Raw genomic sequence first — 72,089 nt, 5'->3', positions numbered from 1 at the left:
TGAAAAGTTGGAAGCTGATGATCTTTAACATTTCTTCCAAGCTGGAGGATCTTTGTTTCCAACACATCTCTCTTATCCATCTGCCAAAATTACCTTCTGAATTTAAGACATGTGGCAGTTCCAACTTAATGGAATTCCTTGTCTAGAACTCCAGACCCCAAGACCGTGGACCCCATGCCCAGAAGTTTCCAGGCTACTCTGGGAAGGAAAGAGTCCTATTAATATCAACTGGTCATTTCAGAAGCTTACTCAAGGTCAGGCTTCAGTGGTCTTAAAACAAAATACAACAACAACAACAACAACAACAAAATCAATAATTAAATTGCTGTTTATTTTAAACTTTTGGTTGGAATGAAATCCACCAAATCTTACTTCTTATTTTGTAACCTGCTTAAGGCAATATGAGTGTGATTTATTAAAAGAAGACTTTCAGATGTTGGATATTAAAAAAAAAATAACATTTTTTCCTTTCTTTTTCCTCCCTATATAAATGTGGTTTTGATTCTTTTTGATGTGATGCAGATGGAATCTTTCCCAAAATATTTCCAAAAACTGCCTTGGATCTGAGATTACCCTTCAGAAATTGAGATCATAAGTAACTGTGAGCAGCCAAAAGTGAGAACTGTAATGGAAAATGTTTTACATCCATAATTGCAGCATGTGCTAAGTCAGACTGTAGGCTGCAAAGATTCTTTACCCAGTGCAGTCACCTACCTGGATAGAGACTCTCATTCTCTCACTTCACTTAAGGGAGCAGATTTTAGGGGGTTTCCTGTCTCTCCTCTCCCTTGCTCCCATCCATTCTCTCTGATATCCCAAGTCACCTACCTATACATGATTCCTACTAGTGAGTATAGAGGCTGGAGAAAACAACTAGGTAAGCATTACATACAGCCACTGCTCAAAACCTGACAGTAACTACACTGATTAACAAAGCCCAGGAAACTTATCATAGTTTAGATTTCTACAAGATCAAGTACGAAGCTAATTTTCCAGACACTTCCTTCAATTTCCTTCCAAGTCTCCTCATGCCCAAACACACAGAAAATTCTTAAAACCAAAACCTACCATGTGTGTGCATGTGTGTGCTTAGTCACTTCAGTCGTGTCCAACTCTTTGCGACCCCATGGACTGTAGCCCATCAGGCTGCTCCGTCCATAGGATTCTCCAGGTAAGAATACTGGAGTGGGTTACCATGCCCTGCTCCAGGGGGTCTCTCTGACCTAGGGATCCAACTCTCATCTGACATGTTTCCTGTATTGCAGGCAGATTCTTTACCACTGAGCCACTGGGAAGCCTAAAACCTACCATACACTGTTTTACGTGTTCACCTTTTTCATTCCCAGTGTTTAGAATATCTTTCTCCATCTGTATTTAAATTCTTCCTGCTTCAAAGCTCAGCTCAAATTCTTTCTTTTCCAGAAAGCTTTCCTGATAGCTACAGGCAAAACAATTACTCTGTTTTTCATTTCCAAACCTCATTGCTCTCTTTAGCACATACCACATTTCAAATTATCTTAGAGTTATTTTGATCCATATTTTCCTTATTAAAAAGTCAATACATTTCATACAATACACGTAAGACTATGTCATGAGCATTTTCAAATTCTATAGGACTTATCACAATGTCCAGATCAGAATGGAAAATTCAGAGATATTTAAGAAAAGTTGTCTATGCCTCAATTCCAACTCATAAGGATAAGAAGCAATAATGAATGGAGATTAGTATCCTTAGCTGATTAGCATCCATTAGTCTTGAGGAAACTCAGGGAACAAATTGAGGAAATTTCTAGAGAGGGCCACTAAGGAGAGAACTAATCATTAGGGTATGGAATATCAGGACAATAGATGGTCTTGACAGGTGGTCTCCAAGGCAGGGAAACTAAAAATCAGGTGTTAGAGCAATCTGGTAAGGTTGAGAGTCATATCTTGAGGTGTGTTGGTACTGCATGAACTTTCTAAAAGGAATGCCAGTCATGTAGTGAATTTTTGCAGGCAAGAGATGACGGAAGACAATCTTTGCTGACTGTGGTGGCTGAGAAGAGGCTAGAAAAATAGTCAAGCTTCAACCAAGTTGGAGTTGAAGGAAATCCTCGAAAAGAATCTGAATTTGAAAAATAAAAGCAAGTCAGAATTAAACCTCACAAATTCGACTTGAGCCTGGAGACAGATGGGGCCCCGTCACTCTGAACAGCTGGAGTTTGTCTCCTGTGGACAGATACTGAAAGATGGAGAGCAGGAGGAGCTAAATCCTGCCCAGATAGTTCTCATTCTCCAGGTCAAGGAGACCTTCCCAACTGTATGTGTGCAGATAGCCTCTTTTTTTTTTAATTTAAATTTATTTATTTTAATTGGAGACTCTTTGGAAGTCAAAAAGGGAGTGATGTCAACAGACCCTCTTCTTTAACATCTATCTTGGCTACGAGATATGCATGCACATATGGGAGGACCGGAGATAAACCAAATACAGACTTAGAACCAGGCAAAGCAGGACGATCGGCCAAAGGAAATCTGGAAGAAAGCCCTGTATAAATGATTCAAATGACCACAGGGTACAACTCACTCTCTGAGCCTGCCCACTGTGCCTATTCTTACTTTTCCTTTTAATAAACACTACTTCTTTCACTACTTTCTGTCTTTGTGGGAATTAATTTCTACAAAGCCCGAAGGGTCAGGAGTCTTGTCGCCGGTGACTTGTCTAGTGTCTAGAATTCAGTGTTCTCACTGCCACTGCCTGACCTCAATCTCTGGCCAGGAAGCAAAACCCTGCTTTAAGTCACTGCAGGCCAAGGTCACCTGTGATCAGACTGGACCAATACCATTTGGAGACAGAGGATAAAGAGGACCAATGTGGTGGTCATGTACATGACTCACAGTTGTCAGGCTGGATAGCACCTCTTACTAGTGACCTCAGGTTGCTGTTCATTTTTTGCTGGCCATCATATGCGTAAATTACTGAGTGGTACAGAGCTTAATGGAAGTGATTAGAGCTGGAAGTCTGAAGAACGTAAGAATTGGTAGCAATAATCAACCCTGGCTCATTCCAAGGTGAATTATAAGCTAAAGTTTCAATCTATCAAGTTTCAAATAGTCTTTTAAAAATGGCTTGAAACATCTGTCATGCCAGTAGAATACTTTTCATTTAGAAAAGTGCTAGGGAGCTCTCAAGGATTATGTAAAAACTTTAGACAGACCTTCCTGCTCCTTATTCCACACTGCTCTAGAGAATAGATTTCTCAGCCCAGTTGGTGCCTGCCATTGCATAATGGAAGGAAGAAGTAAAAAAAAAAAAAAAAAGTTATCATTACACAGATGTAAAGAACAGACTTTTGGACTCTGTGGGAGAGGGAGAGGGTGGGATGATTTGGGAGAAAGGCATCGAAACATGTATACTATCATGTAAGAAACGAATCGCTAGTCTACGTTCGATACAGGATACAGGATGCTTGGGGCTGGTGCACGGGGATGATCCAGAGAGATGATATGGGGAGGGTGGTGGGAGAGGGGTTCAGGGTTGGGAACTCATGTACACCTGTGGTGAATTCATGTCAATGTATGGCAAAACCAATACAGTATTGTAAAGGAAAAAAATAAAATTTAAATAAAAAAATAAATAAATCAGGCTAATAAAAAAAAAGAGGAAGATATAAGGGATGTGCTTTTCTCTGAAATGTTGGCCCATCTGCCATTCCTAGGCCTTTTGCTTTTCTCGTGTTGCAAAGGAGGTGACATTTCCTCCAGTGTGACTACTTAGTGAAAGGGAAAATGTGACAGAAAGGACAGATGTGTATTGTATTCTGAGTCCATCAGTTATCTGTGGATCTGGATAAACATCTTAATCACCCCAACAATAAGTTTCCTTATCTGAAACATGTGGACAGTATTCAACTCACAGGATTGCTGTGAGGACAAAAAAATTAAGGGTCTAGTTGCTGTGAAGTTAAGGTTGTTCAGTCGTGTCTGACTCTTTGCAACCCCGTGGACTATACAGTCCATGAAATTCTCTAGGTCAGCATGCTGAAGTGGGTAGCTGTTCCCTTCTCCAGGGGATCTTCCTAACCCAGGGATTTAACCCAGGTCTCTCACGCTATAGACGGATTCTTTACCAGCTAAGCTGCCAGGGAAGCCCAACAATACTGGCGTGGGTAGTCTATCCCTTCTCCAGGGGATCTTCCTGACCCAGGAATTGAACCGCGGTCTCCTGCATTGCAGGCAGATTCTTTACCCACTGAGATACCAGGGAAGCTCTAGTTGCTGTAATTGTGATTACTAATGACAAAGGCTCCATGAAGTCCTACTTTTAAATAACCTATGCAAATAAACACTTGCCTATAAGACACTTTTAAAATGAAAACATTCAATACTTTGCACAACAAAGTTTCCATACTCAAGTTTTACATAGGATAATTATTATCTTGCCAGCTTCCTGGGATAAAACCTAGCAGGCATCTAGAATGTTAAAACTGGTTCTTGCAATTATTTCCGAATCGCAGATTTTAATAATTTTCCTTGCCCAGCCAATGGTTTTAGAAAATAAATTTCTGCATAGAGAAAGTAATACATGTTCATTACATACAGTGTAGAAAATAAAGAAAAGTAAAAGAATAAAATAAATATATTCCATGTTATCATTTTGGTATACTTTTTACTATTCTTTGTTCTTATATTTTGCTTTCTCCAGTCTCTAAACAATTTTTTCTACCTTATGACAGTCCATAGAGGCACATATTATATCATAAGAATATGTGTGCTGTGTGCTTAGTTGCTCAGTCATGTCCAACTAATTGTGACCCCATGGACTGTAGCCCCCCAGGCTCCCCTGTCTATGGGGATTCTCCAGGCAAGAATACTGGAGTGGGTTGCCATGCCCTCCTCAGGGGATCTTCCTGAGCCAGGGGTCAAACCCAGGTCTCCAGCACTGCAGGAAGAATCTTTGCCATCTAAGCCACCAGAGAAGTCCATAAGAATATATCATTTAATTGATCATTACTTAGTATCTTCTGGAGAAATTTTTCATCCTTATAAATGAAATCCAGATGTTACTTGAGGTAATTTAAATATTTTTTTAACTTTATTTCATATCGCATGGAAGTTTCCCCCACTGTTGAACACATTTCCGTGGAGATCACATTCTCATAGCAGTCCACTCTGCTCTTACTTGTACCAAATTAGTTTAATTTTGGATAGATTTATTTCTCACTCTTTTTCATGCCTCCCTTCCCCATGCTTTGACTCTGGCATAGAACACAGGCCCTTTTTGGGGATGCCTATGCAGACAAGATAAACTCCTTCACACCGTTCCTTACCACCATGTGTAAAGTGCAGCTATATTGGATTCCCTTTAGTGTTCTTCCAGAGATATAGTTAAGATTGGGACCAATTTCAAATACATTTGTTTGCCAGACTATATTTCTTTTTATCACAACACTGTGGTGAGATGCAGCTGCCCTATGAGAGCTGGGTCTCTTTTCAGTTACGCTTGAGATAGCCTCCTATAAGCAAAATTGTTTAGCCAAAGGCTGTGAATATTTTTAAGTCTGTCGAAACATATTGTCAAGTTCCTTTCCAGAAATTTTATATAAATTTAGACTCCCATCAGAAGGATATGGGAATGACCATCTCATAGTTGGTGACAATTAAAACAAGCTGAAACTCCTTATACTAAACTCTGCACACTTACTGTGCTATGTATATACTGCTATTATAGAACTAATTACATGGTATCAAAATTATTTGTATAGGTGTCTGACTTCTTACTTAAACTGATTCTCTTAAGGTCGAAGTTTAAGCTTCCTCTTCTTTGGCTTTAGCGCAGAATGTGCTGGCCCCAAGCAGAGAGTCAATGGACATCATGGCCAGATGTGGACATCATTCTAATGAGTGTGAACCGACTGCTTCTGTTATAACAGTGTCTCCAGTAAGTTTAGGTTTTTTCGTAGAATGGTTGTCCTTTGCCTGATGCACAAACTCAAACTGAAACTAGCATTCTTCCTCAGGCCTCCTTTGCTTGGCTTTTTACCATTTCCTCTCACACCTGCATATGGTGTTTTATTTTCTTGGATTGTCCCCTTTCCCATTTTCCACCAATTTTCTTATCCCTCAAGGGATGAACTGAGGCTCAGAGTTCATCCTAGTGTTACCTGACCTAAAAACCCATAGGATAGTTAGTTTCTTTCCTTTATCTCCAAGAGTTCATTGCCAAGATGGCTCTTAGAGTATTCCCATATTATATTGAACTTGCCCTTTTAACTGCTGTTCTCAGGCAACTCAGTGGTAAAGCATGCACCTGGCCAATGTAGGAGATGAAGTTTGATTTCTGGGTTGGGAAGATCCCCTGGAGTAGGAAATGGCAACCCACTCCAGTATTCTTGCCTGGGAAATCCCATGGACAGAGGAGCCTGGTGGGCTACAGTCCGTAGGGTTGCAAAAGAATCAGACACAACTTAGTGACTAAACAATAACAACTCTTTCCATAGACTAGTATTTTTCAAATTATGTGTCATAATCCATTAGTGTCTTGAAATAATTTAGGGCATTCAACATGTGGAAAAACAGAACAGACCAGAATAAAATGGAGTGGAATAACACAGAACAAAAAGAAAATATCACAGTATATTGCATATAGTAAGATTATTTTATGACATTTAAGTGTATTGTATATGCATTTGTGTGTGTGTGTATTTATGTAGGTGTGTGTGCATTCTATGAAGTTCAATGTAAAATGAATTTCTTACTTTGGGTTGTGGTTGAACTGCTTGAAATCCACTGCTCTAACTGTGAGCTTTGAGGGTAGTAAGGACTCTGTTTTATTCAGCTTTGTATTCCCAGGGGCTTGAATAGAACCTAGTTTTAACACATAGTGGGCAACTCAAAAACTTTATGTACAGTGAATGATGACCATACAATTCAAGGAATATATATATAGCCACCTTTAAGCCAGAAATACATTTCTTCCTTAAGGGCAAAGTATCAATGAGATAAAGCCTTGAGGCTACATCTGATGGGGCTTTGGTGAATGAAATGCTACCCAACAATTCAATTCCTTTAGTAAAACCTCTGTTTTTAACACACAACTGATGGCATTAACATTTCATTTCTGGTATTTGGAAAATTCATCAAAACTCAGTTCAGCTCAGTCACTCAGTAGAGTCCTACTCTTTGCAACCCCATGAACGGCAGCATGCCAGGCTTCCCTATCTATCATCAAATCTTGGAACTTGCTCAAACTCATGTCCATCAAGTCGGTGATGCCAACAAACCATCTCATCCTCTGTTGTCCCCTTCTCCTCCCACCTTCAATCTTTCCCGGCATCAGGGTCTTTTCAAATGAATCAGTTCTTTGCATCAGGTGGCCAAAGTATTGGAGTTTCAGCTTCAGCACCAGTCCTTCCAATGAATATTCAGGACTGATTTCTTTTAGGATGGACTGGTTGGATCTCCTTGCAGTCCAGGGGACTCGCAACAGTCTTCTCTAACACCACAGTTCAAAAGCATCAATTCTTCAGGGCTCAGCTTTCTTTATAGTCCAACTTTCACATCCATACATGACCACTGGGAAAACGATAGCTTTGACTAGACAGACCTTTGTTGGCAAAGCGATGCCTCTGCTTTTGCATAAGCGGTCTAAATTGGTCATCACAATTGTGTGTGGCAGTCTCCAACCTGGTATTGGAAGGCAGTTCACTTAAATAAGCTGGCTCTGCAGAAACCTTGCTTGGTCCACATCCTGGCTTTGGTATTTATTAGGGTAACTGCTTTAAGTCTCTGTTACTTCATTTCTAAAATGAAACACAAAGTAACTACATCACGGGCCTTAAATGCTTACTTTAATAGTAACCAATCAGTAAGTGTTTGTTACTGTTGTTTAGTCATTATTTATAATTGTTTCGTCACTAAACCGAGTGGGACTCTTTTGCGACCTTATGGCCTACAGCCCACCAAGTTCCTTTGTCCATGAGATTTCCCAGGGAAGAATACTCAGTGGGTTGCCATTTGCTTTTCCAGGGGATCTTCCTGGCCCAGGAATCAAACCTGGATCTCTTGCTTTGCAGGCAGATTCTTTACCATGTGAGGTGGGGTCAGTAAGTTTTAGTTATTAATATATCTCTGTAGTGAAAGGTACTGCAATATATTTTTACTTCATTTAGTTCTCACATGGTTCTATACAGGTAGGATTACTGTTTTTCTTTTACAAATAAATAAGGTAGTTGCAGTTTAGCAACTGAATGTCATGAACAAGGACAGCTATCAAGTAGATCAAAGCCAGATATACCTGGTATAAGAGATCTCTCCCCTTTCCTGTCAGTAATGTACCCACTCAGGGCATATACAACTCATTTTCCTAGTCAGCAGGTGTCATTGAAAATACAGAGAATAAAAATAATTTTATTATAATCAACACAGATGATTATAGAATAGGATTAAAAATTTATATAGATATTAACAAAACATGATACTTCATCTTTAACTGATAAGGAGGTGCATCTCATTTGGCCAATGATGTCAAGGATTCTTAAGGAGCAAAGTCTGAAAAGCAAAGAATTTTATACCACTACCTCCCGAGGAATACGGGTGGTCCTCTTGTTCCTCAAGTTCCTTGTAAAGCGATCAGACTCTGGTGGATGGGACAATCCCCAAAGGTGATTTGCTACTGAATCATCAGCCCATGATTCCCTTAACTTCTGCTTCTGGCACCAACCTCATTTCTCCTTTCTAGAAAATTTGCCCCCTCCTGTCTATTTGTTCTTCCTTGCAATAGAAGTACCTTGACCTTAGCCTTGAAAACATAGTTTCTGAAAAGCTTCAGTTTTATAAGACAATGTAGTATCATCAAGAAAACCATGCACCTCATCACTCAGGAGGCTGCATCTTCAGATAACTCTTCTGCCTCCCACCCTCCATCCCATAGTTCATCCCATCTCTCACAGAGGTTTCCCTTTGTCTTACTGACAGCAGGCCATGAAAGCCTGCCACTGGAAATGTCAATGTATTGCAAAAAAAGCCTTGATTCTGCTCAGGGCAGCATAGTGTAGAAAGGGGAGCCTGCCTGACCTGTTCCCAACTCTATTACCTAAAAAGGAAGTGACTTTTAAAAATCAGTCATGTTGATGTGTGGCAAAACCAATACAATATTGCAAAGTAAAAAAAAAAATCAGTTTTGCAAAGTTACTAATCATTATTTTTATTATAAAAATAACATTTGCTCATTTGTACAAAAACTGTGAAAAGTAAGTTACTCTTTTTCTCATCTCCATTTGTATTTACGGGAAGCATTCACATCCATGTCTCTTTGTTATCCAAAAATTTACAAACATGTATGCATGGCTTCTCAGGTGACGTAGTGGTGAAGAACCCACCTGCCAATACTGGAGACACAAGAGACTCGGGTTCAATCCCTGGCTCAGGAGGGCTCCTTGGAGGAGGAAATGGCAACCCAGTCCAATATACTTGTCTGGAAAATCCCATGGGCAGGGGAGCCTGATGTGCTGTGGTCCATGGGGTGACTGAGCACACACGTATACGTGTATGCATAAATGATGGAGTGGGGAGTCTATTATGCATATAATTCGGCCATTGTCTAGTCTATTTAGCAAAGTATCTTGGGCATCTTTGCAAAGCAGTGCAGACAATCTCCCTTTCCTTTTTAATCACTGCATGGAATCCCATTGTATGGATATATCATAAATTATGAACTTATTTCCCATTAATGGAATCAGATTGATTAGGGCCTCCCTGGTGGCTCAGATAGTAAAGAATCTGCCTGCAATGCAGGAGACCTGGGTTTGATTCTTGGGTCAGGAAGATTCCCTGGAGAAGGGAATGGTTACCCACACCAATGTTCTTGCCTAGAGAATTCCATGGACAGAGAAGCCTGGCAGGCTACAGTCCATGGGATTGCAAAGAGTCAGACATGACTAGATTGCAAAGAGTCGGACACGACTAACGCTTTCACTAGATTGTTCTCAGTTTGCTTTAAATGAACAAAGATATTTGCCAAATGCTTAACAAGTCAAGCTGTCTTCCACAACCAAAAAGATAGACAACTCCAAAGAAAAGGCTATATAACATGTAGTCGAAAGAAAAAGAACACTACATGTCCAAAATACATTTAAAAAGTTACTAAACCTCACAACTTAAGAGGTACGGGAAGAGAGGAGGGAGGGGAGTTCAGGATGGGGAACTCATGTATACGTGTGGCGGATATATGTTGATGTATGGGAAAACCAATACAAGATTGTAAACTAATTAACCTCCAATCAAAATAAATAAATTTATTTAAAAAAAGAAATACAAATTAAAACATCCTTCATAGAATATCATTTTTACCCATTAATTTGGAAAAACATTTAAAGTAGATAATAAACAGTACTGCTGGGGCTGCCCTGGTGGCTCAGATAGTAAAACATCTGCCTACAAGTGTGGGAGACCTGGGTTTGATCCCTGGGTTAGGAAGATCCCCTGGAGAAGGAAATCACAACCCACTCCAGTATTCTTTCCTGGATAATTCCACAGACAGAGGAGCTTGGTGGGCTTCAGTCCACAGGGTCACAAAGACTGAAACACAACTGAACAACTAACACTTTCATTTTTCGCTGCCAGAGAAAAGTCATGCTCATTCATTGTTGAGGAGTATTAATTTTGCACAACTCTTTTTGGAGAGCAAATTGGTAGAATCTATCAGAATTTTAAATGACCATAACTTTTGACACTCAATTCTATCCCTAGATGCTCTTGGTCAGGTGTGTATAAATATATGCAAGTTCCATGGACAGAGGAGTCTGGTGGTCTACAGTCCACGGGGTCGCAAAGAATCAGACACAACTGAGTGACTAGCATACATCTACATAGATAATGATGCATAATTGGAATAGTAAGTTAGGAAATCTGAATTGTCATCATAACATCTATAAGAGGGTTATAAAAAAATGGCTAATAATATTTACATTGCTCGGTTGTTATGAGGGTTAGAGATGATACACTTAAAGGTCATGGAAGAATGCCTTAGTATAGCCAATATTCAGTAAATGGCAGCTATTATGATTCTCAAGAAATCTGATTCTTCCTCATCTCAGCTGGATACACAGGCCAGATGACTTTATTACAACATCAGGTTGGGGTGATAGGGGATTCACATTATATGAAGCCCCTCTGCCCCCTGCCTTGTAACTGTTCAACTTGTTATCACTACCAATAATGATATGCAGCTACCAGATTTCTACACAAGTCAAGTATTTCAAAGTGTGGAATTTTAGAAGTAGACTTCTTGGCTTGAAGATGCTTTAGTATCAAATAGTTGCTTTCATTAAAAGAGGCTTTCCACTCCCATAATATTTAAGATTCTTCAGGAATGAAAGAAGAGGAGAAGAATGAATAGCTACCAAACAGTAAACTTTGTGCCAGGAAGTGGACAAGTGGTTTATGAACATGATCTGAAACTTCACAAAAATCCCTACAAGTGAACACTATGCTTTCTTTCTATATAAAAAACCAAGTTTCTGATAGGTGACGTGATTTGTACAAGTCACACACCAGACACCAGTTGAAGAGCTGAGACTTCAAACCAGATTTGTCTTTGTCTGACTCTAAAGTCAACACTCAATTTTCCTTGTGATTAAATAGTCATTAAAGTTGTAAGAAAAAGAAAAAGAAACAAATGTTGCATTCCCCAAGCTGATATGCCCATATGGGAAGCAGCATGGAACCCCAAAGAAACCCTTTAGGGGTTAGAAGGCCAGTGCTGTAACCCTGGCTCTGCTGCCTGTCAATTGGGGGACCACTGAAAAGTCACTTAACCCTAGTAAATAATTTTTCTTTCCATAAAATAGAGATAACAGTACTCTGCTACCTTACATCTCTGGGTAGTCCCTGGGAATAGAAGGAAGTCAAAGCATAAAGAGATATGAAAAAAATGAAGGAAACCAGACCAGATGCATACTTAACCATTCTGCCAAATTATGTGTGAAGGAACCACATTTAGTCCTATCATTACCATTTTCCAAAGTGTTTTTCATAGAACTGGAATTCCCTGGCATGTCAATAGGCATAAAGTGAAAGGAAAAAAATAAAAACAGAAGTCCTGGGATAAAAGAGCTAAACAATCCTAGCCAAAGAAATTTAAACTGTTTTCCTTATTTCTTTTGAAACTGACTTCACACAACAGTATTCTGTGTGATAAATCTTCAAAGGATGTGGTAATGCAGTGCCTCTAGATTTTATCTGATGGTACATGCCTTTTTCAAGAAACACCTTGAAGGACTACATTCAGTAGAATACAAGCTATAAAAGGGTGCTATAATGCATTTTTCTATGAATGTTAAACTTCAAATTCTAGCATCACAGAGATTGTTTCTGAAAAACTAGTGAGAGAGGGATAATGTTTTTGATGATCTACAACTTCTTGTGCATGAAATGCACAAAGGAGAATATGGGTAATTATACTGGGGGAAGAAGAGTTCCATGAGTGGAGTCTTAAAGATTGAGTAGATATTTGCCAAGTGAATAAGGTGGGATCATCTCTAGTGTTTATTTGAAATAATTTAAATGGGTGTTTTCCATATTTGCTGGCATATTGAATGCAGCACTTTCACAGCATCATCTTTCAGGATTTGAAACAGCTCAACTGGAATTCCATCACCTCCACTAGATTTGTTCATAGTGATGTTTTCTAAGGCCCACTTGACTTCACATTCCAGGATGTCTGGCTCTAGGTGAGTGATAATACCATCATGATTATCTTTGTCGTGAGGATCTTTTTTGTATCTCTTTGAATACAGTTCTTCTTTGTATTCTTGCCACATCTTCTTAATATCTTCTGCTTCTGTAAGGTCCATACCATTTCTGTCCTTTATCAAGCCCATCTTCGCATGAAATGTTCCCTTGGTATCTCTAATTTTCTTGAAGAGATCTCTAGTCTTCCCCATTCTGTTGTTTTCCTCTATTTCTTTGCATTAATTGCTGAGGAAGGCTTTCTTATCTCTCCTTGCTATTCTTTGGAACTCTGCATTCAGATGCATATATCTCTCCTTTTCTCCTTTGCTTTTCACTTCTCTTCTTTTCACAGCTATTTGTAAGGCCTCCCCAGGCAGCCATTTTGCTTTTTTGCATTTCTTTTCCATGGGGATGGTCTAGATCCCTGTCTCCTGTACAATGTCACAAACCTCAGTCCATAGTTCATCAGGAGCTTTCTCTATCAGATCTAGTCCCTTAAATCCGTTTCTCACTTCAACTGTATAATCATAAGGGATTTGATTTAAGTCATACCTGAATGGTTGAGTGGTTTTCCCTATTTTCTTCAATTTAAGTTTGAATTTGGCAATAAGGAGCTCATGATCCGAGCCACAGTCAGCTCCTGGTCTTGTTGTTGCTGACAGTATAGACCTTCTCCATCTTTGGCTGCAAAGAATATGATCAATCTGATTTCGGTGTGGACCATCTGGGGATGTCCATGTGTAGAGTCTTCTCTGTGTTGTTGGAAGAGGCTGTTTGCTATGAACAATGCATTCTCTTGGCAAAACTCTATTAGCCTTTGCCCTGCTTCATTCCTTATTCCAAGGCCAAATTTGCCTGTTACTCCAGGTGTTTCTCCACTTTCTACTTTTGCATTCCAGTCCCCTGTAATGAAAAGGACATCTTTTTTGGGTGTTAGTTCTAGAAGGTCTTGTTGGTCTTCATAGAACCGTTCAACTTCAGCTTCTTCAGTGTTACTGGTTGGGGCATAGACTTGGTTTACTGTGATATTGAATGGTTTGCCTTGGAAACGAACAGAGATCATTCTGTCGTTTTTGAGATTTGCATCCACGTACTGCATTTCGGCCTCTTTTGTAGACCGTGATGGCTACTCCATATCTTCTAAGGAATTCCTGCCCACAGTAGTAGATATAGTGGTCAACCCATTCCAGTCCATCTAGGTTCGCTGATTCCTAGAATGTCGATGTTCACTCTTGCCATCTCCTGTTTAACCACTTCCAATTTGCCTTGATTCATGGATCTAACATTCCAAGTTCCTATGCAATGTTGCTCTTTACAGCATCGGACCTTGCTTCTATCACCAGTCACATCCACAACTGGGTATTGTTTTTGCCTTGGCTCCATCCCTTCATTCTTTCTGGAGTTATTTCTCCACTGATCTCCAGTACATATTGGGAAACTCAGCAGTGGCCACAGGACTGGAAAAGGTCAGTTTTCATTCCAATCCCAAAGAAAGGCAATGCCAAAGAATGTTCAAACTGCCACACAATTGCACTCATCTCACAGGCTAATAAAGTAATGCTCAAAATTCTCCAAGCCAGGCTTCAGCAATACGTGAACTGTGAACTTCCAGATGTTCAAGCTGGTTTTAGAAAAGGCAGAGGCACTAGAGATCAAATTGCCAGCATCCACTGGATCATTGAAAAAGCAAGAGAGTTCCAGAAAAACATCTATTTCTGCTTTATTGACTGTGCCAAAGCCTTTGACTGTGTGGAACACAATAAATTGTGGAAAATTCTGAAAGAGATGAGAATACCAGACCACCTGACCTGCCTCTTGATAAACCTATATACAGGTCAGGAGGCAACAGTTAGAACTGGACATGGAACAACAGACTGGTTCCAAATAGGAAAAGGATTACGTCAAGGCTGTATATTGTCACCCTGCTTATTTAACTTATATGCAGAGTACATAATGGGAACCACTGGGCTGGAAGAAGCACAGGCTGGAATCAAGATTGCTGGGAGAAATATCAATCACCTCAGATATGCAGATGACACCACCCTTATGGCAGAAAGTGAAGAGGACAGTGAAAAAGTTGGCTTAAAACTCAACATTCAGAAAATGAAGATCATGGCATCTGGTCCCATCACTTCATGGCAAATAGATGGGGAAACAGTGGAAACAGTGTCAGACTTTATTTTTGGGGCTCCAAAATCACTGCAGATGGTGATTGCAGCCATGAAATCAAGACGCTTACTCCTTGGAAGAAAAGTTATGACCCACCTAGATGGCATATTGAAGCGCAGAGACATTACTTTGCCAACAAAGGTCTGTCTAGTCAAGGCTGTGGTTTTTCCAGTGGTCATGTATGGATGTGAGAGTTGGACTGTGAAGAAAGTTGAGTGCCAAAGAATTGATGCTTTTGAACTGTGGTGTTGGAGAAGACTCCTGAGGGTCCCTTGGACTGCAAGGAGATCCAACCAGTCCATTCTAATGGAGATCAGCCATGGGTATTCTTTGGAAGGAATGATGATAAAGCTGAAACTACAGTACTTTGGCCACTGCATGCGAAATGTTGACTCATTGGAAAAGACTCTGATGCTGGGATGGATTGGGGGCAGGAGGAAAAAGGGATGACAGAAGATGAGATGGCTGGATGGCATCACCGACTTGATGGACCTGAGTCTGAGTGAACTCCAGGAGTTGGTGATGGACAGGGAGGCCTGGCGTGCTGCGATGCATGGGGTCACAAAGAGTCGGACAGAACTAACTGAACTGAATGAGAAACAGCATCCTCAATACAGAAACTTCACAGTTACAATCAGTGGAAATCATATGGCTAATTCAATCCAACAAATGTTTCAGTTCAGTTTAGTTCAGTTCACTCGCTCAGTCATGTCCGACTCTTGGCGACTGCATGAACCACAGCACACCAGGCCTCCCTGTCCGTCACCAACTCCCAGAGTTGACCCAAAGCCACGTCCATCGAGTTGGTGATGACATCCAACCATCTCATCCTCTGTTGTCCCCTTCTCCTCCTGCCCTCAATTTTTCCGAGTATCAGGGTCTTTTCCAATGAGTCAACTCTTCACATCAGGTGGCCAAAGTATTGGAGTTTCAGCTTCAGCAACAGTACTTCCAATGAATATTCAGGACTGATCTCCTTTAGGATGGCCTGGTTGGATCTCCTTGCAGTCCAAGGGACTCTCAAGAGGCTTCTCCAACACCACAGTTCAAAAGCATCAATTCTTTGGTGTTCAGCTTTCTTTATAGTCCAAGTCTCACATCCATACATGATCACTGGAAAAACCATAGCATTGACTAAACAGACCTTTGTTGGCAAAGTAATGTCTCTGCTCTTTAATATGCGGTCTAGGTTGGTCATAACTTTCCTTCCAAGGAGTAAGCGTCTTTTGATTTCATGGCTGCAATCACCATTTGCAGTGATTTTGAAGCCCAGAAAAATAAAGTCAGCCACTGTTTTCACTGTTTCCCCATCTATTTCCCATGAAGTGATGGGACTGGATGCCATAATCTTCGTTTTCTGAATGTTGAGCTTTAAGCCAACTTTTTTACTCTCCTCTTTCACTTTCATCAAGAGGCTCTTTAATGCATTCCAACCAATCGGGAAGAAAGAAATTAGAGAAACACAGTTCTTATCATCTGAAAGAAGTTGATAACCTAAAGATGAGAAAGATATGTAAATATAAGACTTGAGAAGAAAAAATAATATACATTATTAATAGAAGTATAAGATGTTATATGGGGCTTCTGTGGTGGCTCAGACAGTAAAGAATTTGCCTGTAATGTGGGAGACTGAATTTCGATATCTGGGTCAGGAAATCCCCTGGAGAAGGAAATGACAAGCCACTTATAGAGAATTCCATGGACACAAAAGCCTTATGGACTATAGTACTTGGAGTTCAAAGAGTCAGACCCGATGAAGTGACTAACACTTTCACTTTTTTTCCAAGGTGTTATAGAAGCATAGCAGCAAGAGAGTTTAACTTTGATTTAAGTGAGTGAGTTAGGGGAAGAATTCAAGGGAGGTTATTTTCAGAGGTGGAAATAGATGCAATTGAATTATTGTGCTAAGCTATACTTAAGTATAACTGAGTTATTTTCCTCACTGCAGGTCAACAGCAGAAGCAGGACTGACTTTCAGAGTAGGTTGTTTGAAGGCTGAATACGGTTTGTTGTTGTTTAGACTCCCAGCCATGTCTGACTTTTTGAGACCCATGGACTGCAGCATGCCAGGCCTCCTGTTCCTCACCATCTTTTGCAGTTTGCTTAAGTTCATGCTCATTGCATCAGTGATGCCATCCAGCCATCTCATCCTCTGATGCCCTCTTCTCCTTCTGGCTTCAATCTTTCCTGGCACCAGGGAATTTTCCAATGAATGGTCTGTTCACACAGCATGACCAAAATACTAGATCTTCAGCATCAGTCCTTCCAGTGAATATTCAGAGTAGATCTCCCTTAAGATTGACTGGTTTGATCTCCTTGCTGTCCTAGGGACTTTCAGGAGTCTTCAGCACCACATTTCAAAGGCATCAATTCTTTGGTATTCTGCCTTCTTTACTGTCCAGCTCTCACAACTGTAGGTGACCAGCGGGCAGACCATAGCTTTGACTACACAGACTTTTGTTGGCAGAGTAATGTCTCTGCTTTTACAACACACTGTCTAGGTTTGTCATGACTTTTTTTCTGCCAAGAAGCAATTGTCTTCTGATTTCATGGCTGCAGTCACTGTCAGCAGTGATTTTGGAGCCCAAGGAAAGGAAATCTGTTACTACTTCCATCTTTCCCCCTTCTATTTGCCATGGGGTTCCCTGGAGGAGGGTATGGGCAATACACTCCAGTATTCTTGCCTAAAGAATCCCATGGACAGAGAAGCTTGGTGGGCTACAGTCCATAGGGTTGCAGGAGTTGGACACGACTGAAGTGACTTAGCGCATACTCTCTTTTAGCAAGACTCCATTGATGGGGAGGACTAAGAAGGAAAAATTATGGGGAGAAAAAGATTTTCTCATAGGTATTTGGTATTTAAGATCAGTAAAAGGGAAGAGTTAGAGTTGCTTTAGAGTCTCTTCATCTCATTTAAGATGTTCTCTTCTATGAATCTCAATATATCCTTACATTTTTTAGTGTTTTTTGCTTTCAAATTAGTTTAGAATTTAAAATTAAAGCTTAAAAAACAAAACCTCATCATTGTTAATATAATAACATTTTTATGAAAAATACTGAATTTTAAAAAACAAAAGATTAAGGAGAAGGATGGTATTATTTTACTTTTTAAAATAAATATTTCTATTGTTTCATTTAAAAGAAGACAGCTAATTCTTCTATTTACTTCAACATTCAATCAATTATAATAAATGGTCCTATTGAAGCATCTGAAAGAAAACTGACTTGATATGTAGTTGGAAAAAGAAGGAATATTTTAATAACCTTTTAAAATAGTTGCTGACATTCTGCTTTGCTTATACATCAAAACTTTCTTAAAGATTTTTTTGCAGCAAAATTCTGAAACTGTATCAGAGAAATTTTTAACATGTTTTACATTAAAATCCATTAGTCCTTTTTGTATTTTAAATGATTGTTTTAGTCATGCATGATTTTGCTCTTTTGGAAAATATTGGCTCCCTGAGTTATACAGAGCTTCCAAATATTGACATATTTCTTCATATAATTTTTTAAAAATCCGTTAATATTACCAGTCATCTTATCAGAAAGGTTGCTATTTTGTATTGGAAAGTATCGAAAAGCTCTTAAAGCTGATGGTGGCTGATACTAGTTTTCCAAAGTTTCACTGAAAGTTCCAGTTTTATCTTTGGTAACAAATACTGTTGTCCATGAAGTGATAGGCTCATTTAGTTCATTTTTTGAGAAAATGTCTACGAAATACTCAAGTCTGAATTGCCATAGTTTCTATATTAGTAACTTTTTTCGGTTAAAAATCATGTTGACATTTGAACTGATGTTGTAAAAGAAATACTGGGTAAAACTTCTAACACCTTAGCATGAATCAAAGTACCAAACTGTGCCTGTAGTCATTATATTCTTCACTTACAGAAAAAAGTAATTTTCTCTTTAAAGTATTCTTTATAAAAAATATAAACAGTAAAATTATTAATTTTCCTTTTTCTTTTTATTTAATTAGATACTAATTACTTTACAATATTGTAGTGGTTTTTGCGACACATTGACATGAATCAGCCATGAGTGTACATGTGTTCCCCATTCTGAACCCCCTCTCCCACCTCCCTCCCCATCCCATCCCTCAGGGTCATCCCAGTGCACCAGCCCTGAGCACCCTGTCTCATGCATCCAACCTGGACTGGCGATCTGTTTCACATATGATAATATACATGTTTCAATGCTATTCTCTCAAATTATCCCACCCTCACCTTCTCCCACAGAGTCCAAAAGACTAATTTTCTTAAAGCTTATGCTTGGGATTCATCTTTTAAATATTGTGTAAGATGAAGTGGAAATTTTGCATGAAGCACTTCTGCTATATACTGAAATACAATAGTTACCTCAAGAAATAGCTCTTATGTAATTGTTTTAGCCCTTATGTAACTCCTTTTGTACATGAAACATGACTATTACTTGAAAAAATGACTGTGGTTTGTATTTTTACCTTAAATAATGAAAATAAATGTTAGGACTTGGATTTTCTGCACATGGTTATTTACAAAAAAAAATCAAAACTGGCATATATGACACAATTAAATATACATTTTTTTAACTAATACATTGTTTGCTTTACTATACTGTGTACTTATATGTATGGGTTTCCCTGGTGGCTCAGCAAGTAAAGACTCCACCTGCAATGCAGAAGACATGGGAGACATAGATTTGATCCCTGAGTTGATAAGATCTCCTGGAGGAGGAAAAATGGCAACCCACTCCAATATTCTTGCCTGAAAAATCCCACGGACAGAGAATCTTGGCAGGCTATAGTCCATGGGGTCATAGAATTGGATATGACTGAACAATTCAAAGAAATAGAGGAAAAGAACAGAATGGGAAGGACTAGAGATCTCTTCAAGAAAATTAGAGATACCAAGGGAACATTTCATGCAAAGATGGGCTCGATAAAGGACTGAAATGGTATGGACCTAACAGAAGCAGAAGATATTAAGAAGAGGAGGCAAGAATACACAGAAGAACTATACAAAAAAGATCTTCACGGCCCAGATACTCATGATAGTGTGATCACTCATCTAGAGACAGACATCCTGGAATGTGAAGTCAAATGGGCCTTAGAAAGCATCACTATGAACAAGGCTAGTGGAGGTGATGGAATTCCAGTTGAGCTATTTCAAATCCTGAAAGATGATGCTGTGAAAGTGCTGCACTAGATATGCCAGCAAATTTGGAAAACTCAGCAGTGGCCACAGGATGGAAAAGGTCAGTTTTCATTCCAATCCCAAAGAAAGGCAATGCCAAAGAATGCTCAAACTACCACACAATTGCACTCATCTCACACACTAGTAAAGTAATGCTCAAAATTCTCCAAGCCAGGCTTCAGTAATATGTGAACTGTGAACTTCTAGATGTTCAAGCTGGTTTTAGAAAAGGCAGAGGAACCAGAGATCAAATTGCCAACATTCGCTGGATCATTGGAAAAGCAAGAGAGTTCCAGAAAAACATCTATTTCTGCTTTATTGATTATGCCAAAGCCTTTGACTGTGTGGATCACAATCAATGTGGAAAATTCTGAAAGAGATGGGAATACCAGACCACCTGACCTTCATCTTGAGAAATCTGTATGCAGGTCAGGAAGCAACAGTCAGAACTGGACATGGAACAACAGACTGGTTCCAAATAGGAAAAGGAGTATGTCAAGGCTGTATATTGTCACCCTGCTTATTTAACTTACATGCAGAGTACATCATGAGAAACGCTGGACTGGAAGAAGCACAAGCTGGAATCAAGATTTCTGGGAGAAATATCAATAACCTCAGATATACAGATGACACCATCCTTATGGCAGAAAGTGAAGAGGAACTAAAAAGCCTGTTGATGAAAGTGAAAGAGGAGAGTGAAAAAGTTGACTTAAAGCTCAACATTCAGAAAACGAAGATCATGGCGTCTGGTCCCATCACTTCATGGGAAATAGATGGAGAAACAGTGGAAACAGTGTCAGACTTTATTTTTTTGGGCTCCAAAATCACTGCAGATGGTGATTGCAGCCATGAAATTAAAAGACGCTTACTCCTTGGAAGAAAAGTTATGACGAACCTAGATAGCATATTCAAAAGCAGAGACATTACTTTGCCAACTACAGTCCGTCTAGTCAAGGCTATGGTTTTTTCAGTAGTCATGTATGGATGTGAGAGTTGGACTGTGAAGAAGGCTGAGCACCGAAGAATTGAGGCTTTTGAACTATGGTGTTGGAGAAGACTCTTGAGAGTCGCTTGGATTGCAAGGAGATCCAACCAGTCCATTCTGAAGGAGATCAGCCCTGGGATTTCTTTGGAAGGAATGATGTTAAAGCTGAAACTCCAGTACTTTGGCCACCTCATGTGAAGAGTTGACTCATCGGAAAAGACTCTGATGCTGGGAGGGATTGGGGGCAGGAGGAGAAGGGGAGGACAGAGGATGAGATGGCTGGATGGCATCACTGACTCGATGGACGTGAGTCTGAGTGAACTCCAGGAGTTGGTAATGGACAGGGAGGCCTGGCGTGCTGCGATTCATGGGGTCGCAAATAGTCAGACACGACTGAGCAACTGAACTGAACTGAACAATTGATGCACACACTCATGTATATATGTATATAAATTCCAACACCTCGCGAACGTTTCCATTCAATGAAGCTCAGACACCTCAGGCTCAGTTTGACCCAAAGTGAAATCATCATCTGGGAGACTGTGTTTCAGGAGAGTTTCTAGAAGGATAGAGGGCCTGAAGCAAGAAGGGAGAGAGAGGCCTGCTGAAGATAATCACAGAGAGCTGCACTATTGTCATCATTTGTAGGCCCCTTAGAATAGAGTAATAGTAGGGGATTTCAATATTCCATTGACATCAGTGGATAGATAGTCCAGACAAGAAGTCCCCAACCTCTGAGAGCTAATGCCTGATGATCTGAGGTGGGGCTAATGTAATAATAATAGAGATAAAGTGTACAATAAATGTCATGTGCACGCATCATCCCAAAACAACCCCCTCACCCATAGAAAAATTGTCTTCCACAAAAGCAATCCCTGGTGCCAAAAATGTTGGCAACTGCTGGTCCAGACAGAAAACCAATAAGGAAATATTGGATTGCACTCTAGAATGAATGAACTTAACAGACATATACAGAATATTTCATTGCACATCAGCAGAATGCACTTCTTCTCAAGTGCATTTGGAACAATGTCTAGAATAGATCATATGATAGGGTACAAAACAAATATTAACAAATTAAAGAAAATTGAAATCATACCAACTATATTTTCTAACCACAATGATATGAAACTAGATATCAACAAGAGAAAAGTGAGAGGATCTATATATATGTGGAAACTAGACAATGTACTTCTCAGCAATCATTGGGTCAAAGAGGAAAGGAAAGGTGAAATAAAAATTATGTTGAAAATGAAAATTAAAATGGAAATATAACATATCAGCTATTGTAGTATGCAGCAAAAGCAGCTCTGAGAGGAAAATTTATAGCAAAATACACACACACACACACACACACACACACATTAAGAAATTAGAAGATCTCAAACAACCTAACTTTATACCTCAGGGAACTAGAAAAAGAAGAACAAATTAGGCCCAAAGTTAACAGAGGGAAAGAAAACAAAGATTAGAGCAGAAATAAATTAAGTAGAGACAGGAAAAACAGAAGTATCAATGAAACAAAGAGCTTGTTCTTCAAAAAAATGTAAATGCAGAAAATTTCAAATTAAATTTTAGTGATATCAGAAAAGAAGAATAAAGTTCAGTGTTCCAAGCACCTCCTCTTCCAGGCAAGTGTTTTGCTACCCAAGGAACAAAGCTCTCCTCAGGCCAACCCACTGTCCTGTGTTCCTAACATGATTCTCTGTTGCACTCACAGCCCTGTGATTGGCTCTTCTTTCCCCTGACCTCTACCTTCTCTCATTTCCCTCCTCATTGTGACAGGGTTTCTCCAGATATACATCATCTCCCAACTTACTTCTTGTTTTTGACTCTTACCTTCTTATCCCAGTTCTACCAGAGGTATTTAGAACACCCAATTTGTCTGTGGATTTGGAGACATGGTTAGTGTGGAGGGGGAAAAAGCCAACCTATTTGGTATCAGTGTTGTGAGTAGAAACAGGTCACTGGGGCAAAGACTGAAAAATATCTCTGCCCTCAAATGTACCCAAAGAGGTATATACAGTTCTATTGCACCTTACTAATTTGTTTGATTTTTGCCCTAACTAGACTGTAGTCTTCTTGATTTGTGTAGGATATTTGGTCTTTGGAATCCCAGTACTAGCACAGTATGTAGACAGGAATTTTTTTTTTAATAAGTAAATAATATCAACTACTTCTCTGATTTCCATGGAGCTACAGTCTAAAGAAAAGTCAGAATATCTGAAAGATGTAGAGGAGAAAGTTGAAGACAAACTTGAATGAATTCTTCAGCTTGGTTCAGACCCTCAATCGTGTCCAACTCTTTGAAACCCCATGTACTGCAGTACACCAGGCTTCCCTGTCCCTCACCAACTCCCAGAGCTTACTCAAACTCATGTCCATCGAGTCAGTGATGACATCCAACCATCTCATTCTCTGTCATCTCCTTCTCCTGCCCTCAATCTTTCCCAGCATCAGGGTCTTTTCCAATGAGTCAGTTCTTTGCATCTGATGGCCAAAGTATTGGAGTTTCAGCTTCAACATCAGTCCTTCCAATGAATATTCAGGACTGATCTCCTTTAGGATGGCCTGGTTGGATCTTCTTGCTGTCCAAGGGACTCCCAAGAGTCTTTTCCAACACCACAGGTCAAAAACATCAATTTTTAGGCATTCAGCTTTCTTTGTGGTCCAACTCTCACATCCATACATGACTACTGGAAAAACAATAGCTTTGACTAGATGGACCTTTGTTGGCAAAGTAATGTCTTTACTTTTTAATATACTGTCTAGGATGGTCATAGCTTTTTTTCCCAAGGAACAAACGTTTTTTAATTTCATTGAAGGAGTCACCATCTGCAGTGATTTTGGAGCCAAATAAAATAAAGTCTGTCATTGTTTCCATGTTTCCCCATCTATTTGCTATGAAGTGATGGGGTCATGATGCCATGATCTTAGATTTTGAGTGCTGAGTTTTAAGCCAACATTTTTACTTTCCTCTTTAACTTTCATCAAGAGGCTCTTTAGTTCCTCCTTGATTTCTGCCATAAGGGTGGTATCATCTGCATATCTGAGGTTATTGATATTAGATATCAATAGATATTATAGATATTAGATCTCAATCAATTAGATTGATATCCAGTTCTAACTGTTGCTTCTTGACCTGCACACAGATTTCTCAGGAGGCAGCTAAGGTGGTCTGGTATTCCCATCTCTTTAAGAATTTTACACAGTTTGTTGTGATCCACACAGCCAAAGGCTTTAGCATAGTCAGTGAAGAAGTAGACGTTTTTCTGGAATTCTCTTCCTTTTTTGATATCCAATGGATGTTGGCAATTTGATCTCTGGTTCCTCTGCCTTTTCTTAATCCAGCTTGAACATCTGGAAGTTCTCAGTTCTTGTACTGTAGAAGCCTATCTTGGAGATTTTTGAGCCTTACTTTGCTAGTGTGTGAGCTGATTGCAACTGTGCTGCAGTTTAAACGTTATTTGGAATTGCCTTGCTTTGGGATTGGAATGAAAATTGACCTTTTCCAGTCCTGTGGCCACTGCTGAGTTTTCCAAATTTACTGGCATATTGAGTGCAGCACTTTCACAGCATCATCTTTAAGGATTTGAAACATCTTTAAGGAATTCCATCACCTCCATGAGCTTTGTTCGTCAGGTTACTTCCTAAGGTCCACTTGAATTCACACTCCATGATGTCTGACTCTAGGTGAGTGATCACACGATCATGATTATCTGGGTCATTAAGACCTCTTGTATAGTTCTTCTATGTATTCTTGTCACCTCTTCTTAATATCTTCTGTTTCTGTTAGGTCCAAACCATTTCTGTCCTTTATTGTGCCCATCTTTGCATGAAAAGTTTCCTTGGTATTTCTAATTTTCTTGAAGAGATCTCTAGTCTTTCCTATTCTATTGGTTTTCTCCATTTCTTTGCATTGATCACTTAGGAAGGCTATCTTATCTCTCCTTGCTATTCTTTGTAATTCTGTATTCAGACAGGTATACCTTTCCTTTTTTCCTTTGCCTTTCACTGCTGTTCTTTTCTCAACTCTTTGTAAGGACTCCTCAGACAGTCATTTTTCCTTTTTGCATTTCTTCTTCTTGGGGATGGTTTTGATCACTGCCCCCTGTACAATGTTATGAAACTCTGTCCATAGTTCTTCAGGCACTCTGTGTTTCAGATCTAATCCCTTGAATCTCTTTGTCACTTCTACTGTATAATCATAAGGGATTTGATTTAGGTCATACCTGAATGGTCTAGTGGTTTTCCTATTTTCCTCAGTTTAAGTCTGAATTTTGCAATAAGGAGTTTATGATCTGAGCCACAGTCAGCTAATGGTCTTGTTTTTGCAGACTGTATAGAGCTTCTCCATCTTCATCTGCAAAGAATATTATCAATCTGATTTTAGTATTGACCATCTGGTGATGTCTATGTGTAGAGTGTGTCGTTGGAAGAGGGTGTTTGCTATGACCCATTTGTTGTGTTGGCAAAACTCCGTTAGCCCTTACTCTGCTTCATTTTGTACTCCAAGGCCAAACTTCTTAATTTTACCAAATTTCCTTACAATTGTACCTTTCCTTTTATGTAGGTAAATAGAAGCTCCATTGTGCATTCTGTAGGAATTATGGAGAATTCGCCTATAAATTATGAGGAGCACAGCTTTAAGCCTCGTGGTACATGTCCACAATCCAAATGAATTAAAAATTTGATATTACCTTACCTTATAAAACATAGTATACTTCGCCTAGAGAGGACTTGGGATTGAGGCATTCTCATATAGATGGGATCAAATTCTGAGGATTGGGGAAAACCTTGAGATAGTCAGTGAGTACATGGTGAATGGAGTGGGGGAAATATGCCTGACTGGTTTTGTAAAGTAAGATGTCGACTTTCCCTTAAGAAAGTTAATCAGTGGTTTGAAGAAGAATTCATAATTAATTATATGGAATAAATGAGGCAAGAGTATTTTCAAATCAATAATGAAAGATAAACACAATTGTTGCTAACTACCATGTTCAGGATAGAGCCACAGAAGTGGAACATTAAAGGACTGTTTCTTCATGATGATCTTAGGCGAGACACGGGGAGTGCTTATTATCACAAATTTTAGATAGGAGTTGACTTATCAACGATCACACAGTAAATTCATGGCAGCTCTAAGAAGAGAGCCCAAGTTCTCGAGCTAGAGTCCATTCCAGTGCGCCTTACTGTCTCCATGGTGCTGGCACTGTGCTTTTCCACAAGCTACAGCCCCTGAGGCATGAAATCAGCTTACAGATTGTTCCTGAGGGCAACATTTGTATTTAGATGACAGACTTGGAAACAAACAGAAAATCAGCAGAATAGGATACAACCTAAAGTCTAAAAGCACCCACCTACTGACAATGTAGCTATGCAGTTTCAGATAATGAAAATAATAATTTCTGCTTCTAATTTCCCCTGTGAAACCACTTTAGGGAAAAAGAATTGGTAGAACATTTGTTGAGGCTGAAAAAGCCAGGAAGATAGTCCTGCAAAGACATGGCACAGTTTATCTTGTCAAATTGTGAAATGTTGCCTTAGTTGAGCAGTCTCAGACATGAAACTTCTTTTCATTCCTTCAAAAAAACCTTTACACACAATAAGACTTTATTTATCCCATTTTAGATAGTAGCACAAATGTGAAAAAGAAGATAGGCAGGCTGTCCTTTGAGTGAGGTTCCAAAAAACAGGTGTTTTCAGTTCAAAGGGGCTTGACCTCTCTAAAGAAGGAAATATGACCTAATCAGTGGTTGTGGGTTGAATTGTGGCCCTCAAAAGGCTTGTTGAAGTCCTTACTCCCAAAACCTGTCAATGTGGCCTTATTTGGACAAAGGGCATTAGTGGGTGTAACCAAGTAAAAACGAAGTCATAGTGGATTAGGGTGATTAGTAGTCTAATAGATAATAGACCAATGTCCTCATAAGAGGGAAATTTGGACACAGAGGGAGAATGTCATGTGATGACTAAGGCAGAGATTGGAATGATGTTTCCGCAAGCCAAGGAATATCAAAGGCTATTGGCAACTGTGAGAAACTAGAAGAGACAAGAAAGGATCCTTCCTAGAATCTTTGGAGAGAGCATGACCCAGCTGGCACCTTGATTTCAGACTTCTAGTGTCCAGAATTTTGAGATAAATTTCTGTTGTTGTAAGCCACTCGGTTTGTACTTTGCTATGGCAACCATAGGAAAATAATACATCAGCATATTCTTATGAGCTGTTATTGGATGGGGAATTGCAGGAGATCCTTAGGCTGGGATGATCTTGCCTCTATGAAGTGGAAATGGAGAACCACTGGAGCACTTCCTGGTACCTAGAAAACAAAACTGAAGCTCCATACAAAGTCCTTTGAGATCCAGCTCCTAGCTACCTGTCCAGCTTCTTACCCTGCTACTCTCTCGTGCTCCAGTTGCATTGAACATCGATGTTCCCCAAGCAGGCCACACTATTTCATACTCCCATGATATAACACACATGGTCCACTCTCCTTGGAATGCCTACCACTTCACTTCTTTCCCTGGAGAGTGCCTTCCTTCTGTCTCCACTCAAAGAGTGTCACCTCTATGCAGGCAGCATTCTTTGATTTTCTAGGCAAATACTACATTCTCTGTGCATCTCCTGCAAGTTATCATATCATTTTCTCACATTTCTTATTCTTCTATTTACTCTACTGTTATTTCTTAACTTTTGTGTTAAAACTTACCAAGATCTATGATGAAAGAAAGATGGTCACAGTTTTCTGCGAAACAGACTTGTGCTCTAGACTCTCCTATCTTACTGAAGTCTGTGTAGAAATCAGTAAACTTACTTCCATAGGTAAAAGATACACACACAATATTACTCAGCTCCTGAGAATCCACAGGGTTTTCTAAATCAGGATCCTCAACCTAGGCACTATTGATACTTTGGATAGGATGATTATTTGTTGTGGGGGGTGTTTACATGCATTGTAGAATGATTAACAGATTTTTTGGCCTTTACCCATTAGATGCCAGTGGCATTCCCCTAGTTATGACCACCAAAAAATGGGTCCAGGCATTGCCAAATATCCTCTGGATGACAAAATTATCCTGGTTGAGAATCACTGGTTCAAATGGGTAGAGATAGTGCTTAAAAATCTAGAAAGTAGATCAAAGCAGAGCAGGACAATTGACCCTTCCACATCTTAAATATATCAGTTCAGTTCAGTTGCTCAGTCGTGTCTGACCCTTTGTGACACCATGAACTGCAGCATGCCAGGCTTCCCTGTCCATCACCAACTCCTGGAGCTTGCTCAAACTCATGTCCATCAAGTCGGTGAGGCCATCCAACCATCTCACCCTCTGTTGTCCCCTTCTCCTCCTGCCTTCAATCTTTCCAAGCATCAGTGTCTTTTCCAATGACTCAATTCTTCACATCAGGTGGCCAAAGTATTGGAGTTTCAGTATCAGTCCTCCCAGTGAATATTCAGGACTGATTTCCTTTAGGATTGACTAGTATGATCTCCTTGCAGTCCAAGGGACTTTGAAGAATCTCTTCCCACAACACAGTTCAAAAGCATCAATTCTTCAGCACTTAGCTTTCTTTATAGTCCAACTCTCACATACATACATGACTACTGGAAAAACCATAACCTTGACTAGATGGACTTTTGTTGGTAAAGTAATGTCTCTGCTTTTTAATACGCTGTCTATGCTTGTCATAGCTTTTCTTCCAAGGAACAAGTGTCTTTTAATTTCTTGGCTGCAGTCACCATCTGCAGTGATTTTGGACACCCCCTCTCAAATAAAATCTCTCACTGTTTCCATTGTTTCCCCATCTATTTGCCATGAAGTGATGGAACTAGATGCCATGATCTTAGTTTTCTGAATGTTGAGTTTTAAGCCAACTTTTTCACTCTCCTCTTTCACTTTCATCAGGAGGCCCTTTAGTTCTTCTTTGCTTTCTTCCATAAGGGTGGTGTTATCTGTGTATCTGAGGTTATTGATATTTTCCCCAGCAATCTTGATTCAAGCTTGTGCTTAAATATATAAACCTTCCTTAAGTGAAGCAGCATGGAATAATGGAAATAATATAGACTTTAGGCTCATGCAGACCTGAGTTTATATCCCAGCTCTGTTACTTACTAGCTTGGTGTGTCTGGGATTTGTTTTGAACCTCTATGAGTCTCAGTTTCTCATCTGAGTTATTGAGAAGATGGATCTCCTGGGAAAACATCCAAAGTGAAGTGAAGTGAAGTGAAATGAAGTCGCTCAGTCATGTCCGACTCTTTGTGACCCCACGGACTGTAGCCTACCAGGCTCCTCTGTCCGTGGGATTTTCCAGGCAATACTGGAGTGGATTGCCATTTCCTTCTCCAGGGCATCTTCCCAACCCAGGGATCAAACCCAGGTCTCCCACATTGTAGACAGACGATTTACCGTCTGAGCCACCAGGGAAGTCTGGGAAAACACCCAAAGACTGACTAAAGACATTGCACAAAGTGAGTGCTCAATAAAAAATCAGTTTCTTTCATTTTCTCTGGCATATTGAAAGTGGATGCTACAGAAAGCCCAGAAAAGTTGTTATGCCTTCTGGCAGCATTCTCCTGGGATGAATAAGCAATTCAAGGAAAGAGTTCTATACTTCTGGGGTGAAGAGGGGATAGGATGTGGATGAGTGGTGGTGCCTGATTGCGTGGGTAGGAATGCCAGCCCTTAGAAGCAAAAGACCTTTCCAGAGCCTTGGGAAATGGCCATCTGAGTCAAAGAAAATTAGAACAAGCAATATTGACATGCATTCAAATTTAATTTAAAAGAAAAAAAACAAAAAACAAAAAAACAAGGCACCGGTGAACATTATTCTCCTAACATGCACTTGTAACTCCCTGACAGACCTAGTTTGAGGTTGTAGGTTTATCTTGAGTCCTACATATTCTTCTATCGTTACATTTGCACTTGAGTGGGAGCTTGCCATATGGTGCCACCTGCTAAAGGAGTTTTGGGGGCAGGTGTTAATCAGAGATACTGCCCCCATCACACCCACACACCCATACACATATACCTTCTCCCCCAAGGGAGAACTGCTATATTAGGTAGGGCTGTAAGCACAAGTCACAACCATAAAATGGCAATCATGGGAAAATGACTGCGTGAAACAACGAAGATTCTCTGCTCTACTTACCTAATTACTTTACCCTTGAGATATTTTTGTTTAAAGCCACAAAGATAAGACTAACATTGCCATAGCAACCTGCTGTTGGATGTTGTTTGATGTCTCCAAGCAGATTAAATCGCCCACAATTCCCATCAACAATGCTGTAGTGGTATAATTTTTAATAGCCTGGTACATTTTCCCACTTGCCTCCTACAAAGTAAGAGCAGAAGCTGGATGAACATGGTCAAACAGTCCCTACCAATGCCATTTGCAGCAACAAGAGTTTATCATACTAAGTGAACGAAGTCAGAAAGAGAAAGATAAATACCATATGATCTCACTTTTATGTGGAATCTGAAATTTGACACAAAAGAACATATCTACGAAAATGAAACAGACTCATAGACATAGATAATGAACTTGTAGTTGCCAAGGAAGAGGGGGGTGGGTGGAGGAAGGAGTGGGAATTTGGGATTATCAGATTCAAACTATTATATATAGGCTTGATAAAGGCAAGGTCCTAAGGTATAGCACAGAGAACTATATTCAATATCTTGTGATAAACCATAATGGAAAATAATGTGAAAAAGAATATGTATATGTATAACTCAGTCACTTTGCTGCACAGCAGAAATTAACACAACATTGTAAATCAATTATACTTCAATAGCATTTTTTTAAAAGTCCCTGCCATCTCTATATGAGTCTCCAACTAAGCTTCAAAGAGAGCACGTTTCAGAGAGCAGCTGTGAGTCATCAGGAGGACCACTGGAATTAAAGACAGAAGACCTGTACCCTAGTCTTAGTTATTACTTACTAATTATTATCTTCAATAATTCCCTAAAGTTAATCTCTCTGAATTATACTTTCCTTGGCTAAAAAATGGACTTAAAGATTGTTTTCCTTCCTTATCCCCCCTCTCCCTTCCCCCTTCCCCCAGTGCAGAGCTCACAAAGAATATACATGTGGAAGCATGTGGATGCTTGGCTGGGTCAGAAGAGAGAAGTTGAATTTTCTGGGATTTGAGCCAGTGTTCTGAAGCTCCATAGTATGGTCTATGCATGCTTCCTGATTTCTTAGGGGGTCTGTAAAGATCTCTCATACTGCATTGGTTGTAAACTTTTAGAAGCCATTCACTCCTTTTCTGATTATTTAGCAGAGAAAATTTTGATCTAGAAAGTAAAATTTCATATAGAATGAGAAGAATCCCCAGGTTGCTTTCTTGAATGAATAATCATATATTAGTGAATTTTCTTTTCAAAAATTTCTAACAGAAAACTCATTCTCATTTCTTCCAAAGAGGAAAAAAAATTCCTTGATAAAAATGTGAGATCATCTTGGAAATTTAAAAAAAACATTGTGACTATGTAAGAGTCTAATGCTACTGGTCTCTTTACACAAGTAGTTTGTGTCTTCATAGGTGTGAAAGGGCTAGAATATTGTAGGTTCTCAATAAATGCCTGTTATGTGGATGGGTAGCAGTGATTAGGGGGAGAGGTCATGCACAGATGTCTAGGTTAGATGAGGGTCAAGGAGTGACTGATTAAAAAAGAATCTGTAAAAAAAGAAGAAAGCAGCAGTACTGTCAACCACACCGACATTTTTTTCCTTCTGTCCCACGTTTTACTCAGCATGACAAGTCAGAAACACAAGGAGAAAAATTTATATATTAAAAAAAACTGGAATTAATGGCATCCTTCTAGTTTTGAATAAGATATTAATTTGCAGCTGAAGTCATGATACGATTTAAAATTGAAGCTCATGATAGCATCAGTGCTTGAAATGAGACATTGAAGTTGCCAAAGGTTACTTTGGTAACCTTTGGAGTGTGACTTTGGAATCACACTCCAAATGATTCTTTTTCTTTCCCTTCCCTTCTATCTCGTCATGTGTATGTGTCTATTTTTAAGACCAGAAGCCCCATCTTCTTTGTCTTTACAACAGCCATGATACGAAAAACACTATACTTTTCACTTAGAATCAGGTCCATAATGTAGTTGATAATCATCATGGCCTCATTTTCCAATTATCTGAAATTTAAGATGGAAAACATCTCAGACTCAAGACTTCTCACTAAAAATCTAAAGTGCATGAATCCATTTTCTGCCTTAAGGGAGAATGTGTGAGGAGCATAATTGAATCTCTGGGGACTCAGTGACTTGTAGGAACAGGAGCATAACCATTAATTCTCATTTATCAGTGAAATAGGATCCTCAGAAGGGAGAGGAGGGGCCCAAAGAAAGAGCTTAGGTCAACTGTGTGCTGGTTTTAGATACTACTCTGGAAGCTTTTGAAAATATTGAAGAAATTTTCAATGTAAATATTTCCCCCTGTAACTTGACTTGTCTTCCTTAATGCTGAATGCAGCTTCAACAGTACAACAGAGAATTAAGCTGTGTGGAGTTCAGCAAAGCTAGGTTTTACCTGCCTTCTTTCCTTCTCCAATTCAGAGTACAGTCATTCCTCTGGCAAATAAACACTGCAGTCTTTACATCTCACACTATAGCACCTATTGGGATCATGGAAGACAAATCTACACAGTATATCCTGAGACGTGCTGTCAGTCTTAACTCTTCTTATTAAACCCACAATTCTCCTTGAATACAAGCCTCCACGCTGTCCACTCTATTTACTTGGAACAAGGATGACACCTTTTAACAGGTGAGCCATCTCGTCTTTCTCTTCTCCAAACATAGCCCTTTAAAAAGAGTTCTGTCCTAGCCATTGAGGTCTCAGGTTTTCAAGAGGCAAAACCAGATACCAAGCGTGTCAACTGCCAAAGGAGAAGGAAATGGAGGGGAAGGAGAGATGAAGCCACTCAAGACAGCCGGATTTCTGGGAGAGGGTGTAAGTGGGCTAGAGGGAGAGTCCAGAGCTGTTGAAGATGTTAGATCATAGTCTAGAAGAGGAAGGAGGAATTTAATAAGTGCAGCTGTTGGTTACAAATGGATAATATTTAAGATTGGAATTAATGTTCAATAAGTTTTTCTTCACCTTCTGTGGATGTGTGAGTGTGGTACTGAGAGAACCTGGGGTGAATTCAAGTTATGCTGTATTTCTAGTTATACTTCAAAGCCTGCTTCAAGTGATACATCATCAATGAAATCCTTCCCGTTTCCCTAAATTGATGTGGTATTAATCTGTCTCTTCCTCCTGTGAACCTCTTTGGCATCTTGTACCTCTCTTGTGACAGTCGTCTGTCTCTATTTTGTATTATGATATGTTTAACTTTATTTTTACTTTTTTCCTGTTACAAGATTATAAAGTATCTTACAGGAAAGATTGCAATTTTCTCATCTCTCCAGTCTGTGCTTTAGAACTGGCATTTAGTTAAAAAGAGGAAAGGTAAACTCTGATGCAATGTGAATGTTTTGCAGGTGCTTTGAAACTAGAGTCTCAGCTTATATTCTCTGTCAGGAAATAATACCTCCATCCATCCAATTGCCCAAGTTGAAATTTTGGGTGCCTATTGCCTCCTCTCTTCTAAATTCAATAGATCAAAATTTTAAAAATACATAGTTCTTATTTTAAATTGATTGATGATTGGCTTACAATATTGGCTTGATTTCTGTCATACATCAACATAAATTAACCATAGGTGTACATATGTCCCCTCTTTCTTGAACCTCCCTCCCACCTCCTGCCCATCTCCACCCCTCTAGGTTATTACAGAGCCCCTGTTTGAGTTCCCTGAGTCATAGAGCAAGTTCCCATTGGCTGTCCATTTACGTATGTTAGTGATATTCATCCATGCTACTCTCCATATTTACCTCACCCTCTCTCTCTTCTCCTCTACCCTTGTCCATAAGTCTGTTCTCTATGTCTGCATTTCCATTTTGATTGATTCTACTTTCAAAATATCTCTTTGATCCAAGTGCATTTCCCCATCTCCATCATTATCACTCTAGTCCAGGAGCAGCAAACTTTTTTTCTGTAAAGGATCAGATAGTGTATATTTTAGGCTTTCAGGACCACATACAGCCTTTGTTCCAAGTTAGTCTTACTCTTTGGTGTTTTTTTTTTTTAATGACCCTTTAATAATGAAAAATTATTCTTTGATCCTGAAGCATATGGAATCAGGCTATGGGCTGTGGTTTATAAGATCCCGGCTGTAGTCAGCCATCCCAACTCTTCACACAGAGCACTGCATAACCTTCTATCTAGTGTCCCCAGCTTTACGTTAGTCTGTAAGTCTGTTTTAAAGAATGCAAAATTGACTCTTGTTGCTTCCTGCTTAAAATCTTACAACGGCTTCTCTACACTTTTAGGGAAAGTTAAAAACCTTTATCATAGCCAATCAGGATGTTCAGATCTGGCTTCTTCCTCCACCTCTGTCCACATTAATCAACACTTGTCCATTCCTTGACTCTGACATTCTCATTCTTGCCTGTTGGTTTTAAATGTGGTATTTTGTTCACCTGGAATATTATTATCCCTTTGCCTGTTGACATCTACTCTTCTTTTGAGCCTCAACGTAACCATCATACTATTAGTTAAGTTCACTTTATTGTGTGTTCCTATTAAAAAGCAGAGATACTGCATTGCCAACAAAGGTCTGTCTAGTCAAGGCTATGGTTTTTCCAGTGACCGTGTATGGATGTGAGAGTTGGACTGTGAAGAAAGCTGAGTGTCAAAGAATTAATGCTTTTGAACTGTGGTGTTGGAGAAGACTCCTGTGAGTCCCTTGGACTGCAAGGTGATTTAGCCAGTCCATCTTAAAGGAGACCAGTCCTGGGTGTTCATTGGAAGGACTGATGCTGAAGCTGAAACTCCAATACTTTGGCCACCTCGTGTGAAGAGTTGACTCATTGGAAAAGACCCTGATGCTGGGAGGGGTTGGGGGCAGGAGGAGAAGGGGACGACCCAGGATGAGACGGCTGGATGGCATCACCGATTCAATGCACATGAGTTTGGGTGAACTCCAGAAGTTGGTGATGGACAGGGAGGCCTAGCGTTCTGTGATTCATGGGGTCGCAAAGTGTCGGAAACGACTGAACTAAACTGAACTGATTGAGCCCTTATCTTACATTGAGTTCCCAGGAAGCAGACCCAGGATGAGGAACCATATGTAGATGTTCAGAGGAGAAACAATAAAGTTGGGTTTTTCCAAATACTATATATACTATATATATGATGCTTGTTTTCTCTTTCTGACTTACTTCACTGTATGACAGACTTTAGGTGCATCCATGTTGCTCAAATGACCCAACTTCACTCCCTTTTGTGGCTGAGTAATATTCCATTGTGTATATGTACCACATCTTCTTTATCCATTCATCTCTCCATGGACACTTACGTTGTTTCTATGTTCTGGCTATTGTAAATAGCACTGCAGTGAACATTGGGGTGCAGGTCAGGAATAATGATGCAGACTCAGAGAACAGATGTGTGGACATGGTTCAGGGAAGAGGGGTGGAATGAATTAGGAGATTGGGATTGACATGTATACACTGCTACCTGTAAAATAGATAGCTAGTGACAAGCTGCTGTGTAACACAGGGATCTCAGCTCAGTGCTCTGTGGTGACCTACGGGTGGGATAGGGGTGGGTAGTGGGGAGGTCCAAGAAGGAGGGAATATATGTATACATATAGCTCAGTTGCTTCACTGTACAGCAGAAACTGGGCTTCACAGGTGGCGCTAGTGGGAAAGAACCTGCTTGCTAATGCAAGAGACATAAGAGACGTGGTTTTGATCCCTGGGTGGGGAAGATCCCTGGAGCAGGATATAGCAACCCACTCCAGTACTCTTGCCTGGAGAATCCCATGGACAGAGGAACCTGGAGGGCTTGTACATAGGGTTGCAACGAGTCAGAAATGTCTGAAACTATTCAGCATGCACATACCGCAGAAACGAAGACAACACTGCAAAGCAACTATACCACAACAAATTTGAAAAGAGAGGTGAAGGACAGAGGAAGGGGTAAGGAAACCAGTGTGTTTGCTCAGATGCTCTGAGAAGCAGATTTCGAGATGTGATTAACCATTTGATGGTCTTATTGGGGAAATGTCACTATGATGAGATGAGTAAAGAGGAGTCAGAAGAGGCTGGGAAGCCACAAGGCTATGATGCAGATTTCATCCCAAGTAAAGGAGAAAGAAAAGGAAGGTTTGTGGGAGAGTCCTGGATGATGTCTAGTGTAGTGAAAGGCTGTCATTGACCAAAGCCATCTGTCAGAGAACGCTCAGCCACAGGCTTGGAGCAGCCTGTAGAGTGTGGACTTGGCAGAAACTCAGTGGTGGATTTTAGAGGGCCTCAGCCATTGGCCAGTTACTCTCTTTATAGTCAGATGATTCTGGGGCACATTCTCATGGCCTTGACATCTAGCAAGCAAATAATTTCGTCAGGTCCAGTCTCAGCCCAATCAGGGGAACGTGTGAATTATGCCTCTGACTTTATTTCCCTGGAAGGCAAGAGAGCTCTGCTTTCAGACTCTTCTATCATTCACTGAGTAAGGGCATTTAAACTCCTAGGAAACTCACACTTTCTATACTTGCTGCCAATGTTGCTCCAGTATCCTGAAGTCAGTTCTCCAAAAAGAGGGTCAGGTTCAGGCGATTAGAAGCAGAGGCTTCACTGCTGGGCATACACACTGAGGAAACCAGAATTGAAAGAGACATGTGTGTCCCAGTGTTCATCGCAGCACTGTTTACAATAGCTAGGACATGGAAGCAACCTAGATGTCCATTGGCAGATGAATGGATAAGGAAGCTGTGGTAAATATACACAATGAAATATTCAGTTCAGTTCAGTCACTCAGTCATGTTCAACTCTTTGTGACCCCATGAACCACAGCACACCAGGCCTCCCTGTCCATCACCAACTCCCTCAGTCCACCCAAACCCATGTCCACTGTGTCAGTGATGCCATCCAACCATCTCATCCACTGTCGTCCCCTTCCCCTCCCGCCCTCAATCGTTCCTAGCATCAGGGTCTTTTCAAATGAGTCAGCTCTTTACATCAGGTGGCCAAAGTATTGGAGTTTCAGCTTCAACATCAGTCCTTCCAATGAACACCCAGGACTGATCTCCTTTAGGATGGATTTGTTGGATCTCCTTGCAGCCCAAGGGACTTGGAAGAGTCTTCTCCAACATCACAGTTCGAAAGCATCAATTCTTCAGTGCTCAGATTTCTTTATAGTCCAACTCTCACATCCATACATGACCACTGGAAAAACCATAGCCTTGACTAGATGGACCTTTGCTGACAAAGTAATGTTTCTGCTCTTTAATATGCTGTCTAGGTTGGTCAAAGCTTTCCTTCCAAGGAGTAAGCATCTTTTAATTTCATGGCTGCAGTCACCATCTTCAGTGATCTTGCTGCTGCTGCTGCTGCGTCGCTTCAGTCGTGTCCGACTCTGTGCGACCCTAGAGACGGCAGCCCACCAGGCTCCCCCGTCCCTGGGATTCTCCAGGCAAGAACACTGGAGTGGGTTGCCATTTCCTTCTCCAATGCAGGAGAGTGAAAAGTGAAAGTGAAGTCACTCAGTTGTGTCCGACTCTTCGCGACCCCATGGACTGCAGCCTACCAGGATCCTCCGTCCATGGGATTTTCCAGGCAAGAGTACTGGAGTGGGTTGCCATTGCTTTCTCCATCAGTGATCTTGGACCCTCCCCCCCGCCAAAATAAAGTCAACCACTGTTTCCATTGTTTCCCCATCTATTCGCCATGAAGTGATGGGATCGGATGCCATGATCTTAGCTTTCTGAATGTTGAGCTTTAAGCCAACTTTTTCACTCTCCTCTTTCACTTTCTTCAAGAGGCTCTTTAGTTCTTCTTCACTTTCTGCCATATTTGAAGTTATTGATATTTCTCCCAGCAATCCTGATTCCAGCTTGTGCTTCCTCCAGCCCAGCATTCCTCATGATGTACGCTGCATATAAATTAAATAAACAGGGTGACAATATACAGCTTTGACGTACTCCTTTTCTTTTTTGGAACCAGTCTGTTGTTCCATGTCCAGTTCTAACTGTTGCTTCTTGACCTGCATATAGGTTTCTCAAGAGGCAGGTCAGGTCTGGTATTCCCATTTCTTTCAGAATTTTCCACAGTTTGTTCCGATCCACACAGTCAAAGGCTTTGGCATAGTCAATAAAGCAGAAATAGATGTTTTTCTGGAACTCTCTTGCTTTTTTGATGATCCAGTGGATGTTGGCAATTTTATCTCTGGTTCCTCTGCCTTTTCTAAAACCAGCTTGAACATCTGGAAGTTCACAGTTCATGTATTGCTGAAGCCTGGCTTGGAGAATTTTAAGCATTACTTTACTAGCATGAGACATGAGTGCAACTGTTTTGTAGTTTGAACATTCCTTGGCATTGCTTTTCTTTGGGATTGGAATGAAAACTGACCTTTTCCAGTCCTGTGGCCACTGCTGAGTTTTCCAAATTTGCTGACATATTGAGTGCAGCACTTTGACAGCATCATCTTTTAGGATTTGAAATAGCTCACCTGGAATTCCATCACCTCCACTAGCTTTGTTTGTAGTGATGCTTCCTAAGGCCCACTTGACTTCACATTCCAAGATGTCTGGCTCTAGGTGAGTCTGAGTGATCGCACCATCGTGATTATATGGGTCATGAAGATCTTTTTTTGTACAGTTCTTCTGTGTATTCTTGCCACCTTTTCTTAATATCTTCTGTTTATGTTAGGTCCATACCATTTCTGTCCTTTATTGAGCCCATCTTTGCATGAAATGTTCCTTGGTATCTCTGATTTTCTTGAAGAGATCTTTCCTATTCTATTGTTTTCCTCTATTTCTTTACACTGATCACTGAGGAAGGCTTTCTTATCTCTCTGCGTTCAAATGAGTATATCTTTTCTTTTTTCCTTTGCTTTTCATTTCTCTTCTTTTCACAGCTGTTTGTAAGGCCTCTTCAGACAGCCATTTTGCTTTTTTGCATTTCTTTTTCTTGGGGATGTTCTTGATTCCTGTCTCCTGTACAACATCACGAACCTCCATCCATAGTTCATCAGGTACTCTGTCTATCAGATCTAGTCCCTTAAATCTATTTCTCACTTCCACTGTAGAGTCATAAGGGATTTGATTTAGGTCATATCTGAATGGTCTAGAGGATTTTCCCCTACTTTATTCAATTTAAGCCTGAATTTGGCAATAGAGAGTTGATGATCTGAGCCATGGTCTGCTCCCGGTCTTGTTTTTGCTGACAGTATAGAGCTTCTCCATCTTTGGCTCCAAATAATATAATCTGATTTTGGTGTTGACCATCTGGTGATGTCCATGTGTATAGTCTTCTCTTGTGTTGTTGGAAGAGGCTGTTTGCTATGACCAATGCATTCTCTTGGAAGAACTCTATTAGCCTTTGCTCTGCTTCATTCTGTACTCCAAGGCCAAATTTGCCTGTTACTCCAGGTGCTTCTTGACTTCCTACTTTTGCATTCCAGTCCCCTATAATGTAAAAGACATCTTTTTTGGGTGTTAGTTCTAGAAGTTATTGTAGGTCTTCATAGAACCATTCAACTTCAGTTTCTTCAGCATTTATTAGTTGGGGCATAGACTTGAATTACCGTGATATTGAATGGTTTGCCTTGGAAACAAACAGAGATCATTCTGTCATTTTTGAGATTGCATCCAAGTACCACATTTCGGACTCTTTTGTTGACCATGATGGCTACTCCATATCTTCTAAGGAATTCCTGCCCACAGTACTATATATAATGGTCAACCCATTCCAGTCCATCTTAGTTTGCTGATTCTTAGAATATCGACATTCACTCTTGCCATCTCCTGTTTGACCACTTCAAATTTGCCTTGATTCATGGACCTAACATTCCAGGTTCCTATGTAATATTGCTCTTTACAGGATCGGACCTTGCTTCTATCACCAGTCACATCCACAACTGGGTGTTTTCTTTGCTGGCTCCATCCCTTCATTCTTTCTGGAGTTATTTCTCCACTGATCTCCAGTAGCATATTGGGCACTTACTGACCTAGGGAGTTCCTCTTTCAGTGTCCTATCTTTTTGCCTTTTCATACTGTTCATTGGGTTCTCAAGGCAAGAATACTGCAGTGGTTTGCCATTCCCTTCTCCAGTGGACCACATTCTGTCAGACCTCTCCACCATGACCCGTCCATCTTGGGTGGTCTCACACGGCATGGCTTAGTTTCCCTGAGTTAGATAAGGCTGTGTTCCGTGTGATCAGATTGGCTAGTTGTCTTTGATTGTGGTTTCAGTCGGTCTGCCCGCTGATGCCCTCTCTCAGCACCTACCATCTCACTTGGGTTTCTCTTTCTTTGGATGTGGGGTGTCTCTTCACAGATGCTCCAGCAAAGCGCAGCTGCTGCTCCTTACCCTGGACGTGGGGCAGCTCCTCCTGGCACCTCCTGCACTGCTGCAGGTGCCACTCCTTCTCAGCCATTAAAAAGAATGCATTTGAATCAGTTCTAATGAGGTGGATGAAACTGGTGCCTGTTATACAGAGTGAAGTAAGTCGAAAAGAAAAACACCAGCACAGTATATTGACGCATATATATGGAATATAGAAAGATGGTAACGATGATCCTATATGTGAGACAGCAAAAGAGACACAGATGTAAAAACAGACTTTTGGACTCTGTGGGAGAAGGCGAGGGTGGGATGATTTGAGAGAATAGCATTGAAACACGTATATTGCCATATGTGAAATAGATCACCAGTCCAGGTTTGATGCATGAGACAGGGTGCTCAGGGCTGGTGCACTGGGATGACCCTGAGGCATGGGATGGGGAGGGAGGTCGGGGCAGGGTTCAGGATGGGGGACACATGTACACCCATGGCTGATTCATGTGAATGTATGGCAAAACCCACTACAATATTGTAAAGTCATTAGCCTCCAATTAAAATAAACAAATTAATTTACCAAAAAAACCCCCAAAAAACAAAAAGAAGTGGAGGCTTTCAGAAGCTGGAGGGAGGAACTCAAAGTAAAAAGGGATTCAGGGGAATCTTTTTGGGACAGCAGTAGTGTATCCTACAAACCTTGGTCTTTCCTGTTTGTTCTCTGCATTCCTATAATAATGTGTTACCTAAAGTCTGTATTTTGTACTAGATCATAATCTCCCTGAAGCCAGAAACTATGTCCGTCTTGTTCCCTTGTCTTAGCATGAAGCCTGGAACACAGTGGAAGCTAACAAGCTGTTTAAATCTCCATAGAAATGATCCGAAATCTGCTCTGCTTATACAAACCAAATTTAAATAATAGGAAGAGGAATACATTTAAAGAGACATCAATGAGCAAAGTCACGCTGATCCTTATAAATGTCCCTCTAACTCTTGCATTATCAAGTTTCCCCAGGCCTTTTTATTCCTGAGTGCTGGTAATGGTATTTAAAGTGCAGGTAATGCAGTTGAAGCTTTTTCCATTTACTGCATTCTCATTGCTTCCAGCATCCTCTTAAAGCAATCAACAGTAACAGAAGCTGTCACTTCCTGTATTTTCATCTATGGCCCACTATTGATTCTCCAATAGTGATACACTAAAAGAACTGACCTAAAGACATGACTGCTCTCAACTGTTCTCTACCCCTTCAAAGGTTCTTAGCTGGTGGGTCAGTTCAAGTGGTAAGAGCACAGTTGCTTCTATAGGCACTGCTTTATTCCTTCTGATTATTTGCTTTATGACAAAATGAAAAGACTCCTTTTCAAATGGCTTTCTTTCAAGTGCTTACTTATTTTGTCACTTGCTAGCTGTGTCATCTGAGACAAACCATTCAACCTCCTTGTGGTAGATTTGGTTTGTTCAAAAAAATATTTGCTGCCCCTCCTTGGGGGAAAATTATCCTGACCTGCCCCTTTGGCATCAAGCTTGGCTAAATGACTTGCTTGGGCCAATGAAATATAAACAAAATTAATACATGACACTTCTAAGTAGTAAATTTCAAAGATTGTGAATACTTTGCTAGGTTTTCTCCTTTCTCTATACCATGAATATCAGCAATATTCCAGACAGAGTTTGTTACAAGTCAAAACAACAGTCTGTAGTCCTGGAGTCAAGACAACAGTGAACAGCCACAATTCATGTGAAAGGATATATGGTATGAGCAAGAAATAAGGCTTTGTTCTTTTAAGTGCATTTGGATTTGGTAGGGGTGGGGTGGTGTAGTTGCTGCAGCTTACTCTGACTTAACCTTACTGACACACATCTTATGTCTTAGTTTCAGTCAGTTCAATTCAGTTGCTCAGTCATGTCTGACTCTTTGTGACCCCCATGGCCTGCAGCATGCCAGGCTTCCCAGTCCAACACAAACACCTGTAGCTTGCTCAAACTCATGTCCATCGAGCAGTCTCCTTCTCTGACATCCCCTTCTCCTCCTGCCTTCAATCTTTCCCAACATCAGAGTCTTTTCAAATGAGTCAGTCCTTCACATCAGGTGACCAAAGTATTGGAGTATCAGCTTCAGCATCAGTCCTTCCAATGAATATTCAGGACTGATTTCCTTTAGGATGGAGTGGTTGGATCTCCTTGCAGTCCAAGGGACTCTCAAGAGTCTCCTCCAACACCACAGTTCAAAAACATCAGTGCTTCGACACTCAGCTTTCTTTATGGTCCAACTCCCACATCCATACCTGACTACTGGAAAAACCATAGCCTAGATGGACCTTTGCTGGCAAAGTAATGTCTCTGTTTTTTAATATGCTGCCTAGGTTGGTCATAGCTTTTCTTCCAAGGAGCAAGCGTCTTTTAATTTCATGGCTGAAATCACCATCTGCTGATTTTGGAACCCCCCAAAATAAAGTCTATCACTGTTTCAATGTTTCCCCATCTATTTGCCATGGAGTGATGAGACCAGATGCCATGACCTTAGTTTTCTGAATGTTGAGTTTTAAGCCAACATTTTCACTCTCCTCTTTCACTTTCATCAAGAGCCTCTTTAGCTGTTCTTCGCTTACTGTCATAAGGGTGGTATCATCTGTGTATCTGAGGTTATTGATATTTCCCCCAGAAATCTTGATTCTGGCTTGTGCTTTATCCAGTCCAGCATTTTGCATGATGTACTCTGCATATAAGTTAAATAAGCAGGGTGACAATATATAGCCTTGACATATTGCTTTCCTGATTTGGAACCAGTCTTTTGTTCCACATACAGTTCTAACTGTTGCTTCTTGACCTGCACAGATTTCTCAGGAGGCAGGTAAGGTGGTCTGGTATTCCCATCTCTTTAAGAATTTCCCACAGTTTGTCATGATACATACAGTCAAAGGCTTTGGCATAGTCAATAGAGTATGGCTTGCCACTGCATTTCCTTTTCAATGATCCAATGGATGTTAGCAATTTGACCTCTGGTTCCTCTACCTTTTCTAATTCAGCTTGAACATCTGGAAGTTCACAGTCCACATACTGTTGAAGCCTGCCTTGGAGAATTTTAAGCATTACTTTGCTAGCATGAGAGATGAGTGCAACTATGTGGTAGTTTGAACATTCTTTGGCATTGCCTTTCTTTGGGATTGGAATGAAAACTGACCTTTTCCAGTTCTGTGGCACTTTACTTAGGATTTGAAATAGCTCAACTGGAATTCCATCACCTCCACTAGCTTTGTTCATAGTCAGGCTACCTAAGCCCACTTGACTTCACATTGCAGGATGTGGCTCTAGGTGAGTGATCACACCTTTGTGGTTATCTGGGTCGTGAAGCTATTTTTTGTATAGTGCTTCTGTGTATTCTTGCCAGTTCTTGTTAATATCTTCTGCTTCTGTCCTTTATTGTGCCCATCTTTGCATGAAATAGTCCCTTGGTATCTCTAATTTTCTTGAAGAGATCTCTAGTCTTCCATTCTATTGTTTTCCTTTATTTATTTGTGTTGATCACTGAGGAAGGCTTTCTTATCTCTCCTTGCTCTTCTTTGGAACACTGCATTCAAATAAGTACATATATATTTCCTTTTCTCCTTTGGCTTTCACTTCTCTTCTCTTCATAGCTATCTGTAAGGCCTCCTCAGACAACCATTTTGCCTTTTTGCATTTCTTTTTCTTGTGAATGATCTTGATCACTCCTTCCTGTCAATGGAATGAACCTCCATCCATAGTTCTTCAGGCACTCTGTTGATCAGATCTAATCCCCTTGAATCTATTTGTCACTTCCACTGTATAATCATAAGGGATTTGATTTAGGTCATACCTGAATGGTCTACTGGTTTTCCCTTCTTTCTTCAGCTTAAGTCTGAATTTGGCAATGAAGAGTTCATGATCTGAGCCACAGTCTGCTCCTGGTCTTGTTTTTGCTGACTGTATAGAGCTACTCCATTTTCGGCTGCAAAGAATATAATCAATCTGATTTTGGTTTTGATCATCTGATGATGTCCATGTGTAGAGTCTTCTCTGTGTTGTTGGAAGAGGGTGTTTGCTATGACAAGTGTGTTCACTTGGTAAAACTCTCTTAGCCTTTGCCCTGCTTCATTCTGTACTCCAAGGCCAAATTTGCCTGTTCCTCCAAGTATCTCTTGACTTCTACTTTTTCATTCCAGCCTCCTATAGTGAAAAGGACATCTTTTGAGGGGTGTTAGTTCTAGAAGGTCTTGTTGGTCTTCGTAGAACTGTTCAACTTCAGCTTCTTCAGCATTACTGGTTGGGTCATAGACTTGGATTACCATGATATTGAATGGTTTGCCTTAGAAATGAACAGAGATCATTCTATTGTTTTTGAGATTGCATCCAAGTACTGCATTTTGAATCCTTTTGTTGACTATGAGGGCTACTCCATTTCTTCTAAGGGATTCTTGCCTATAGTAGTAGATATAATGGTCATCTGAGTTAAATTCACCCATTCCAGTCCATTTTAGTTCACTGATTGCTAAAATGTCAACGTTCACTCTTGCCATCTCCTGATTGACCACTTAGAATTTTCCTTGATTTGTGGACCTAGCATTCCAGGTTCCTTTGCAATATTGTTTTTTGCAGCATTGGACTTTACTTCCATCACCAGTGACATCCACAACTGGGCGTTGTTTTTGTTTTGGCTCTGTCTCTTTATTCTTTCTGGAGTTATTTCTTCACTCTTCTCCAGTAACATTTTGGGCACCTATAGATTTGGGGAGTTCGTCTTTCAGTGTCCTATCTTTTTGCCTTTTCATACTGTTCCTGGGGTTCTCAAGGCAAGAATACTGAAGTGGTTTACCATTCCCTTCTCCACTGGACCATGTTTTTCCAAACTCTCCACCATGACCCGTCCGTCTTGCCTGGCCCTACACAGCATGGCTCATGGTTTCATTCAGTTAGACAAGGCTGTGGTCCATGTGACCATTTTGATTAGTTTTCTGTGATTGTGGTTTTCATTATGTCTGCCCTCTGATGGATAAGGATAAGAGGCTTATGGAGGCTTCCTGATGGGAGACAGTGATTGAGGCTTGGGAGTATGTCTTAGTTTACTCATCTGTAAAATGGATGTTACAATAGTTCTTACTACAGGACTACAGGTTTATTCATTTAGCAACTCCTTAGCTTAAGCTAATGAAATACAAGACACATACTAGGTATGAACAGGTTCTAGAGGGAGAAAATATATTAGATTCTTATCATCAATGAGTTTAGAAGATAATAAAGGAAACACACACACATATTCTGACTTACAGTGGGATTGTGCTGTACTATGCTTAGTCGTTCAGTTGTGTCTGACTCTTTGTGACCCCATGAACTGTAGCCTACCAAGCTCCTATGTCCATGGGGATTCTCCAGGCAAGAATACTGAAGTGGGTTTCCATTCCCTCCTCCAGGGGATCTTCCCAACACAGGGATCAAACCCAGTTTTCCCACATTGTAAGCAGATTCTTTACCATCTGAGCCACCAGGGACGCCTAATAATACTGGAGTGGGTAGCCTATCCCTTCTCCAGGGGAACTTCCTGATCCAAGAATCAAACCGGGGTCCCCTGTATTGCAGGTGAGTTCTTTACTAGCTAAGCTACCAGGGTGTAATGTTTCAACAATGCAGTGTAAGTTGAAAATATTGCAAGTCCAAAATGCGTTTAATACACCTAACCTACCAAACATCATTACTTAGCTTGCCTACCCTAAACTTGCTCAGAAAACTTATGTTAGTCAATAGTTGGGCAAAATCATCTATCACAAAGCTTAGTTTATAATAATATTTGGAATATCTCATGTAATTTATTGAATAATCTGCTGAAAGTGAACAACTTAATGGTTGTAATGTATCAGTTGTTTACCCTCATGATTGTGTGGTTGATTCAGAGCTGTGGCTTATTGTGGGTCCTAGCATTGTAAGAGAAGGTTATATTACATACTGCTAGCCCAGGAAAATATCAAAATTCAAAATATGTTTCTACTGAATGTATATTTCTTTTGAAAGTGAAAGTTGCTCATTCATGCTCGGACTCTGCAACCGCATGGACTATAGCGTCCATGGAATTATCCAGGCCAGAATACTGGAGTGGGTCGCCTTTCCCTTCTTCAGGGGATCTTCCCAACCCAGGGATCAAACCCAGGTCTCCTGCATCGCAGGCAGATTCTTTACCAGCTGAGCCACAAGTGAAGCCCTTTGTAACATCAAAATATGAAAAATAGTTAAACCATCATAAGTTGGGGACTATCTATAATTAGAATTTATGACAGAAATTGATCAGTGATGGTACTAGATCTGTGATAAAAATATTTTGGTAGTGGGAAAAGTACTAGAGGTGATAAAAGTACTTTGGGAAATTTGAAAGAAGATCCCTTTTTACTGTAAGCTCAAAAGACTCTTCCAGAAGGAGGACTAATTTTAAAGATTTACTAGCTAAAAGCAAGAAGGCTTTTCCTAGATAAAAATGACTTGGGTGTAAGGAAGTATGGACCACTTAGAGAGAAAAACATTTTTCAGAGTGTTTGTGAAAGGATTAATTAATGGGAAGGGAAATTAATGTAAAAATGGTATTTGTAAGTCATGTTTTGGGAAGTCTTGGTTAATAAATTTGAACTTTATTTTGTAGAAACTTAATAGCATCAGTTATGAGGCAGTTATGACAGTAGTTTATCAAAGAAGAGTTAATATGAAAGTTCATTTAGCATGTTATTGCTATAGCGCAAGCTAGCAGTCAACACGCTTTTTTCTGTACAGACCAGATAGTAAGTATTTTAGTCTTTGTGAGCCTTATAGTCTGTATTGCAACTGCTCAGCTGAGCCACTCTAGCATGGACATAGACATAGGCAACAAAATAAATGGATGGCTGTTCAATAAAATTTTAGGGCTTTCAGGGGAACTCCCCAGTGTGTACAGAGCTCTTCTTCATTTCTTCCAGCTGCTTCATGTCAGTCTGCTCTATATACTGATGTTCTGCCTAAAGATTTTGAAACAGGAACACTCTTACTTATATAAAAAAAATGAAGTGGTCTGTTCCAGGGGATGGGTGAGGAGGGTTGGAACTTACCCATTGAGGCAATGAGGCATGGAGAGGAAGAGCAGAGTGAAAGACAGTGCAGGAGTGGATTTGACGGGAATGAAGAACACTGAAGGCAGTGCAGCTTTGAGAGGGGAAATTATTTCAATTTTGGATATGTTGAGTTTGATGTGAAAGGCAAATGAGATAATGTAGGAAAGAGTACTTCACAAACTGAAGTGTTATAGAAATGGAAGGGTTATTTTAAGAGGAAATGGATGAGACCATTTTATGACTCAACACAACCCATCAACACTCCTGCAAAAACAATGGAGGGACACGAACTACATACTGTGGGACACCCTATCCCGTTTCTAGGTCAACACCTCAGCATTATGAGACCATTTCAATCACTGTGATTTCCTCTGAAACGAAGGGCAGCTGTTCCTATAGTTTGATACAGGTGAATCCAATCTTTAACTGGGTGACACTGAGCTCAGAAGCAAGAGGCAGAACTTAATAGGAGCTCCTCAGGGTCCTCTTTTTAGGATTTTGTTGCAATATTTCTTTAAAACTTGACCCATCTAGAAACAGATATAGTTAGTTACTGCCTCATGCCTTAATTGTCATGTTATAAATTTTAAAACACGTCATTTTAAAAATAAGGTTTACACTCAGAGGAATTCATCCTGGCAGGAGCTGCCACATGAATTTATATGCAGGACTTCCAGAACTGTCCTCTCCTCCTTATCTTGCCTTTACTTAGAGTCTGCAGTTGTATCAGTGCCAGCTGAAGAGTGAAAATTGAAGTCATTAAATTCAAAGTGGATATAGGAAGCTTAATTCATGGACATGATCGAGGTCGACTCTTATCACCCTGGTTCCCTGAAAGAAAGGAAGAAATGCATACACGCTAAGGAACATCTTATCTTTAGAACAGCAAGCACATGACATAAAGCTGGGTAACTCCTGAGTAGCTTACTTAACTTCTTTGTGCCTCAGGTCCCTCATTTATAAAATGAAAATATAAAGATGTCTATCCTTGGAGGGAGTTATGAAGGTAATGTTCTGTTACGGGTGAAAAGCTCCATTGGAATCAGCCGTTACTATGAGTTGCTGAGAGCGACAGAAAGGTATAAACCTAGAGGAAGGCCCAAGACTGAAATGAAAGAGCATGGTCAAGACCCCCAGATTTGATTTTTGTGGCAGGGGAAGAGTTGAAAACCTGTCCAGATTCAGACACTGCATTAAGTGTGAGGCACACTGAAGTCAAAACCAAAATAACACAAAAGCTAGAGTTGTTGAAGAGAGGAAGGAGACACCTTAAGGAAGATAACAGAAGGTATCCACTGGGTCCAGTGTATGAAACTGCCAGTACTTTTCTGAAGGTCCAGCTCTCTTCTCTCTCAGGCATTCCTCATCTCTCATGATGTCTGATTTTTAATGTAAACTTCTAAAATCATCTTGGTTTTCTTCTGTGAGCTGGATTTTAGTGTTATTGATGCATAAATCCAACCAGTCCATTCTAAAGGAGATCAGTCCTGGGTGTTCTTTGGAGGGAATGATGCTGAAGCTGAAACTCCAGTACTTTGGCCACCTCATGAGAAGAGTTGACTCATTGGAAAAGACTCTGATGCTGGGAGGGATTGGGGGCAGGAGGAGAAGGGGATGACAGAGGATGAGATGGCTGGATGGCATCACTGACTCGATGGACATGAGTCTGAGTGAACTCCGGGAGTTGGTGATGGACAGGGAGGCCTGGTGTGCTGCGATTCAGGGGGTCGCAAAGAGTCGGACACAACTGAGCGACTGAACTGAACTGAACTGAACTGATGCATAAATAAGAAGTAAAACAAGACTTTGATAAGGAAAAGAACTTAGATATTCAATCTAACTTTTTTTTTTTTTTTTTTGCCAGCCAAAGCTAAACAAAACCCAGATCCCCTGCTAGGTATCATTATTTCTCATTGTAATGGATTTTGCTTTCATACATATATGAAATTTTATATGTATATATATAAATTTTACTTATTTTTGTGCTGGGTCTTCATTTCTTTGCATGGACTTTCTCTAGTTGCAGCAAGCAGGGACTACTCTGTTGTGGTATGTGGGCTTCTCATTGCAGTGGCTTCTCTTGTTGTGGAGCAAAGGCTCTAGGCATGCATGGGCTTAAAAGTAGGTGCAGCACTTGGTTGCAGCTTACAGGCCCTCGAGCACAGGCTCAGTAGTTATGGTACATGGGTTTGGTTGATCCTTGGTATGTACAATTTTCCCAGACCAGGAAATCAAATTCTCGTCCCCTGTGTTGGCAGGATTCTTATCCATCATGCCACCAAGGAAGTTCCCATAATGGATTTTGTGATGGGTTTTACTATTATTTTTCAAAGCTCTTCTTGTATTAATATAATACAATATAATTTACAAGCATCATAGAACTTATGGAGTCTGACAAGTTAAAAAATGAAACTGGTTTTATAACAGAGACTGTAGATAGAGCTACATGTAAAAAGGCTGATGCACTTCAAATTAGCTAGTAAGGGAATCTGTAGGCCCATGGGGATGATGCCACAGCTGCTGTAAATACCCCAAGCCACTCATCATTGAGAACCTACTAGAAGCTCAACATTGTACAAAAGCAACAGGAAGTACTTAAAGAATTCACAGGTTTGTTTAAATGTTGAGACAGGAAAGAATAAACCAAAGTGATATGTTGTCTTAAATTGGCAGAGACTACAATTGCAGGAAGGAAAAAACTGACTTTTAACTGCAATGTTCAGGGTAGGCTTATGGAGGGACAAGATCTTAAGCTGGGCTTTAATAAACCCGTAAATGCTTTGGAAGTTGGTGGGCTGGGGTGGGGAACACAGAAGTTCAGGTATGTGTGACTTGCTCAAGTCTCCATTCTGTTTCCATTCCCTCTCTTCAGTGTCCTATCTTGTTATTCCATCATCAGCTTCCTGCGATCCAAATCAACATACTGCTTCCTGATCATCTCCCTGACATCTCCATCCCAATGTGGAATCATCCATGGGTAGTTCCTGTGCTTGGGTGCCATCATTAACATTTTCTTGGTGTTTGGATCATTGCTTTACTCTTAAGATGCAAATGCTGAAGGACCAACACTAGAGCAGTGTAGAGGTTTATGGAGTGGGAGTGGGGGGGGGTGTCACAACATAAGCTACTCCAGTTCAGTCACTCAGTCGTGTCTAACTCTTTGTGACCCCATGGGCTGCAGCACACCAGGCCTCCTTGTTCATCACCAGCTCCTGGAGTTTACTCAAACTCATGTCCATTGAGTCAGTGATGTCATCCAACCATCTCATCCTCTGTCGTCCACTTCTCCTCCTGCCTTCAGTCTTTCCCAGCATCAGGGTCTTTTCAAATGAGTCAGTTTTTCACATCAAGTGGCCAAAGCATTGGAGTTTCAGCTTCACATCAGTCCTTCCAATGAACACCCAGGACTGATCTCCTTTAGAATGGACTGGTTGGATCTCCTTGCAGTCCAAGGGACTCTCAAGTCTTCTCCAACACCACAGTTCAAAAGCATTACTTCTTGGGTGCTTAGCTTTCTTTATAGTCCAACTCTTACATCCATACATTACTACTGGGAAAAAACATAGCTTTGACTAGATGGACCTTTGTTGGCAAAGTAATGTCTCTGCTTTTTAATATGCTATCTAGGTTGGTCCTAACTTTTCTTCCAAGGAGCAAGTGTCTTTTAATTTCATGGCTGCAGTCACCATCTGTGGTGATTTTGGAGCCCCCAAAAATAAAGTCTGACACTGTTTCCCCGTCTATTTGCCATGAAGTGATGGGACCAGATGCCATGATCTTGGTTTTCTGAATGTTGAGTTTTAAGCCAACTTTTTCACTAACCTCTTTCACATTCATCAAGCAGCTCTTTAGCTGTTCTTTGCTTTCTGCCATAAGGGTGGTGTCATCTGCCTATCTGAGGTTACTGATATTTATCCCAGCAATCTTGATTCCAGCTTGTGCTTCATCCAGCTACCCCAGACTCAGTATTTGCAAGGCTCACTTCACATTGCAAGAATCACATGCTTTTTTCTCCCTCCTGCCCTCTTAGCAACCATGATTATCTCTATGTTTGAATATTTGACATTTTGCTGAAATTAATGTTTTAATGACTCTCTCTGCCACCAGAACACAAACTCTTGTGTTAGGGATGGGCCCTTATTTACCTCTCTGGTGAGGGCCCCACCATTCCTTATACAAACAACTTCCAGTTTCCTCCACAACCTCTTGACCCCTTAGAGTCTATTATCCATAAAACAGCTAAAGAACCTTGAAACATAAGTCATGAAACAGACACACAATACCCTGTGATTGTAGGTGAAATAAACTTCAGCCCCCTTACCAGGGTTCTTATCAAACACCTTAACTTTATGCTATTCCTGCTTATACTCACTGCATTCTAGCCAGAGTGTTTTTTCTATCCATCAAATTTCCCTGCACCACATTGTAAATCAACTATACTGTGTTGTAAAATGTTAACAATATTTATTCTAGAAATACTACTGAGCACCTCCCTTCAGATAATTTACTATTGACCCATTTCAAACATTAAGTAGCTAGAAGTCACAAAGATTAACTTTCAGGGCCATGTTGGTGTATGGAGGAGCTAGAATTCAAATTGAAGTCTGCCTGCTTATAAAGTTCAAGCACATTCCTTGACATTGTGTCATCTCTTTCCACTGGCATAAGGTAAATGAACTCTTGTGAAATTGCTGTTTCTATTTTCGGCTAAGTTCCGTCAAGAAAGATTTAATCTTTGAGAGAGAGAGATTTTTGTTCTTATTGGAAAAGATTTTCCCTGCCAGTTAATTAAGTGACAAGTGTCAGGGTGAGAGGTTCTGATTTCCCGCAGGTGTCCACAAAACTGATGTAGAGAGTAGGATCCATTTCCCAAACATAAGACAGACTGGGAAAGCCCCTGTCCCTCTTCCTGGTATACAGCAACTCCAGCTGGGTCTGTTTGCCTTTTAACTTGAAAAATCAATAACTGTGAGCTCTCACTGATGTCCAGGCCATTGTAGTAAACAATAAAGGGAGAGAGAGGCTTCTGATAGCTGGGAGGAAATTGTAGATGCTGTGAATACTGCCTAAGGCTGAGACCAGACCCACATCCTGCCCTAGTGGGGAAAAGTGTCCCTTTCTAACACCTGCTAGAAGCAAACAATGCAATGCCTGCCACAGTAGCTCATATCCTTGTATCAGATCCCCTCAGAACTTGAGCAATTCTGTCCTTTGTTCTTCCTGAGCTAAAGGTGGAGAAATTAGAAACTTACCTGGAGACCCCACACAGCTCATCTTGCTGTGGCTTAATGTCCCTCAGTAGAAAACAGTATTTCTTTATCCTTTTTGTCAGCAATACCTTTCAGATGTTCAGCATTCCAGTTTAAGGATCACATTTATATGTATTACCTCATTTGATTCTTGTGACTATCTTGTGCAGCATTATTTTTCACGATAATCATCTTTCCCTTGTACTATTGAAGTAGTCTTCAAATTTTTCGCCAGTTCCTCTCATGTCCAGTCTATTTACCTACAGTGTTACTTCTAGGACATTAATATTATATACTTAAATAACTTGGCTATTTCCCCAACCACTACAGGCTAAAAGCTGGTCTTTAAGGTGACCAGAAACACCCTTTGGTCTCAGAGTACCATCTGGTTTTATTTCACTGTCCCTCTCCTCAAAAGATATACTCTATCTCTTTACAGTCTCCAAAAAATATGCTTTCTTTCACCATTTATGGTCATGGCAGCATAGAGGTCAATGGTATAGAGGTTAATAGTAGAAACGCTGGACTGTCTGAACTAAACACTTACCACCACTACTTATATAACCCCAGGTAAGTTATTCAACCCCTCTATGTCTCATCAGTGCAATGGGGAACATTTCAGGACTTTCTTTCAGGATGACTGAAGGAATAATTGAGGCATTTATGTAAAGTGCTTAACTTGGTGCCTTGCATTCTTCGTACCCAATGAAATAAGCTAGTATTATTTGCTCTCTATTGTAATGTTCTTCTCTTCTTTATATACCTGCTAAGTCTCTATTCTCAGTCCTGGGTGTTCATTGGAAGGACTGATGTTGAAGCTGAGGCTCCAATACTTTGGTCATCTGATGTGAATAGCTGACTCATTTGAAAACACCCTGATGCTGGGAAAGATTGAGGGCAGGAGGAGAAGGGGACGACAGAGGATAAGATGGTTGGATGGCATCACCAACACAATGTACATGGGTTTGGGTGGACTCCGCGAGTGGGTGATGGACAGGGAGGCCTGGTGTGCTGCGGTTCATGGGCTCACAAAGAGTCGGACACGACTGAGAGACTGAACTGACTGACTGACTGAAGTCTCTATTCGTCTTGTAACAGTCTCCTTTGCAAAAAAAAAAAAAAAAATCCTCCAGATTTCAGAGCTTGAGTTTATTCTGTGCTTTCCTCAAATTTTGTATAAACAAGTTTGTAATAATGACACTCAACTAAAAATCTTTCTCCTGAGAGTGTAAGTTCCTAAAAAGCACTGACTATTTCTGATTTTTACTGAGGTCACTAGAACTTAGCACAATGTCTAGCACATAGAGTATAATAAATATGTGTAAAGTAAATATCCATTTTGCAGTGTAGAAACTCTTGAGCTAGGATCCAAATTGTTAGTTCTGCTAACTGGTCTACTTGCTTCTGCGCTTCTCTTCAATTCACTTTCCCCGATAGCCAGAATAATCAGACAGTACCCATCACCTGTGTCACTTCTGCAGTAGATTTCCATAGCATGTTGGTAAGGCCCAGCCTCTGGACCACGGCTTACAAATCTTTGCAAGACCTGGCCTTCACCTCCTTTTCTCTACTTCATGTTATTCTCTCCTTGTTCACATTTTTCTATCCATGCTGGTCCCTTTTTGCCCCTTCCCAGTTCAGATAAAGAATGTTTTCATTTTTTCTCTAACATCTATTTGCTGTATACCTTTTGCTCTTACCTCTATTTGGGATATATTGCCTAAGCTTTTCTCCTTTCTTATTCCTTCTCAGCCATCAAATCTCATTTCAGATATCACTTGGTCAAGGAGGACTTTCTGGGATACCTTGGCTAAATGTGCCATTTGCTATTCAGTTTCTTTTATATCAGTTGTCAATTTTTTTTCATGATATGGGTGACTCTAGAATTATTTTTATATTTTTGGAATCTTTTCTTCTACTGTGGTGAAAACTCCACTAGGGTGGGGACCCTGTTTGCTTGCTCATCATACTAACAGCAGTTCTTCACATGGTACCTGTCCCAGAGTAGGAGTTCAAAAGATATGTATTAAATAAGTGAATAAACAAAAATTAAATCATTTTAGAATAAAGCTCTTTCACATCACCAGAATCATCCAGGAATGACAGGTCCTAGAATAATAGAGTGTAATGCTTTCTGCATGTCAGAGAAAGAGGGTGGAAATTTGTCAAGGTATCATGATGTACCAATCTTTGCCTTCCATAGTGAAAAATATGTTATGAAAAGCTTTTCCAAACACTCTGAAATATCAAAATTCCTAGGAAAGCAAGAAATCATAATTAAAGAAGGAAATAAACGTGAAATGCTTTGACAGATTAATGGACTAGTCGCAAAGCCAAAAAGACTTGGTTTTAATAGAAAAAGATAGCAAGTGAAGTTTGCAGCAGCTCCCACTGTTGTGGAGAAAAAAAAAAAAAAATCAGACAGAGGAGTGAGTTTTCCTGGAAGGAAATGTATGAAATTAATATTACGTTCTGTTATCTACTGTGTATAATGTAACAATAAAAAATATTTGCGTAGCACTTTACAGTTTAGAATGACTTCTGTTTACATAGTCTATCTCATTTGATAAGACAGTTAAGTGATAGGTTAGCATAGTAAAAAGTCCACATGATCTAGTGTCAAGAAACTAGCTCTATTACTGGGAATCTGTGCCTTTAGCAAGTCGCTTGCTCTCTGTTTCCTTTTTGGTAAAATTAAGGTGTTAATCTAGGTTGTATTAAATCTTATTCAGCTCATCTATTGAAGCTATTTATATTCAGCTCATGACAAATCAGGCTTTTGTTTGGCCTAGGTCCAAGATATCAACTTCCTGTTAAGTCTTCATTCATGTTTCCAAAATCGAATTGTTTAAGTGACCACTATCTTGGATGTCTAGGCAAGCAAAGAAGCCCCTGGTCCATCTTTGGGTGACCTTTTCTCCCTTTTAATTAATTAGCCTCTCCTCTTGGATGCCATTTTTGATCGATCCATCATTCTGGGCCTAATGTCTTCGGCTTCTGTCATTTTGCACTGTACTGTGGTCCCTTCCACAACACCACAGCGGATGGCTACCAGCTTTGCAGAGAAACTCACTGGTTCTATGTTCAAAGAAAAGTTGCCCCTTTGTTAATCTAATACATTTTTCTATCTTCATGTGAGAAAACCAAAGATTTTTTCCTGTAATTTAAATGTATCTTCTGGAGACAGTGATCTTTCCACCCTTTTATATTTCTTAGCCATCTCTTTCTTCTGATAGCCATAGACAGGGCTTGGGACATGGATGGGGTCAGTGAGGGGATGCTGAGAGCCACATACGTGGTCGGGGCATTCCTCTTTACCACTTTCCCTTTAGTATTCTAGAGTCCCTTTGCATCTCACTGTAACCCATCTATTTTTCACCTTCATCACCTAAACAATTAGATGCCTCAGCTTCTCATACTTAAGGCACAGTTCACTATATCTTATGATCAGGAAACTTTCTGCTTTCAACGTGAAAGCTGTTCAGTTCTGACATAGCAACTCATTTTTCCTTCCCCTCATAGCTTTCCTATATGGAGAAGATCCCTCTATAACTCTGATGTGAATGTTTGAGCTACAGCTACAAGATGTGAAACACCAGCCTGATTCTTTGAAGTATTTGATCCATCATATTGTATACAAAAGATACTAACTGTCCATGTGTTTGGAACCAGCTGCAGCGTTAGGTATTTTTATGTTCAGTGTGAAAACCCTGGTAACATGACAGGCAAGCTATATATTTTTCTTCTATGTTCCCCTGTTTCTCAATATTTTGAAATATTACTTTGTATACCTTAAATTGAATAAGACATAATAAGATAAAAATCCACTTTTGAATAAGAATAGGTGTCTATATTTGTTCCTTTATTCCCTGTTCTTGTCTTCAAGCTGCTGTTTTGAAGCTTTTTGCAGGAGATATGCACGTGCAAAAGAGATTGTCAGTGCTTGGCTGAATCTTGTTCTTAGTAAGAGTTCTAGAGAAGTATTCCACAGTCAGGCTGATTACAGATGTAGCTAATCTATTTTCCCTAAGCTAGTTTTCTATGCTGCCGGGAGTATAACTGCCTGTCTTCCAGCTATTCCTCCCCCACATCCCTGTGTGGATGTGACAACCAAGAAAGCAACTTCTGCAAATCTCTGCCTGGAAACAGTGATTCCACCCACACCCTTTTGGAAACAGTGAGGATCAGATTTTGGACCATGGATGGTATAATATTTCTAACCCGAAAGAGGAAGGGCATTAAGTGTCAGCCCCAAAGTAAGCCCACAAACTCTTGCTGGGCCATTTCCTTCTAGGAGGCAAATTTCCTTGACATTGTTTTTATAGACAAATGAATAAACCCATGTTTTGAAGCATTGTACACTTCTTATTTCCTTTCCTGGAAGTTTGAAACCTGAGATAGCCTTAGAGACAGCAAGTTTATATTTTCTGTATGTCTATTTGGCAGGAGGATATTTCTGCGCGTTCACTTTGCTTTGTTGCGTCAGCCCTTTCTTCCTTATCTCTTGCAGAGGATGGAGAGCCAGAAGGCGGCTGAGAGGAGCTGGTATTACAGACCTGTTATCTGATTGGCTGATCGGTCGCGGCTGGGCTATAAAAGAGACCCCTACAGGCTTGGGAGGGAGACGCTGGGAGGATTCTGACAGTATCTTTACCGGAGAAAAGGCAAAGTGCGCTCAGAGCAGAAGCCACAGCTCCTCCTGTAGCAGTTCTTTCCTATCGTGAATCCCACACTACACAAGATGTGCAAGGGACTTGCAGGTCTGCCGGCTTCTTGCTTGAGGAGGTAAGATTATTTTCAGCCACTGAACCAGACTGCGTTAAACTTTCAAATAGACTTTAAGTTATATGCATGTTCTACTTACTAACCTGGTTCTTTGGATTTAGAAACAACATGATGCAGAAATCTTCGACCTCCTAGCTTTAAAACTAGCTAGAAATTGTGGCTTAGGAAGTGTTCACTCCAGATTTTGGCATCCTATATGTTGTTTTCTATGACCTTGATCTTGAAGACTCTTCTAATCTTCTAACCAAGCTAGTTCTAATTAAGGACTGATATGAGGTTTTGGACTATGCACAGTGGTCTGTAATATCGCTACCTGTGATTACTGCTATTTGACTATCACTGAGACACATGGAATCATGGGTCTGGGCTTTCTGATGGTATATTAAATCTCACTTTGGGGAGGATGCTCCAGACTGAAGTTTGGCTACATCACCAGAAAGGCACTGTGCTATTTGTGTGATGCTCCAGTATCTTTCACTCTCTGTTCTTAAAAGCAAATGCTACAGTAAAATAAGAGCCTCAAAACTAGATCTCCCTTATCTCTTTCCCTACTCTAGTTCTGGAAATGCCATGTGGTTGTCGAGTACTGATGATAACCAATCAGCTAAGGGTTCTGTGGAAAGTCTCACCTTAAAGACATTGTTTTATCAATTTACTGTCTCTTGATTAATAAACAAACTTAAAGACATGCAGCTGTTCCTATGTCTTTGTCTTTTTTAAAAAAGTACAAATAAATGCATTCATAGGATGCTCATATGTTAGCTAGCTGAAAAAATACAAAACTAGTGCCTTTCACATTACTTAACCTTACAGTTAAAGGTAAAAAGTCATTTTATAGGTGTACTAACCCATTTCATGTTCCTCTGCAAATAGAAATCACCTTAAATTTTAATTTAGAATTATCTCAGAAAGCACACTTTTAAAATACAATCCTAAGGAGTTTACCTCCTGTCATTCAGGAATATGAAAAATGTTCTTTTTTTTCCCCCATTCTTTCATGGCTGGTTTCAAATGAAGCAGGAGGGTCTGGCAGAGAGTGCTTGTGAAAACACTGAGCTCTGACCTCCATCATTAATTTCCTGAGTTGAATAGAGCAAATCAATCCAAGCTCCAGTTAACTCAGATATAAAATTAATCATGCAAAACACAGGAATGTCAGGTGAAAGTTTTGCTCTGGTAAATATTTTAGGAGGCAGATAAGTAATTGCTCTAGAGCTTTACTCTCAGGAGCTCAGAGGCTAACCTGGGGAGGTACAGTGTATGTCAGCAGGGTGCACTGCTCTCCCCTTCCCTCACTGGCGAACTGTGAATCATCCTACCCAGCACCTTCATTCTCGCATTGGTGCCTGAGGCTCCAGAGGGAATGGGAAAGGCTCAAGGTCACACAGGTGGTGGCTGGTGAAGTGCAGATCACCTCCAGTCTTCTTACTTCAGAGGTCGCTGGAGTCATTTTGGTTTTTATTTTTTTGGCTGTATTGTGTTATAAGGACAAGTGTAATGTATTTGCTAAGCATACTTCCAGGTCTTGAAATGACTCCGTATCGGTCGATAACTGTCAGATCTCAGCCAGACCTGGCACATGGAAATATGAGATCACAATATGCTTACATCATCACCTTAGGCTTCATGCTTAGATTTTGCTATTGTTAAGAAAGACTTTGTATCCCATGAGCAGTGGGAAAACAGAGAAAGGAGAACAATCTTGGGGCGGGGGTTGGAGAGAAAATACTCTTTTAAAGGCAGCAAAAGAACATAATGGATTTCAAACTTCCTGGAGAAATGCACATAGATAAGGCACTAATATATTAATAGCCATCCTAAAATGTCCTTTTATCCTTGTGGCTTTATTTTCTTCTAAGTAGAAACATCTAGTCATTCAATTAGTCATTCATTTCCTTCAAAATGACATTTTTCACTTTAAAACTATGTCTCCGCTTTTACAGAAAATGAGATCCAAGCAAAAGAACAAATAAAGAGTGAGAAAGTTGAGCTAAAAGCTTATTAGAGGGCCCTCCTTTTTTAGTAAGTTATGTGCACTGCCATACCCTAGCTACCTATTAAAGAGTGGCCATAACATGGAAGCTTTGCTCTAGTCACGAGCTTCAGTGATGACTCTTACATGCTTCTCCTTGTTATTGTTTTTCAGTCTTAGATGTCCTTTGTAGTATAAATATCCTTAGAGTGTAGATATTTCAAAGGGAAGCAGGAGAGTCTTTAGAAGCTAGCCTGCAGGAGCTCAGGTTTCAGCCTGAGCTTTTGAGTTAACCACCTCATTCCCGCTCCTCTCTGCTGGAGCCACTCGTGTATATCCCATAACGTGACTTGCTCACTACATCCAGGCTGAAACTGAACAAACCTTTAATTCCTGAGATGCTCCTACATTCCTCTGCTAACAGTGAGGCAGATGGAAATAGCAACCACTCTCCAGAAGGTGGCATGCAACAACCAGATGCCATACTTCACGGTTCCCTGCTCTTCATTTCCTAAAACTTAGAAAACCGTCAAGTTTGCATTATGTTTCTCCTGAAGATACCTAAGTGTTCCATTGGTCAAAATGACAGGGTTACAGGTAGACTGAAGGATCAGAAATCCAGTTACCGATGAAGGAGGCTGTGCTCCAAGTTTTGCAGTGAGTCATAGGAAGAAGCAGAGGTGGAATCTCATTTTCCTGAGAGTTCCTGCCAGCCTCAACTCCTATTTCTTAAATAAACTGCCTTTGCCTCTTTACTAGTAATGGACTCTGAACTGTACCAGTCAGGTATCTTTTTAAAAGAACTGAGTGTCATTATTCTGTTTCTCCCCCTTCTTGTGTGCAGTGCAAAAGATATGAAGCATCGGCTAGGTTTCCTGCTGCAGAAGTCAGATTCCTGTGAACATAACTCTTCACACAGCAAGAAGGACAAAGTGGTGATTTGTCAGAGGTAAGAGAAAAGGCTTTGGCGAAGAGCCACTGAGTATTAACTATCTGATGACAGAGATGCTCTGTGCGGGAAAAAGAAGATATGTCCGTAGTTAACCTAGATGTGGATCATGAAGGCCTCCATTTTCACAAAGATTATGGTTGCATTTGAAATTTCCATACATCTAGTGGAAAGATTGCTCTATTCAACAACAGGCCTCATGATGAAAAATAAAATCTCTGTCTTTTATTCAAAATCTTAAATGTTTTGCCCCCATTTTATATCTTAACATTCAAATTATTCTTTTTCTCTAATGTCTTTAGGGTGAGCCACGAGGAAGTAAAAAAATGGGCTGAATCACTGGAAAACCTTATTAGTCATGAATGTAAGTATGACAGCTTCCCACCATCTACCACTCCCCAAGATGAAGATAAAGCATGCTGGGTAGACAAGTTATTTCACAGTACACTTGATCTGATAGGAATTACAGAAAGGCTTGGATTTCTCCTAAATTTCAGGCTCAGAAAAATTAGTCCCCTTAAAATTTTACCATACCCTAGATCTTTGTGGTATACAATGGAAAGCTCATACATAGCCCATATGGAAAACCATCTTTCTCACCACATCGAAAAAGGGCAGACGAAAAACTCCAAATGGTTAGATTTCTTTCAGAATTGACCTCAGTTTTTCTTCCCAAACTCACTTTGGCAACTAGGGGCAGCATAAGCATCTCAGAAGCATAAAATGTTCCCGAAAAAAACTTTAAACCTTGAGCAAGAAACACTAGGTATAAATGGTATCCAATAGATATCAAACATAGATTAAAATTATCTGACCCTCAGTAATCCCTCCAGCAGGGGAGATAGGGAACTATTTGAACCAAAGCTTTCTTCCCTCAAGTATCCCAGCTTTACTTGCAATACAGTGTCCACCGGTGCAATGACAGCTGTGGTTCTTTCTCCTCTGTCACAGGTGGGCTGGCCGCTTTCAAAGCTTTCTTGAAGTCTGAATACAGTGAGGAGAACATTGACTTCTGGATCAGCTGTGAAGAATACAAGAAAATCAAATCACCCTCTAAACTAAGTCCCAAGGCCAAAAAGATCTATAATGAATTCATCTCAGTCCAGGCAACCAAAGAGGTAAGTATACATGGAAGAGAACTGAATAGATCTTAAAGAAACGTTCTAGACATTCAATAAGATGGATCCTTAGATGATGTGAGTTAAAGCTACAACAGTGGAGCAGGTTATTACAATCTTGACAGCCTCAAATAAGTTCGTTAGGTAAAAAGCTTTTTCATCTAGATGACTCAGATTATCTCCCTTCATGAATTTGCTTCGAATGAATCTTCCCAATTTGTGAGAAATAATGGGAGGTATTTCCCTGGGTTCGCTCACAGGTGCCAGGGTGGAGCCAAGTGTCCTTTTATTCACTCCTGAGGTATAGAGGGTGCACACTCATACAGAGCTCACAACCTCCCATCCTTATGGGGTAAGATGTATGATGGACCTTTGGCCTCTGCCCCTCAGGTAAACCTGGACTCTTGCACCAGGGAGGCGACAAGCCGGAACATGCTGGAACCCACAATAACTTGCTTCGATGAGGCTCAGAAGAAGATTTTCAACCTGATGGAAAAGGATTCATACCGCCGCTTCCTCAAATCTCGATTCTACCTTGATTTGGTCAACCTTTCCAGCGGTGGGTCAGAGAAGCAGAAAGGAGCAAAGAGTTCCACAGACTGTGCTTCTCTGGTTCCCCAGTACGCCTAGTCCTCACTCAACAGTGGAAGGCTGAGATACCAAGACTATGCCTGGAAAACCCGAGGCCAAATATTGATCTTTATTAAGCACCAGTGCTTTTTCCACATTGCAGCCTAGTGTTCATGCTGCTGGCTATGTCTGAGTCAGTCCCATACAAAAACTAGATAACATTTTGGTGTTCATCGGGGCAGGACCTCATCCCAGTCTAGTTGTCTCAGATTTCTTTTGGTGTGCCATGTGAGCAGATATCCGAATAAGGGCCTTGTGGGTCTGGATTGTCAAAGACTTGGCAGTTCTCTCCTGCCAACAGTGTGACCTCAGATTGGTTGGTCCGTGGTTGGTACACTTCATGCGACATCCACAGGCGCATGTGTTCTGTTAACCAGTCTTGAGATGTTTAGATGGGGTTGATCTATTTTATGTATCTCTGTGTGTGCATGTGTGTGTGTGTATATGTATATATACACACATATATACAAACTCGCAGTCTGCCTATATGTATGCATGTATACATACATATATATTTCTGCAAGAATAGACAAGAGAGACCCGAGGTGCTCATAATTAGACTGTGTGAATATATTTACATGCATGTTCTGATCCCCTGTTTTTCACTCTGCAACTGAACAGAGCAAACTAAACCAGCTGCCCTGCAGTCTACAAAAAGGATGCTAACCTGTGGAAAGTTGATTCTGTAAAACTCCATGAGTCTTACTGGAGAAGCATGGACTTCATGCTTAATTTAACCATTGACAGCTTCCAAGTTGGATAGTATCCTAAGGAGAAAACATTAAAAAATGTTATGTCTGTCTGACACAGTGCTGTCTTTGGTTGTCACTAATGGCACTTTTGAGTCCCCAAGCTGCTGGCCTCCCCTTCTTTGCCTGGGTGCTTGATGCATAATAGCAGCAGCCAGGTTGATATGGAGTTGGAGAAACAGTGCTTGAACTGAATGAAGAAACATAGGTAAAGCCTTGCCAGCTCTACCTACTATAAGATGCTGGTTTAGTACGGGCACAGAATTTAAAGGTTAATGTTCTTATCCCCTTCTCTTTTTTCCTCTCTTGATTAAGGTGCTCTTCTCATTTTGTTTTTCCCTGAGAACTTTAGCCATTAGATGAGGCTCCTTAATTCATTGTGGTTGTTTTTTCCCCCATAATGGCTTTAGGCTACATACTTGTTCCTTGTAAACCAGCATCAGGGGAAAGATTACATTTTATAAGGGGGGAACATGTTTTCACAAATTGAAAAGCCCGCATAAATTTCCCTTTTGAAGGTGGAATCTGGCTCATTGAATCCCAAACATCAGGACTAACAGAGCCTGAATGCATTTCATTTTAGGCTCTGAGATGAAATGAGAGAGAAAAGGGATAAAAGAAAAAAAGGATATCAATTTTAAAACTACTGTTTAGAATTTTCCAAGGCACATAAAATACTTGAAAATGTCTCATTTATGTTATTTATGATGTTTTGTGTAATGTTTTTATTATTGTATTGTTTTATAAACGGAGGTGCAAGATATCACCTGAATTATTAATGAATGGCCAGGAAGTAATTTTCTTCTCATTCTTCTAAAATTACTGCCTTTGAAGTGCACACACATTCATGCATGAACACCGCACTGATTCTTCCAGTGTAACTTACAAACATGGACACCTTTGTGGTTTTTAAGCCAAAACACTGGGCTATAAAATGAAGACATTGGAGTATATGTGTAAAAGTCTCATTGTATTAAATTTATAGGTTTCCTCAACTGTACCCTTTCTATATCTCTAGCAGTTTTGCTTTCCATGCCTCCAGAGTTTCTCATCAGTGTCTCTTTCTGTTATACGCATTTCCACCCTTTGTCTCCAATTAACTCCAGGATCCAAATGTGTAACTCTGTCGGTCTTGCCCTGTTAAAACTGTCATGATTTTCAGACCGTATCTGTACTCACAGACTGCTGTCTCACCAATAGGCAGGAAGGTCATTCTGAATGAGGAGTAAATTATTTTATGTAATACATTTCTCAAGTGTGCTTTTCCATTGTATTTCCTCCTTATTTCATCACTATTTGGCATGCTGAGCTTACCTGCTCACAGTCCATGGACAGAATACTCCTTCCATATGCATACCTATTTTTATCATCATGTGCTTTAACAGCCTCAGAGCAGATGCTTCCAGTGAAACACACACAACTTAATAATAAGGGTAAATAAATACTTCATGCAAAACTATCTGTTTGCAAACACATTAATGATCCATAGAGACATGTTATGAGAAATGATAGCAGAGTGTGGGGTGGTTGTAGAAAATGGCTAATAACCAGGTTTTTATCTCTCGCATGCCAGCTCTGGGAATGAAAGTGGAAAATGAAAATTGTTTATGTCTTGGTTCCTGCCACTGCTCTGTCTGCCTTTATTCACAGAACTGAGGCAGTCTTGGCTTCAGAGACTTTGCTGAGCAGATTTGGCAGTTTACTTGCAGGTCCTCAATAAGTTCTCAAGGGATAGAGTTCGCCTCCCAGAGTGAATGACGCTTGTTCTACCTCCATTTCCAGCCTGACCCAGAGAAGAGGGAAGCAGGAGGGGACTGAGGAGGAGCAGGGGAGCTACAGATGACTGATAAATAGACCCTTGCCAAAATGGCTCAGAATGCTTTTCTTCTTTTACACATTCTTTTCCCTAGAAAAAACGTCATAGAATATTCACATTTACAGTCGTAGGTATTGTCGTGAGACCTCCCCCTCCAACCTACCTCTCTCATGCTTACAAGGGTTAGGGACAAAGGGTCTTATGCTATTTTGAGGAATAGATCCTCTTAAGGATCCGATAAAAACGATGAACTGTATACTAAGAAAAATACCCAAAGAAATCCAAACTCCTCATAAATATTTAAAGGAAACTCTTGCAACTCCAAAATGCACAAAACTGTCAACATTCTCACACACTCTAGATGTGTCAGACTCTCACAGAGAGTGTGAGGTTCCAGTTCATACAACTCACCATCAAAAAGAGAAAAAAAATACCCAATTAAAAAATAGGCTGTGACAGAGCCCCTGTTTGGCAGAACACAACAAAATTTTGTAAAGCAATAATCTTTCAATTAAAAAATAAAGTGGGAAAAAACCCACACTCACGCACAGGCACACACACACACACACACACACACACACACACACACACAAAGTGTCTAAAAATATAAGCTGTGGATCTGAGCAGGTATTTTCCAAAGAAGACATACAGATGGCCAACCGATCCATGAAAAAATGCTCAACATCACTCATGGTCAAGAAGATGCACATCAAAACCATGAGATGTCACCTCACACCTGTCTAAACGGCTATTATCAAAAAGTTAACAAGTTTTGGTGAGGATAGGGAAAACATGGAAGCCCCATGTATTGTTGGTGGGAATGTAAATTAGTATAGCCAAAATGGAAAACAGTATGGAGGTTTCTCAAAGAATTAAAAATGGAAGTACTATACAATCCAGCAATTCCACTTTTGGGTATTTTCTAGAGAAAAAAAACCCCACTAATTTGAAAATAATGTATGAACCTCTATATTCATTGTGGCACCATTAACAATTGCCAAGATATGGAAGCAACCTAAGTGTCCATTAATGAATGAATGGATAAAGAAGATTTGGTATATAAATATACAGTGGAATATTACTCAGCCATAAAGAAGAATGGAATGTTGGCATTTGCAGACACATGGATAGACCTAGAGGGTACTATGTTAAGTGAAATAAGTCAGACAGAAAAAAGCAATTTCACTTATTTGTGGAACCTAAAAAGCAAACAAACAACAACAACAAAAGAACCAAAACAGAGCAAATGAATAAGCATAACAAAACAGAAATAGAGTCATAAGTGCAGAGAACAAACAGGTGGTTGTCAGAGGAGAGGTGGTGGGGAGATGACTAACATAGGTGGAGGAGATTAGGAGGTACCAACTTCCAGTTACCACATACATGAGTCATGATTCAGTCACAGGGATGAAATACACAGTGTAGGGAATATAGTCAAGAATAATTAATATTTTTGTATGGTGACAAAGATGGTCAAAATGTACAAATTTTCAGTTATAAGATAAATAAATACTAGAGATATAATGTGTGTACATGCTAAGTTGCTTCAGTTGTGTTCAACTCTTTGTAACCCTATGGACTGCAGCCCATCAGGCTCCTCTGTACATGGGATTCTCCAGGCAAGAATACTGTAGTTGGTTACCATTTTCTTTTCCAGAGGAGAAATGTAATGTACAACTTGATTGATATAATTAATACTGCTGTAGGTTATATATGGAAGACAAAAAGAGGATGAATCCTTAGAGTTCTCATCACAAGGAAAAATATTTTTCTTTTATTTTGTATCTGTATAAGGTGATGGACATACACTAAACTTATTGTGGTAATCATTTCATAATTATGTGATTTAAATAATTATGCTGTACACCTGCTGGGGTCCAGCCCCGGCAGATCCAGGGAATTTGAAGGGTGGACGGAGTCGGCGAGGAAAGACTTATTTATTGATTGATATAAGATTAGATTAGGAAACAATAGTGTAGTAGGAAGATTAAGTGGAGGAAGAGAGCTGAATAGCTTGGATTACGCGGAAGACCAATAAAATTCCAGACAAGGAATTTGCACCATCTACGTTGGGCCACCGGCGCTCGCTTGAATATCTAAGGGTGCCTCGCCTTAGGCTCCCTTTCGCGCGGGTCTTAAAGGCCAGGGCAAGTAAGTAGACTTGGCGAGCCCCCGCGCCCCAGATGGAAATTCAGCCTGAAACTACGTCATGAGACAGAGGGAGTGAAAGGGAAAAGAGGAAAGAGAGAGAGACACGGGGGGAGCCAGATTCCCAAGAAACCAGGCCGAGAGACTAGTTTGAGAAACTGGTCCAGTCCTTTATTGTTCAGAAGGCCTTTTATACTTATGATAAAAACAAGGAGATCAATGGGTAACAAAGTTATGCAGCGTTAGCAGCCCAGACTCTTATCAAAACCAGGCTTTTCTCTCTGCATACCTAATTGTATACACAAGTCTTAGGTGATTTACATCATCTTCTGGCCAAAAGGGGCCAATTAACATTTTACAGCCTTTTTTCTGATAAGGGTTTGTCAACCAGAAGACTTATTTGTGTGATCTTCCCAAAGTCTGGTGCCACTCTCAGAAAGTACTAAATAAAGTTACATTCTTACATAGCAAGGACACAAGAGGAGTGCAAAGAGAAGTAATTAACTCAAAAGTCTAGTGTTGCTAACATCAGAACTACTATATATCTTTTTCCATATCCCGTTTACATTGATTAACATCCTCCCAGGTGCCTAAAAGATAAAGAATATGGAGGCCTGGTGGCAATCATTGAGTCAACAGTGAAATCCCATCACCAATATAATTTTTAACTCTTTAGAAAAGGCTCTGTATCTTTAAGATGCTTTTAAGCTTTGTGCCTCTCGCGGTTGGGGGCTGCAAGCAATTCACAAGCTGTAAGAGGTCCAGGGAACCTGTTAGGTAAGCTAGAGAGCAATCAGAGGGGGTTAACTGAAACATCCCTTTCAAATGCAGAAGACTAAAGCCCTGAGTTGACTTTTTTCCAGAGAATATCAGAAAAGTGGAAAAGCAGGCAGATTCTTATTTTTTGGGGGGGTGGATGCTCAGGAAATGCCAGGGGGAACTCCTGAAGTCTGATCAAGGCCTTGCGTATGTCAGCTTCCTCCCTCATGACCTTGTCACGGGTGGGATTCCTCACGCTGGCTCCCGACATACACCTTAAACTTAAAACAGTGCTTGATGTCAATTATATCTCAATAAAACCGGAAGACATTGATTCATTTAAAATGACTATATTTAACAAGGACCTATTGTATAGCACAGGCAACCCTAATCAATGTTATGTAGCAGCCTGAATGGGAGGGGAGTTTGGACAAGATGGACACATGTATATGCACGGCTGAGTCCCTTCCCTGTGCAGCTGAAACTATTACAACATTGTTAATCAGCTGACGCTAACACAAAATAAAAAGTTAAAGAAAACTGGAAGAAAAATACATGATCATATAGGTATACGTATGTGTGTGAGTGAGTGCTGTCTTGTCCGACTCTTTGAGACTCCATAGACTGTACCCACCAGACTCCTCTGTCCATTTTCACTGTCCACTTAAAAAATATCATGAACAATTTCCCAAGGGTATAGCCATCTACCAATTATTTCTAATATAGCCTCATTAAATTCCATAGTTTGAGTGTACCATATTTGATTCAAGAAGTTTTCACTTTTAATTGATAAAAATGCATGTTTAACAGCGATCTGTATTAGCAATGTATAAATTAACAATAATAGGCATCCTTGTACTCCATCCTTATATGTTGGTATCTTCCGAGATGGAGTCCCAGAAGAAGGATAGGATCACTGGGATAAATTAAAATAAATAAAATTTAAAAATTAATTAATTAAAATAATAATAAATAAATAAAACAAAAAAGAGTAAGTACATTTTAGGTGTTAAAAATCCACATTCATTTGAACAGTATAAAAAGTGTCAATTGCCCCATATCTTTATGGCATTAAATAAGTCATAATGCCATATTTACCATCACGCCAGGTTTACCAATCTGATGGGATAGAGGTGACATCTTCTTGTTTTCACCTGTGTTGTCCTAACCACTCATGAAGTTGAAGACATTTATAAAATTTCACTGCCCATATCTACATTTTGCTACTGTTCATATTCATTCCAAACTATTTTGATTTTCTTTTTATTGATAGCTAAAACCCTTCCCATAAAAGTTAGATTAATTTTCTGCCTACTATATTTTTTATAATATTTTTGGCCTCTGTTTATGGTGTCTTTTGCAAATGAAAATGTTTTACTTTTTATAAAACCATCTGTCAAACTTTGCTTTATGGATCAAAGCTTCTAAGAAAGCTTACAAAGGCCACCTTCATCAGGATATTTTGCTAGTATTCTATGTTTAATGCTAATGTTTTTAACAGATTATTTTTAGTTTTATTTATGTTAATATATTTGGAATTGAAAATATTATAGTTGATTTATAGTGTTATATTAATTTCTGCTGTACAGCAAAGTGATTTAGTTATTATATATATTATTTTTCATATTCTTTTTCATTATGGCTTATGGATATTGGATATAGTTTCCTGTGCTATACAGTAGGACCTTGTTTTTTAATCTTTCTTATATATAATAGTTTGCATTTGTTAATCCCACACACCTAGTCCTTCCCTCCTCCATCCCTACTCCCCCTTGGCAATCACAAGTCTGTTCTCTATATCTGCAAATCTATTTTTGTTTTGTAGATATGTTCATTTGTGTCATATCTTAGATTCCTCATGTAAGTGATATCATACATTTGTTTTACTCTTTTTGACTTATTTCACTTAGTATGATAATCTCTCTGTCTGAGGAGGTCTTACAAATAGCTGTGAAAAGATGGGAAGTGAAAAGCAAAGGAAAAAAGGAAAGATATACCCATTTGAATGCAGAGTTCCAAAGAATAGCAAGGAGAGATAAGAAAGACTTCCTCAGCAATCAATGCAAAGAAATAGAGGAAAACAATAGAATGGGAAAGACTAGAGATCTCTTCAAGAAAATTAGAGATACCAAAAGAACACTTCATGCAAAGATGGGCTCAATAAAGGACAGAAATGGTATGGACCTAATAGAAGCAGAAGATATTAAGAAGAGGTGGCAAGAATACACAGAAAACCGTACAAAAAAGATCTTCACAACCCAGAAAATCACGATGGTGTGATCACTCACCTAGAGCCAGACATCCTGGAATGTGAAGTCAAGTGGGCCTTAGGAAGCATCACTATGAACAAAGCTAGTGGAGGTGATGGAATTCCAGTTGAGCTATTTCAAATCCTGAAAGATGACACTGTGAAAGTGCTGCACTAGATATGCCAGCAAATTTGGAAAACTCAGCAGTGGCCACAAGACTGGAAAATGTCAGTTTTCAATCCAATCCCAAAGAAAGGCAATGCCAAAGAATGCTCAGACTACCACACAATTGCACTCATCTCACATGCTAGTAAAGTAATGCTCAAAATTCTCCAAGCCAGGCTTCAGCAATACATGAACTATGAACTTCCAGATGTTCAAGATGGTTTTAGAAAAGGCAGAGGAACCAGAAGTTGATCAAACTGCCAACATCTGCTGGATCATGGAAAAAGCAAGAGAGTTCCAGAAAAACATCTATTTCTGCTTTATTGACTATGCCAAAGCCTTTGACTGTGTGGATCACAATTAACTGTGGAAAATTCTGAAAGAGATGGGAATACCAGACCACCTGACTTGCCTCTTGAGAAATCTGTATGCAGGTCAGGAAGCAACAGTTAGAACTGGACATGGAACAACAGACTGGTTCCAAATAGGAAAAGGAGTACGTCAAGGCTCTATATTGTCACCTTGCTTATTTAACTTATATGCAGAGTACATCATGAGAAACCCTGGACTGGAAGAAGCACAAGCTGGAATCAAGATTGCCAGGAGAAATATCAATAACCTCAGATATGCAGATGACACCACCCTTATGACAGAAAGTGAAGAAGAACTAAAGAGCCTCTTGATGAAAGTGAAAGAGAAGAGTGAAAAAGTTGGCTTAAAGCTCAACATTCAGAAAACTAAGATCATATCATCTGGTCCCATTACTTCATGGTAGATAGATGAGGAAACAGTGGAAACAGTGTCAGACTTTATTTGGAGGGGCTCCAAAATCACTGCAGATGGTGACTGCAGCCATGAAATTAAAAGATGCTTACTCCTTGGAAGGAAAGTTATGACCAACCTATATAGCATATTAAAAAGCAGAGACATTATTTTGCCAACAAAGGACCGTCTAATCAAGGCTATGTTTTTTCCAGTGGTCATGTATGGATGCGAGAGTTGGACTGTGAAGAAGGCTGAGCGCCGAAGAATTGAGGCTTTTGAACTGTGGTGTTGGAGAAGACCCTTGAGAGTCCCTTGGACTGCAAGGAGATCCAACCAGTCTATCCTAAAGGAGATCAATCTTGACTGTTCATTGGAAGGACTCATGTTGAAGCTGAAACTCCAATACTTTGGCCACCTGATGTGAAGAGCTGACTCACTGGAAAAGACCCTGATGCTGGGAAATATTGAGGGCAGGAGGAGAGGGGGATGACAGAGGATGAGATGGTTGGATGGCGTCATCAACTTGATGGACATGGGTTTGGGTGGACTGCGGGAGTTGGTGATGGACAGGGAGGCCTGGCGTGCTGAGGTGCATGGGGTTGCAAAAAGTCGGACATGACTGAGTGAGTGAACTGAACTGAACTGAGGTCCATCTATGTTGCTGTAAATTATTTCATTCTTTTCAATGGCTGAATAATATTCCTTTATGTATGTGTGTGTATATATATACATCCATCTATATATATATCTTCCTTGTCCATTTGTTCATGGACACTTAGGGTGCTTCCATGTCTTGGCTACTGTGACTAGTTGTACTATGCCCATACGGGAACATGTACCTTTTTGAATTATAGTTTTGTCCAGATATATGCCCAAGAGTGCCATTGCTAGATCATATGGAGACTCTATTTTTAGTTTTTTAAGGAACCTCCATTCTGTTTTTCATAGTGACTGCACAAATTTACATTCTTACGTACAGTGTAAGAGGGTTCCCTTTTCTCCACACTCTCTCCCGCGTTTTATATTTGTAGACTTGTTAATGATGGCCATTCTGACTGAAGTGTGGTGGTACTTCTAGAATTTATTATTTATTTAATTTTTAAAAATTAATTAATTAATTGGCAGCACTATGCAGCATGTGGGATCTTATTAATAGTTCTCTGATTAGGGATCAAACATATGTCCCGTGCATTAGAAGCATGGAGTCCTAACCAGTTGACCATC

At 40.1% G+C, this 72,089-nt stretch overlaps 1 protein-coding gene and 1 long non-coding RNA gene across 2 annotated transcripts; both read left to right on the top strand.

The window, feature by feature from the left end:
- Positions 1-57,378: 57,378 nt before the first annotated feature.
- Positions 57,379-64,419, top strand: RGS4 (regulator of G protein signaling 4). The gene is made up of 5 exons (XM_040229994.1): positions 57,379-57,545; positions 60,362-60,466; positions 60,769-60,830; positions 61,418-61,584; positions 61,975-64,419. The coding sequence occupies exons 1-5, from the start codon at positions 57,502-57,504 to the stop codon at positions 62,212-62,214; spliced, it is 618 nt and encodes a 205-aa protein (XP_040085928.1). The 5' UTR covers positions 57,379-57,501; the 3' UTR covers positions 62,215-64,419.
- A 2,581-nt stretch (positions 64,420-67,000) lies between these two features.
- LOC120855518 lies at positions 67,001-70,584 on the top strand. Its single transcript, XR_005719263.1, has 3 exons — positions 67,001-67,093; positions 67,420-67,423; positions 70,574-70,584. It is a non-coding gene; the product is annotated as an uncharacterized LOC120855518 (long non-coding RNA).
- The last annotated feature ends 1,505 nt before the right edge of the window (positions 70,585-72,089 follow it).

The sequence above is a fragment of the Oryx dammah genome, unplaced genomic scaffold, assembly GCF_014754425.2.
Source record: "Oryx dammah isolate SB20612 unplaced genomic scaffold, SCBI_Odam_1.1 HiC_scaffold_28, whole genome shotgun sequence".
NCBI lineage: Eukaryota > Metazoa > Chordata > Mammalia > Artiodactyla > Bovidae > Oryx > Oryx dammah.
The sequence above is the reverse complement of the archived record's forward strand: the minus strand, read 5'-3'. Positions and strand labels throughout refer to the sequence as shown.

Bases quoted from the DNA above. Each gene is read 5' to 3' on its own strand.
- RGS4 (XM_040229994.1), top strand. From the start codon at position 57,502: ATGTGCAAGGGACTTGCAGGTCTGCCGGCTTCTTGCTTGAGGAG. The intron at 57,546-60,361 runs GTAAGATTATTT...TCTTGTGTGCAG, and splicing joins CCGGCTTCTTGCTTGAGGAG to TGCAAAAGATATGAAGCATC. The intron at 61,585-61,974 runs GTAAGTATACAT...TCTGCCCCTCAG, and splicing joins CAGTCCAGGCAACCAAAGAG to GTAAACCTGGACTCTTGCAC.